The sequence below is a fragment of the Vigna angularis genome, chromosome 2, assembly GCF_016808095.1.
Source record: "Vigna angularis cultivar LongXiaoDou No.4 chromosome 2, ASM1680809v1, whole genome shotgun sequence".
Taxonomy (NCBI): Eukaryota; Viridiplantae; Streptophyta; class Magnoliopsida; order Fabales; family Fabaceae; genus Vigna; species Vigna angularis.
The window spans coordinates 12,347,920-12,420,008 of record NC_068971.1 but is presented as its reverse complement, the minus strand read 5'-3'; the positions used below and the strand labels follow the sequence as shown (position 1 = coordinate 12,420,008).

The window sequence follows — 72,089 nt, the reverse complement described above, 5'->3', positions numbered from 1 at the left end:
GCAACGATTAATCAATGCTCCTCTACAACTGCATTTCTCGAATGGGTGGCACCGTCGTCCTCCTCTCCATCTACCAAATAACCTTTATGTTTGAGTGCAAAAATAAAAAAAAATGATAAATTAATTGATGAACTGACCACTTACTTTCCTCATGAAAAGGAGGGTATTTTTAAATTCTGCAGTGAATGTTGGAAGATTTTCAATGCACTTCAGAGGGAATGCTTTCTTATTTGTCTTCATTCTGATGTAAACATGGTCATCTCTGCATTAATTTGAAGCGATCAAATTGTACTCTTTGACCTGTGTATTTTGAGGCTATTTATATCAGATCATTTCTTCATTTCAGGTATATGTTTGGTGTTAGTAACAAGATGGGGTTCAATGATGTATATGGGTTCATTGACCCCATATGACTCATGAAAGAAATAAATTTGATGAAATCCAAGCATACATCACCACCTGCTTTGCAATGGGGAAGGACATATATTTTCTCCCTTCTATACTTGGGTAAGTGAAGTTTGTTAACTTTAAAGTTTCATTTATGAGTTTTGGTATATGACAATTAAGTTATTACCAATTCTAGAAGTCATTGACAGCTACTTGTGATCTCCATACCGGAGAACACTACTGTCTGGTTTTGTTCATTGCACAAGTCTCCTCCCAGCCCTCTTAGACAAGTAGTAGATTGGTAAGAACCTCAATGTTTCAACTTTCTTTGTTATATAAATGTATGCTAAAGCATTTTTTTTAATAGTTCCCTTGTAGCACATATGATGTTGTTTGGGAGATCTACTACTACAGCTAAAAAACTTGCATGGGTGAACCTTAAGGTTTGGTAGTTTAGTCCATACTTTGTTACATTTTGTACTATTCCAATGATGTTACTTAACATTTTATAATTATGATGATATATTGTAGTGTAATAGACAAATCAGGTCATATGAGTGTGGTTACTACATCATGTATTGGATGATGACCATTATTCGTTCACATTACACGAGTGGATGGGAAACGGTAATATTTAGGTTTGAATTTTATTTTCTCTATAGTTTAGATTTCATATACACTAATTAAAATCATTGTGTTTTATGCAGAGATTCAATATGACTACTCCAATTCTAGAGAAGTCACTTAAACTCGTGAGGAAAGCACTAGCTAAATATCTAATTCAACTATATAATAGTATGTAGCAGATATTAGGATATAGTACGTTCTAAGTTTATGTTTCTAAGTTGTTTTATGCTTTTGTACATTATTATTAGTTTAACTTTGTACATTGGATTGATTTTTGCTTCAAAGTTGATTTATGATTACATTAAATTGATTTATGCTTCTAAGAAGTTGATTTATGATTACATTGAATTGATTTATGCTTCTAAGAAGTTGATTTATGATTGCATTGAATGCATTTATGTTTAAATATAATTTTTATTATGCTTCTGGATTGTTCTGGACTATTTTGGATGTAAAATTATATGCATATTTGTTTCTGCAGTTGGGAATGTTGTAGAAACAGACTTGTTCTTAAAAAAAACAGGGGAATACGCCTTGGTTGTGACCATAACCGAGGCAGAAAGTCTCCCTATGGCATCGGTTAAGGTCACAACCGAGGCAGAAAGTCTGGCGAAAAAACAAAAAAAATTAGAAAACACTTTACTGCCTCGGTTCAAGTCCCAACTGAGGCAGTAGAGGCCGACATACTGCCTCGGTTCAAAAGGAATCGAGGCGTAAAGTCCTGCAAAAAAAATAAAAACAAACACAAAAACCCTACTGCTTCGGTTACTTTTAAACCGAGGAAAAATCTTACCCTTTTATGCCTCGGTTTTGACCGAGGCATAAAAGGGTAGACTTTTTGTCTCGTATGTATATGCCTCGGTTCAGGATTCACGACCTATTTGCGAAAATAACCGTTGTCGTTTCTCCTGACTGCACTAGTGATCTATCACTATATTAGCTATAAACGATATGAGTAATGATACCATGACACCCTTTTACATTCATTTGACACAGAATATAAGGGTAAAATGGTCATAAAAGTGTAAACTTTTGTATTTTTCCAAGAAATGAGAGAGTAAAAAGTAGAGAAGAGTAGTATCAAATGAATGTAAAAAAATTAGTTGTGTCAAAAAATCATTTTTCAAACTATATATGAGCTTTTTAAACTTTAGTTGCACACATAACAAGAATGAATGTTTAAAAAGGCTTTATACAAAACCTCATATCATCAAAACTCAACCATATTATCTAATAAAATTCAATAGACTAAATTATCAAATTAGACTCTAACAATCTAATGAAAATCGTCTATTTAAAACGTCTAATTTTTCCAATATTTTAAAAATTAATTTTAGTTAATAATTTTGGTTAAAACTCAACTAACCTTACAAGTTCAATCAAGATAAAAGAGTAAATATAAACTCAATTATAAACCTAAAAAGAGTGAATTTAACTGAAAATTTTAAAACAACTTTGCCCATTTCAATCTAGTTACCAACTTACATTGAATATTTAATAGTTCATTAATATTGTTAACTTGTTAATATATACACTGATAATATATATATATATATATATATATATATATATATATATATATATATATATATATATATATATATATATATATATATATATACTTGAAGAAAATCATAGAATTTGGTTGATTTATTATATTTTTGAAAAGGATAAATTTTAGTCAATGCAAGAAAAATAGTGTGCCCCCACCACACACCTAAAAGTTGAAGTTCTGATCTAAGAGAGAAAGAGAAAAAGGAGGAAGAAAGGAAGAGAGGGTGGTCATGGTGGAATTGAGTGGTATACAGAGGATTTATTAATTACCACTACTTCTTGGATGGGATCATAATAGAACCTGGAAAGCAACATATGAGTGAGTTTATCATCACTTCTCAGAGATTCAGTGCAGCTATAGCTACAAACACAATATTCAAGGCTCTACAAATTCCATAAAAATATTAACCCTTATTTTCTGTTTTTCTTCTCAATCGATTACTTCTTATTCTTTCCACCTAAGTAACATTGTTTCAACAATTTTATGTGGTTATCAATCAATGCTGGAGAAGATTCTGTAGTTAATGGAATCTACGTTGCTTTCTGCTTCTCTGTAAAAGTTTTCGGATATAAAATTATGTCATTGTCATGTGTTCTTCAACTGCATAACTTCATTTCTATATTTTCATATCCAATCATTTTTAAAAACTCTACTTAAAAATAAGGTTTCAGAAATTTAAGATTTTGACAAAAACAATAAAATATACTTTTTTTCTTTTTTTTTATCACTTTTACGCACTCTTTTAAAAATAGTTATATATTATTATGATGAATTCATATAACGCGTTTTTATTAATCTGAAAAGGTGTGACAATGAAACACAGGAGTTTATATAAATAATTTTGCATGAGTATTTTAGTGTTTAATGTAAAAATAAATAAAAAATAATAGATGAAATTTGAGGCAAGGAAAAGCTATTCTTCTTTGAGGTGTAGGAAATTCTTTGGGCTAAAAGAAAATACCCACATAAGACTTTCAATAATAAAAAGGAGATGAATAATTGAGAATAAGAGACATAAGATTCTGTCTTACTCGATCAATATGACCTAAGATAAAGCATCTAAAATCCCCTAGGTCTCAAAACATATTTTTAATCATTAGCTTTTAAAAATATATAGAAAATTGGCAAGTATTTGGTTAATTATGTAAAAATATATTTGACTGATTAAATACGATTTTAGACACCACTCATCCCAGTTATTGTAAACTTTAAGGGTTTCATTATTCTCTCATCCTCTCCACTTATTAACATCATTCTTTGTTTCCTTTATTGGTGTATGGTTGTAGTTTTTCCTTTTATTTGAATGGATAAAAGGTTGCACTTAGAGATTTCTGATTAAAAGAATTTTTATAGAGACCACAGGTATCATAACCCTTAAATTTAAAACCAGATGTATTTGAAAAGAAAAAAGTAGGACAAGGAACCTTATTACCTATGAAAATGGAACTCTTTGCAAAAAGCTTTGTTCATTTTTGGAGGGAATACGGTTGTCAATAGACAACATGATGTTACTAGATTGTGGTCACTCGTAGGAGGGAACCTTCGGTTGCTATTCTAGTTTATAATGCCTTCCACGTACAATTGTTTTCCCATCACACGTTCACACTGTCTCTACCTCATGTTATTTTTTCTAATATAATATATACTAATCCATTTTTTAATAATTAAACATGTTGGAAATTTTTTACCATTATAGTTTGGACAAATCGATCACTCATAAAATAGGAATTGTTCATATATAAGAAATCTTACATTATTTTAAATATAAAATTTTAAAATTTAATATTTCTAACTTATTATTTCTTTACTAAAATATGATATTTTTACTATCGTAAATCGTATTTAACTATACATTATAGGTTATGATCATAATAAAAACGAAGTCTATAAAATGATATTTTCAAAATTATTAATAATATATAGGTTACAATTTAGATAAAGTCATATTTCATATTCTGAATGTTTGAGTATAGGTCAGTTCACTCAAGGAACTGTAACTTATACTCTTGTTAAGTATAGGCTATGATTATTACAAAAACCGTAACTTATATTTATACTTGTTTTAATATATTTTCTTGAAAGATTTTATTTTATAATTATCTATTTGAACTATAGTTTATACTTATGTCTTTTTGAATATATTTTTCTGAATCATTTTATGTTACAGTTATTTACATGAATCGTAGCCTATATTTATGTTTTTTTTAATATTTTTTAATAATATTATATATGTTTCAGTTATCTACAAGAATTGCAACCTATATTTCTTTTTAAATTTGACTATATAACCTAAATTTTCAAGATTTTCTTTATTATGACTTAATATACTATTATTCATTAATCATACAGCAAAAATAATTGTAATCATTTCTCTTTACAACTAACAACTATTCAATCTTACCATAAACTTGGTATTATGAGTTTTTTTCTTTCTTTTTTATCTCATTAAATTTTTAAAATCAATAAATATAATATATTCTAAAGTAGTCAGGTCTTGAAATTAAAATACTATTATAATTGATAACAAAATATTATTATTGTTTTAACGGATCAGACATTTTTATAATAATAATATAATGATGATATCTTAGTTCATTATTTTGTAAGAAATTAGTCATTCAACTTAGGATAATACATGATTTATAATAATTTCAAACCAAGGAGGTTAGATATTACCATAAACTTTGACATCTTAGCTTTGTAGACACTTCAACCAATCGATAATTTGTTATCACATGAAAATTTATTAAAAAGAAAAAACAAAATGAAAGAATAAAAACCATTAGAGACCACTAACTCCTGAGCAAGCACACCAATCGTTCAAGTAAAAAAACATGGTAATAACAATTATAGACTCATGTAATTGTAAAAAAATGTACGATTGGTAACTCATCTAGACTAACAAATACAACAAAGAATTAAAAGGTGAACTTTGATAGTTGGAGGCACTTAGAAGAATGGCAAGGTGAGGAATGGAATGGAATGACATATTAAGGGTATAATTCACAACCTTCACTCTCATGCACACACAAACTCATCTGCTCTCCATCAAACATTAATGTCAACCCATACTCTAACCCTAATCCCTTTGGTGAAATAGTCTAAATTTTCTTAATAAGCATCAATTCCTTAATTACTCAACAAAAAAATCCACATTAAGATATAGGATTTAAGACAATAAATAGGTCATGTTCTACCCTAGATACAATCCCCCACTAGATTCCTTGTTTCAAGCCTAGGGTTCACTAGATTTCCCAAAACCTAGCAAATCTGCAAATCAAGCTATCCATGCCTCTATTTCAAGCATTTAAATGAAAAAGGCATATATATATATATATATATATATATATATATATATATATATATATATATATATATATATATATATATATTCGAATCATTTATAAAGTACAAGAGAATTCAATTGCTACACAATATCCCTAATAAGATGAGTTTGACTCTTCATTCTCAAGCTGAAAAAACGGAAGATGAAAGAAGAAGGAGACACAAGGAGGAAGAAGAGGATGTTCCCACAAGCCCCAAGCAGCATCCGTGAGCTCAAAAGACTAAAATCGTGCCTCTAAAGACTTAGTTTCCTTCATGAGAACTTGATTAAATAGAACATTTTGACAAATCAGCAAAGTCAACGCTCAAAGTCGGGGCTTTGGCGCTCAGCATCAACCTTCGTGGCAGCCCTAGATGCTCTCTTTCAAGGTGGAGCTCAACGGTGAGAGGGGCACTCAATACTGGTATTTAGGGTTGCTCTCTGTAATGTGACCGCTTAATGCTAGAAATTGGCTCTCATCACCGCCCGGGCTTCTAAAACTCCTATTTTTGCTGATTTTCTTGTTGCTCTAAGTTACCAAGGTTCTTCGGTATGATGGAGGATCTTCCTAGCACCAAAATAAATATCAAAATAAGGGATTGAAGTCATATTTACACACAAGTGTAGCCCAAACTAATAGTCTTTAAAAATGAAGATAAAAGTCAGGATTTAACCATGTAATAAGCTAAATGAGAGCTTATTTTGTCACTAAAATGTAATTCAGATAATGGTAAAAATTAACATTATCAACCACACAAAACCCATGATAAAATTGCACTTCACGAAACATAGATAAATTATACTTATTATGAAAAATCTCTACATAGAAATAAAATATTAAATCACTTACATTATTCTCTATAAATCAAAGATAAATTAGTTAATTTATCAATACAATAACTTTCTTCATAAAAAAAACATGAGAAACTTTGGCTAATACATCATCTATATCATAATTCAAAGTATGATAAGTGTGTTGATTTATACGATATTTTAATTAAATGATAGAGTAAAATAAATTGAAAAAAATCATAAAGAAACTAGTTTAAGATTTATATTATTTTAAATTTATTTTCATCACCCAAAAAATTATTTTTCTTTTTTAGGAAAAAAAGGAAAAGAATAAAACACCCTTGTAAAACCAGCCTTATCTAGTAGAAATAATGCATGTAAGGGAAACTCAATTAAAACGAAATAATTTGGTGCTCTAAAATTTGGACTATAGATAATATTTGGTTAATGGCACGTAATATATGCTTCTAATATGTGTTCTTAGCTAAATGAATTTATATTCTCAAAGTAGAAGGCACAGGTGAGTTTGTTAGAATTGAGTGAATTTAATTTTATGACGTACACTGTATGAATTATTTTTATATTATTTTTTGGGTTTAATTAGTTGGATAGTCTTTACTTTGGTAGCCGTCTGTCAAGATTTTGTTTTTGTTTTAAAAAAGTTTTAATTGTGCACTAATAAAAAGTAGCTCAATTAGATATTTTTGAACAAAAATCATTAATTACGCTAACCAAATTTTTATGAAGTCATATTAATATTTATATTAAAATTTAGAAATTAAAATTATGATTAACAAATCATGATTAATAATATAAAAAAATTAATTCAATTAGGTTTTAAAAAATTAAAATGTAATTGAAATTATTTTTAAAACGGAACCAATTTGACACAAAAACACTATAATAAAAATTATCTTACTAATTAATGATAAAACAACAAAAGTGGTAGGAGAAAAACAAAAAAACAGAAAAGTAGAGAAGTAATAAGGTATAACTCGAGAGGAGCAAAATATATTGAATGAATATTTTGTGAGTTGTATGTCTGATTATGTGAAGTATGTACAGGTGTTGAGTTTATATAAAAACAAGGTACATGTGTCAAAACAGTTTAAAGAGTTGTCTTGGCTTATTAATGCACTCCCCTCTTAGGCAAGCACCTACGGAGATAACACCCATCTTCTTCTTTAGAAATTCAAAGCTCTCAATCTTCAATGATTTTGTAAGAATGTCAGCGATTTGCTCCTCAGTCTTGTAGTATGTTAAGACAATCCTTCCTTTGTTCACCAAATCCCTTAGAAAATGGTACTTGACTTCTATATGTTTGCTTCTACCATGACTCACTAGGTTCTTAGAAAGATTTATGGCTGAAATGTTATCTATCCTTAGCTGCAGTGGAGTCTTTATAGAACCCTCAATTCCTTTAGCAATTCTTCCAGCCACACACCTTGGCAAGCTGCAAAACTTCCAGCAATGTACTTTGCTTCACAGCTAGATAAAACAACTACTGATTGCTTTTTAGAACACCACGAGACAGGTGCCTTAATTAGCAGAAACACAAATCCAGAAGTACTCTTCCTTTCCACTGGATCACCACCATGAAAAGTATTCCATGATCAATCGTGCCTTGAACATATCTTAGTACCCTCTTAGCAACAAACAGGTGAGATCTCTTCGGGCTGCCCATGAATCTGCTGATCAAGCCAACACAAAATGTCAGCTCTGGTCTGCTGTTACACAGAAATCGTAAAGAACCAACTATTTTCTTGAATTTAGTCTCATTTATTCCCTTCTCTGATTCATTTCTCAACAACTTCAAATTTACCTCCATTGGACTCCTTGTAGCATTGCAGGATGACATGTTAAATTGCTTTAGCAAATCTCCAACATATTTCTTCTGGTGCATCATCAACCTTACAGTAGTATAGGCAAACTCTATTCCTAGGTAATAACTCAACATTCCCAGGTTTGTCATCTCAAATTCAAATGCCATGATCCTTTTAAAATCTTCTATATGAGCTACATTTGAACCCGTGATGAGTAAATCATCCACATACAAGCATAATATCAGTAGATCTTCTCCTGTGTCTCCCTTCACATAGACTCCATGCTTCACAACACACCTTGTGAATTTGAGTTTGATGAGAAAGGAGTCAATCCTTCTATTCCTCTCTCAATGTATAAGGCTTTATGTAGCCTATAAACTTGTGCTTCTCTTCCTCTTTCAATGAAACCAGGAGGCTTATGTACATAGACCTCTTCTTCCAAGGGTCCGTGAAGAAACGTAGACTTCACATCAAGCTGGAAGAGTGGCCAACCTCGTGCACAAGCTACTACAATCACCAATCTAACTGTTTCCATTCTAGCTACTGGTGCAAATACTTCTAAAAAAATCCATACCTTGCTTATGAAGAAATCCCTTTGCAACCAATCTTGCTTTATGTTTGGATATTGATCCATTTGGCTTGAGTTTCTGCTTGAACACACATTTCACTCCAATGCTTTTCTTTCCAACTGGAAGATCAACTAACTCCCATGTTCCATTCTTCTCGATGGAATCAATTTTTTCCTTCATTGCATCTCTCCACACAGATTTCTTCAAGGCTTCTACTTCATCTAACGGTTCTACACCTGCAAACAAAGCTATGTGCACCAGATCTCCTTCATCACCAATCTGTGTATCAACATACACCTCACACTCACTAACTCTTTGTGGCAGCACATGTCTCTTTCGTGGTCTGGTAGCTTCAGAATGGTGCTCGTTGTCTTCCACTCCTTCATTGCTTCCAGATTCCACACACTCACTGCTTCCAGGGCTTATTTTTTGCTCTGTTGTGTTGCTAGATTCTCTACATATTGTAGACCTTCCTAGGCTGAATTTCCTTTAATTGGATCAAAACATTTATAGGATCTAGTTGAGTGGTATCCAACGAAGATCATTGCTTTACTCTTGTCTCGTAGCTTACTTCTTTCCTGGTCTGAAACATGTGCATATGCAAGTGATCCAAAATCTCTTAAGTGGCTCACGGATGGCTTCACACCTGTCCATACTTCCAAAGGTACTTTTCCTTCCAGCTTCCTTGTTGGACACCTATTTAATATATAGACATTTCTTGAGACCGCCTCTCCCCATATATTATGTGACACCATTTTTTCCTTAATCATACTTTTGGCCATATTAAGTATGGTTCTATTTCTCCTCTCTGCTAGCCCATTGTGCTGAGGAGTATAAAGTGTTGTAACTTCATGTTTGATTCCACTCGTTTAACAGTGGTGTTCAAAGCTACTTGAGATAAATTCACCTTCTCCATCCATTCTCAAGATCTTCAGTAGTTTTCCACTTTCCCTCTCCACACATGCTTTAAATCTTAAGAACAAATCCAAAGCTTCACTCTTCAATTTAATAGAAAACAACCAAATCATCCTGCTGTATTCATCCATAAATGTGATGAAATACCTGTTTCCTGCTAGTGAAGGGACTTCAAACAGTCCACATATATCTGAGTGAACCACTTCCAGCCACTCCTTTGCTCTTATGCACAGATTTGCCTTGAATGGCTTTCTTGACTGCTTTCTTGCCAAACATGTTTCACACACCTTTTCTGACACACTGATACTAGGCAATCCTGTAACCATCTGCTTCATTTCCAGTTGTTGTAGGCTCCTCTAATTCAGATGGCCATACCTCCAATGCCATAGCCAATCTTCGTCTTTCACATGATTCAAACACTAAACATTCTCCACTGCCTCCAAGCTTATTTGAAACGCTTGATTCTTTGAGATCTTGCTTCTCAAGATCAAGTTTTTGTTTTCATCAAACAATTCTACCTTATTGAGTCCTCGCATCACTGCTATAAAGCCCTTTTGAATCAGTTGGCCAATACTCAAAAGGTTACATCTCTTTGTAGGCACAAACAACACATTGGTTATAATGGCACGCGAGCCATTCTTCCTTCTGATTACAACATCACCAATTCCCTCTACTTTCAAGGTGTTATCATCAGCAAACTTCACCCTACTCTTCTTGGTTTCATCAAGATTCACCAACCATTCTCTCTGACATGCATATGATTCCAACATCCCGAATACAAATACCACAGTTGATCTTGCGAGTGTGAGTTTTCTGCAGATGTAGTTACCATCAGAGTGAGGGGTTATGAATCAGATTCCTCTTGAACCATGTGAGCCTCCTTTCTTTGAACCTTCTTCTGCTTTCCTTTATCAGAATAGCACTCATAGGAGTAGTGCCCATACTTATGGCAATTAAAACATTCAACATTCCTCTTGTCTTTCTTGCAAAAGGTTTTATCTGATTTGTCATTCTTTTCTTATGTTGCAGTTTCATCTTGATCATCTTTGCTCTTATCATTTCTCCACTTCCCTTTCACATGTTTCCCTTTCCATTTCTTGAATTTTTTCTTCTCTTCATTCTTGGAATGATGCACCTTCAATGCTTGCTCATCATTCCTGATTGGGTTCTGTCCAACAATCTCATTTCATGTGCCTCCAAGGAACTTTGAAGTTCCTCGATCTTCACCTTCTCAACTCTTCAATAGCTACTACAATGTAGTCGAATTTTGAAGGCAAAGATCTCATAATCTTCTCAATGATCATCATGTCACTGACTTTCTCTCCACACCATTTCATCTTATTTGTAAGGGCAAGAATCTTGTTGAAATACTCTCGTACTTTATCACATTCTTCCATTTGTAAGAGCTTGTACTGCCTCCTCAAGGTCTGGAGCCTCACCTTCTTTATCTTCTTTCCACCTGCATGACACATCAATAGAATGTTCCATACCTCCTTTGTTGTCACATCATTTTGGAACTTCTCAAAATGTGTATCATCCACACACTAATGAAGAATAAGCATGGCTTTATTGTCCTTTCTCCTAAATGCAGCCTTCTGATCCTCTGAATCACCAAGGTCAAGCTCGAATCCAGTTTCCTCAACCACATCGCTGACATCCTGAAACCTGAACAAAACTTTCATCTACGTACTCCATTTGCTCTAATTCTTCTATGTCATTATAGGAAGGTTCGTTTTTGGCATATCCAATCCTGCCATTCTTCAACCACTCTTCTTTGATCAAGAATCAGAATCTTGATACCCTTCTTTCTTCCTTGCCTCAATCAATCTGGCCAACCGCACTGCATCGTGATCACGAAACTCATGAGGTCCTTACTCGACCTGACCCTTGATACCAATCTGATAGAACAGCGAAAGTGGTAGCAGAAAAACAGAAAAGCAGAAAAATAGAAAAGCAGAGAAGCAAGGAGGTATAACCCGAGAGAAACAAAATATATTGAATGAATATTTTGTGAGTTGTATTTCTGAATATCTGAAGTAGATATAGTGTTGAGTTTATATAACAATAAGATACAGGTGTAAAAACAGTTTAAAGAACTCTCTTACCTTATTAATGCACATTAACAATTAAACCTATTTTTTAAGAAAAATGAAAGACTTACACATAACCTGACATGTCACAAGACAAATTCAATTTAAAGAGAAAAACAATAGTGGCATCAAACTTACTAGGTAACTACAAAGTTTGACTTTGATCACCACATAATTAACTACTGTTTGACTAATAAATTTGGCTTTAATAATCTAACTAATACTATGAATTAGCCTAATAAACTGTATAAAAAACCATATGCCAATAATGTGTTTATGAACGACCTATCTTGATATTTAGTTTTCAAAATACTCCAATTTGAGTTAAAAGAAAATTCCTGAAAAGATAGAAAAAAGAAAGACAAAAAGTGGATCCAATGTTAAGGGATCCAATAGAAGCGAGGTCCAGTAAACCATACAGCATGAACAAGGAATATAAACAGGATAGCAACATAAATAATAAGAAAATTAATTTCTAAAAACGGAATAATAGAAAATTTAAAAATATCCCAAAATCAGAGATGAACCAAAATTATTATTTTTGTATCTTTGTAGGCAAAAGCAAAGAGACAATTGTAGTCAGAAAATGGCACCAAAACTGCAAACAAAACCACTATAGAACAGACACTTTTATTGAATTTTTATATGATACAACATGTTTTCCTTTATAGTATATAAAATAATTGAAAAGAGAAGAATTTAAAAAAGAAATAATGAAGGCAATGAAGAGGTGGTCCAATTGCACTAAGAAGGAATATAAATACGATAGGTACATAACAGGATGAAAATAGATCCCAATACGTAAACTCATCAACCTTCTTTGATTCCCAGCCAACTCTTTTTCTTTTTCTTTTTTTCAGTTCATTTTCATCAACCTTCCTATACACACCCTCTCACACTCACACTCACATTTCTTCATATGGCACAACTTCAAGCACCACTTCCGAGTCAAACTCGGACTCGTCAACTCACCTCTCGGTTAAATTTAGCGGTGGCTGAAAGCTGCGTCGGCAAGCGTTTTAAGCTTAAAGAACGCGCTTCTACTTTTACAACCGAGATACGTGCCGGTACAGCCACGTTTCTCACCATGGCCTACATCCTTGCCGTCAACGCCACCATCATAGCTGACTCCGGCGGCACTTGCTCTGTTTCCGATTGCACCCCTAACTGCTCTGACCCCAAAATTCCCCTGGCCCAATGCCCCACCAACCTTCTTATCCAACCCGACTCCTCATGCAAGTACCCGCCCGTCAACCCTGGTTACGCAGCGTGTGTGGAACGCACGCGCCGTGATCTCATCGTGGCCACTGTCATATCCTCTCTCGTGGGGTCCACCATAATGGGCGTGTTCGCGAACCTTCCATTGGCGCTCGCGCCAGGCATGGGCGGCAACGCGTACTTCGCCTACTCCGTGGTCGGATATCACGGGTCGGGTTCAATACCCTACCGAACCGCATTAACCGCTATCTTCTTAGAAGGCTTAATTTTTCTTCTAATATCGGCCGTTGGATTCCGCGCGAAACTGGCGAAACTCGTTCCCAAACCCGTCCGAGTTTCCTCCTCTGCCGGAATCGGTCTCTTCCTGGCCTTCATTGGGCTTCAGAGCAACGAAGGCATTGGACTCGTCGGGTTCAGCCCATCAACACTCATCACACTCGGAGGCTGCACGAAAGACAAACTAACAGCGTTAGCTCCCGTCACAACAATCAATGGAACCGTTAGTTTAATCCCTGGCGGCGCCGTCTCCGACAAGATACTATGTTCGGGGAGCCGCATGGAGAGTCCCACCCTATGGATGGGTCTTGTTGGGTTCATCATCATAGCATATTGCCTAATGAAGAACATAAAGGGCGCTATGATATACGGCATCGTTTTCGTGACCGTGATCTCGTGGTTCAGGAACACGCCAGTTACGGTGTTCCCCAACACGGAGTTCGGCGACGCGGGTTACAATTACTTCAAAAAGGTTGTTGACGTGCACGTGATTAAATCCACGGCGGGGGCGCTTAGTTTTGCTCACATGGGGAAAGGTGCATTCTGGGAAGCACTGTTCACGTTCCTGTACGTTGATATATTGGACACGACAGGGACTTTATATTCGATGGCTAGATTCGCGGGGTTTCTCGACATGAACGGTGATTTCGAGGGTCAGTATTTCGCGTTCATGTCCGACGCTTCGTCTATCGTGGTGGGGTCGTTGCTGGGCACGTCGTCAGTGACGGCGTTCATCGAGTCCTCGACGGGGATACGCGAGGGGGGACGGACGGGGCTGACGGCGATAACGGTGGCGGGGTATTTTTTGTTGGCGTTCTTTTTCACACCGTTGCTGGCTTCCATTCCGGCGTGGGCGGTGGGGCCGCCGCTGATCTTGGTGGGGGTGATGATGATGAAATGTGTGACGGAGATTGATTGGGAGGATATGAGGGAAGCGATACCAGCGTTTGTGACGATTCTGATGATGCCGTTAACCTACTCTATAGCTTATGGGTTGATCGGAGGCATTGGAACGTATGTTGTGTTGAATGCGTGGGAGTGGGGAGAGAAATTGATGAGGAAATGTGTGAGCAAGGGGAAGAAGAACTTGAAGGATGCTTCATCCAATCTCAATGTAAATGTAAATACAAACACAAACACAAACGCTCGTGTTGTTGATCATCATGAACTAGAACATGATAAAGCTATTGAAGTATAAGATTATGTAGATCTTTTATATTAGGAAACAACGCTATTTAATCCAACAAATTATGAAAAGTTTTCCTTATGTTATTACCTGCTTTATGATCATTATCTTTCTGCTCAATCTTTACACCATCTTACTGATAGAAAAATTATTAGTTTCACTTTTAATGATATTTTTTATGATTTTATGAATTTTAATAAAAATAACTAATAATTGAAAAGTTTTTATTGGAATTTTTTTACATAGTTAAGAACGAATGTGTTAAAAGAAAATAGGAGATTTGTGTAAAAAAAAAATAGTTATTTTTCAATTTTTTTAGTTCATTTTCTTATAAGTCGCTGACTTGGAGATAGTTGTAATACAAAATGCACAAATGTAATGGTGCTTTCCTTTTTGTTTTCGAGTTTCAGTCCTGAAAAGTTAGGTCACCTCTCAAACTTAATTTGTTTTGTTTTCTTCTGTTTCTTTTAGTTGTTTTCTAATATAGTCGAAGAACACATTTTCAAGTAACATTTTCAAGTAAGATACGTCATCTCAATCCCATTTTGTTGATGATAAAAGGTTTTTGACATTTTTTATTATATCACGGCACCTTTATCGTTAATTGTTTGTCTGTATAAATTTTCCTTGTGTAAATTTTACATTATCTACACTCAAAATATGAGAATGTGGGTAGAAGGTGTTGTTTGTGCAAATAGGGTTAGTTTGTTGAATGAAAAGGATATTCAATTATTAGGTTTCTTGATCCGAAGGAACATAGATATGAGTAGGGTCCAAAATATATCACTGAATCAAATAACAATGAGTTTGCGTATGAAAAATATTTGTAAACAGCAATAATATTTACAAGTTGCATTTTTATTGTTGAGATATAGAAAATATTAATAAATAGAATAGAATAATAAAATATTGGATGTCAACTTCAAGAAAATAGAGTCCCTAATTAATTTGAATGAGTCTAAATACAACTTTTAGAGTAATTAACATAAAAATTGATATTTTTATCATAGATGACATTTTATAGTTGAAGGATATATAGTAAAGAGATTTTGACATCGTAAATACATTTTAGTTTAATAATAACTTATTTTTGTTTTATATTTAAAAAATTATGTGTGAAAATAAGTTAAATTAAAGTTGTCTGGAAACACAGTAAGAAGTGAGGGAAAAGTTTCAAGCATTGATGTAATCTAATAAAAAATTTATACATATTTAAAAAATAATTTTAAAAGTACAAATTATTGTTAAAATAAATTTCAAATTAAAATAAAAATTTATTTTATTTAATAATTTTGTTATTTTATTATAATATAACTGTATGGTATATAGGATTTGGTCCGAACAGTATGAAAAATTACATTCTTGATCGAATGGTTAGCAATCATGATCATTTGATGTTCTCTATATTAACAGTTAATCAGGTAAAATAGACCTGTGAGTGATCAGACTGTAATTAGGTTAGTACAGATACTACTATTATTGGGTCAATGTCAGAAGTAGTCTTATTGGGCCAATAGATTGGACAAGGGGTGTTGCTCCCTCCACCACCACACCTTTCTCCCTCCACCTTCCCTTTACTATTTTGCCCCTCAATAAAATTTTATATTTATGGTTATTATTTTTTAATTTTACTCCTTCATAACCTATTTCACTAATAACCTATTGTAGTATCGTGTATAAGTAAAATATTTTTCTTTCATTTTAACATTATACTTGTTCCTCTCTTTCTTTGGTCTGCTGTGAGATACTACAAGTTGTAAAGGTTGGTGGTGGTGGAAAGAATTATCAAGCAGTCTCCATCTCGTGGTGGTGCAGTGTCGCTCTCGTGGTGCAGTGCGTGTGTGGTGCTTCCTCCAGGTGCGCACTCGAACAAACCATGTCACCTCCGTTTAAAGGTTTAATTTTTTTTAGGGTTTGTTTTATTAGTTTATTAGATATTTTAATAATTTAATTTAAATGTTTTGATTTATTATTTTTGAATATACTTTTAATGTATTTTAATAATGTATATTTATATTAGTTTATATTTAAATTTTTAATTTTGGATGTGATATATAATTAGTTTTTGAACGTAATGATTTTGTAAAACTGAAGAAAAAGGAATGGAAGCACGGGAGGTAGGGAGGTGAAACGAAAATGGGAAAAGGGGAAGAAAGTAGGGGAAGAAAGTTCCGTGAAAGTAAAATTAGGGTATTAAATTATTTAAAATAGGGTAAAAGTAAAAATCTTTTTAACTTAAGAATATAATTGTATTTAAAATAATGTGGGGAAGTGAAAGAAATATACGGTGGTAGTGGAGAAGCAACACCCTTAGACAAGTAAGCAATTAATAATTTCATAATAATAATAACAGATTGATTAAAGATAATAATTACGGTTAAAGATAATAATAGTATATTGGTTAAAGATAATAACAGATTGACAGTTGTTAACATCTTAATAGGTATGACATTATTGAACCAACGATAATTCAAGGTCCACATAAAGCCTACAAAAGGTGAAGGTACAATGGTAGGTAATATTAGATGTCAACTTCAAGAAAATAGAGTCCTTAATTAGTTAGAATGATTCTAAATATAACTTTTAAAGTAATTATCACAAAAATTGATATTTTTATCATAGATGACATTTTATAGTTATAGTAAAGAGATTTTGACATCGTTAATACATTTTAATTTAATTATAACTTATTTTTGTTTTATATTGAATATATATTAAAAATTATATATGAAATTATTATTTTTATATTAAATATATATATATATATATATATAATATTTTATTTATAATAGAAAAAATATAGTCTAAATTCAATATATAAATAATAATAATATATTTAATAATTTTAATAAAACTTTTGGTATAAAGACATCAATCAAAGATAAGAAGACATTCACCATTTTTTTCTGTTAAAAATAATACAATTCTTATAAAAACAAAAGATAATATCTCTCACAATTGCAAAACAATGATTTATTATAAAATTGTTTGCCTGATTGGTTTTGTTCGGACTAAAGGGGGAGGGGAAAAGTAAAGAAAAATAAGAAGAAATGAGTGAAAAATGTTAAGTGATTTGTTTAGTTCTAATAATATTTTTATATAAAGATATAAAAATATGTTTATTTATTATTTAAATTTATGAAATCAAGATTAAGATATTATAAATATCTGGTATTTTTTTCAAATTTATATATTTTTAAAACTTAAAATCTCAAGAGAAAATGATGTTATTTTAATTATAAAAAATAAAGTAGAAATAAGTTAAATTAAAGTTGGACGTGAAAAACACAATAAAAAGTGAGGGAAAAGTTTGAAGCATTGATGTAATATAATAAAATTCTTATACCAATTTAAAAAATAATTTTAAAAGTATAAATTATTGTTAAAATAAATTTTAAATTAAAATAAGAATTTATTTTATTTAATAATTATGTTATTTCATTATAATATAACTATTTTATTAATATTTACAATGGTTAATTATATGCTTATTTAACAAAAATCCACTCGTTCAATCGCGGAAATTTTTTCATCAAAAAAATCATATCATTTTTCTTTTATGGTCATTAAAAAATCCTCTCTATGTAAATAGTAATTCTTTATAAACAAATGTATGGTCATTTTAAGCTACCATTGATTAATAAAAAGTACATAACTTAAAGTAGGACAGAAGAAGCTTAAAAAAAACGTATTAGAAACCTTCGAAGTATTTATTAAGTTTACAACTTAATTTTAATAATAATTATCATTATCTCGTCATAGTATGAATAATCTTCTTTATATATATATGATATTTATCTTGTATATTTTCATTGTAATGCTGAAAAAAAACTGTAATAACTCTCTCATTATAATCTTAAACTTAATATCCCAACTAATCAAGAAATAGATTGGTTTACACTTGTGGGTTTATTCTTTTTATATTGAAAGCATAAAAAATAATTAGAATTTGATGATCTTTTAGGATTTACTTAAAGGGCTTTCATCCCTACAGTTATCTAAATCTTCCTCCAACATTTCTATGATCTTCTCCTTCTCATATATTGCTTCTAAGAGCCTAATATTTTCTTCTCTGAGAGCTTCAAACTGGGAAATGATTCGTGCAATTTGAGCTTCAATGGCCTCATCGCTCAGCTCAAACACACTCTCTACCACTCTAATGAAACGCCACAAACTCACCACAACCAAAAAACCACCTCCTCTTCCCACCACAAAGCCTTCCAAAATGATAGCTCCTATCACCACAACTCCATCAACAACATACCCCACATGCTGGAAAAACGAACAACCTAACCCCACCATTAAACCCATTGTCTTCGCTACAAGAAAACTCAGAATACCAATTCCAATCCAATGGAAACATTCTTCTGCTACGCTGCTTATGCGTCTCTCACACCAAACCAGAGATGAAGATAGCTCAAGGGTTGTGATGATGAGGTCTGCAATAAGCAATAAGATTGTGAAGACGTGAAGCCATGTTGAATCAAGGAAATTGGCCAAATGGGTGCGCCATGCTGCTCTGCTGTTCAAACCTTGTTGGCTAGATGTGTTGAATAGTAGCAACCATCTTTGCCTTCTCTTCCATGATTTCACTAAGCTTTGGACTGATGAATCTAGTATTTGCATGGAAAATTGTGTTTGCTTGGTTTCTGAGGAAACATGGACAGCTTTCGAGGTTTTCATGGATGACAAGTGCAGAATTTGGTGATGAATTCATGATTTTAATATACAGCTAGAAAATTATGATTAACTTTGACGAATTGAATGTGGCATGTTGGTGAAGTGCAAGTAAAGTCTTAAATGTTTTGCCAAATTTAGCTTTGGGGTCACGTTATTAGACGCCCACATTATTTGTATTAGCTTGTCCTCAAATTACAAACTTAACATAGATGATCTTGAATCAATTTTTTCACTTTTGAATTATGAAATTTAAAAATGTATTTTAGATTGTAAACTTTAGAATTAATTTTTTTTCTAGATCAATTAATCTAGAATTAAGTTCTTATTCTCTTTGGTTAATCAGAAAAGGTGAAAAGATGAAGGCCTGCGGTATATTTATTATGAAAAGTGTGTAATCATTTATTAGGGCAACAAGCTGTCATCTTTGATAACATAATTGCATCCACAAGGGGCCAAAATGAACATTTAAAAAACAATTGAGGGTGTGGAAGGGATAAATAGAGTTGCAGAACGTAATTGTCTTATTGACAAGAGAAAATGCAACCCATTAATAGTCCAAGTGATAAAAGTTCATTCAAAAGTGGGCTTTTAATTTCTGCACCTTCATAATTTCTTTGCGCAACAGCTTAAATTTTCAGATAAGTGATAAATTAAAAAATTATAGGTTTGAATAAAAGAAGAGAGTGATAAATTAAAAAATCTCAAGTAATATGGAGGAATTTCAAACAGAAGATGTTCCTGAATATAAATTTGAATCCCCTAAAAACTTACACTCCTCTCTTTCGATGTTTCATCCAAATACAAGTTAAATGAAATATCAAATTCTAGTTTATATCAACCTGATTCATCAGAAAGTGAAACTAGATCATGACTATCTTAATTGGACAGATCCAAATCAACCGTGAAATAGGAATGAAAATAGTGAAAATATGAACAACAAAGAGACATAGCCTCAATTGATGGCTAAGAAATTAATTTCAAAATGGTCTTGCTTCACTAAATGATAGGTCAATTCATATGCTGAATTTAATGCGGGAATCAGTACATTACATGAAATGAAAAGAAGGGTTCAAATAACTAATCAAATTACTACATTTATGCATTTAAAACATTGATAATGGAAAGAAGGAATAAAGAAGCTCTTTTATTATGTGGGAGTATCATATTACATCAGCATACAAATTGAAAAAATGTGAATGACCACAAATCCACCAAAGCATGGAGTACTCCCCTATAGTTTAGAGATATTTCATAAAACTATATATTCGCTTGTAATAGATTTAACATTTAAAATCAAACATTAGTGAAGTTAAGGGAAACGATAGCGGTTATTTTCGTCTATAAACAGCGGTTCTTGAACCGAGACATATACAGGCGAGGTAGAAAGAGGTAGGCTTTTGGCCTCGGTTTTTTTCAAGGACTTTTCACTTTCGGTTCAGAAGGAACCGAGGAAGTAGGTGGTTATTTTTTTTTTTTGCTTTTGTCTGTGAAAAGTTGTTTCCCAAGCTTTGAGTTCTCCTAGTAAGCAAGGTATCTTCACTCTCGAGAAAGGTCCCCACCAATCTTCAACACTTCATTCTTACATTGGACCACCACCCAACAACCGTGCACCTTTACCAGACCACCCCGCGAAGTCTTCTTCTCCAACAACATTCTCCAGAATGACGCAGCTATCCATGGCAACCTGCAAGAAATAGAAACCAAGCCAAAGAACCAGGACGCCGCCGCGACTGCAGATCAGAAAAGAGGGAACCAGAAATGAGGGAACCATTGTCGGACCACCACAGAACCACCAGAGAACCAGGACGCCGCCACGACTCCACCAATCTTCAACACTCCATTCATCGGACCACCTTTACCGGACCACCACAGAACCACCGCGAGCTCTCTCTCTCCTTCGTGCAACCTGCAATATTTCCCCCAATCTCTCTCTCTCCTTCGCATTGAACCACCGCGAGTTCACCAATCTCTCGATCTCCTTCGCACCATAGAGCATCATCTTTCCTTCACGGCAAAGCACCATCTTTCCCTTAATCTTCACTGTCAATGTCGCCGTCATCAAACCCTAAATCAAACTATTTCCCCCAACCCCACTTCGCGAAACCCCGTTCAACCTCCATTCATCCTCATCAGCAATTTTCAACCTGCAAAATCAAGCTAAACTTGCAAGGGAGCCTCCGCCGTGGAATATTGAAGACAGCAAGATTGAAGCAGCGGTGGAGGCACTAGTGGCGGACGCAGGCGGCGGGGCACCAATGGCGCGACGGCACAAGGATGAGGCGTGGGCAAGAACAGAAACAGAGGTGACGAGCGCAGAGGTGGCAGCGCGGCGAGGCAGGCACGAGCACTGGCAATACAGGGGGCGGCGCGACGAGGAAAGGAGTGTCAGTGGTGGACGAAACTGTAGAGGAAGAAGGGGAGATGAGATTGGGATCGGAGGGAGGGTCATTCTCTTTGGAGTGTTTGTGCTTGCGAGAAGGGCGAGTTTTGGCGGAGCTAGGAGAGGCGGCAGTGGTGGCTGTAGAAGCGAGTTCTTCGTCCCTGAGAGGGTTTCTTGGGAACATGAAGTGCTTCATTTTGGGGCAGAGAAGAGAAGAACACAAATGAAATAGGGAAAGGTAAGAAGAAAGATGATGGGGTTTGGAAAACATATTATACCTCGGTTCTACCTTTGCCTGAGGCAATAAAGCATTATATGCCTCGGTTAAACATAGCAGCCGATGTCGTAAGGCTGACTTGCCGTGTGGAAGAGGCATGTTCAGTGAGTTGCAGGTGTGGCAGATGCTTTATGCCTCGGTTCTGCATGCACCCGAGGTAGTATCAATTTTTAAAAAGTTGTCAGCCCAAAAGCCTGACTGGTAGGTCGATTTTAGGCACCAGTTATGCCTGCAACCGAGGTCGTAGCGTTGTTCTGCTTCGGTCCTGCATGCAACCGAGGCCTATAAGGTCCTTTAATTTCAAATCTGCCACCGTGTTTTGATAGGCAGCGGTTTGATATAAAATAAGGTATATTGTGCGAGTTTAAAAGCAAATATTGTACTAGTGAGAGGCCAAAGTTTAGAGTAAGAAATCCAAGAAGGAAAAGAAAAACACTAAAAAACAATGATATTATCAAGTTAAAAAATATATCAATAATATTTAACAATTATCAGTAAACCAAAATTACATGTCGATAAAATCTTTATCAATAAATTTTATTGATAGAATTTATGTTTTATCAATGCAAAAAGATTTGTTCGAAAATAGAGTGATCTAATTCATCTTTTTCCTTCTCCCTCTTTCTTATTATTCCTTTTATCTTTTCAAGTTTTCTTCTTCCAATACTCCCTTCTTTCTTTCTTTTCCTTTGTCACCTTATTGTCGACTCCTCGTTCTCCTCCTTTTCCTTCTTATTTTCTACCTCTTTCTCTCACTCTTTATTCTCTCCTTCTTTTTCTCTTTCTCTTTCACCATCTCCATCGTGCCATTGTCATGTCTTCACCACACCACCGCCACTGCTTCGGTGCACTACCGTCATGCCTCCCACACCATCACCACATCATTGTTGTGCCATTGTCTCGTCAATGTTGCACTTATCACTTAATTAATTTTTAAAAATTAAACGTCAAATTTGGACAAGAGATTTGATATTCTTTTTACTAACAAGAAAATCTTCCAATAATAAAATTTTACATTAATGACGAGTTTTAAGATATGTAATTATGGACAAATTTATCGATAAAAAATTCTATCAATAATTAAAATTTGTATTATCGACATTACTGACAGATTTTATAAAAAAAATAAACCAGTCTATAAAATTTATTAGTAATTAAAATATTAAATTTGTCGATAAAATTCATTGATAATTTGAATTTATTGACAAATTTACTTTCATAGATAAAATTCCATTAATAATTTTAAAAACTTTTGTAATGATAGAAAACTTGCAAACTTTCCAAATTATTCCAACAAACTTTATTGATATTGGCTCAATCTCTAAACTTGGTCATGGTATTAAGTGTGATCATTGACCTTTTGGATAAGAAAGACACTATATTTTGTCAATCTATTCTTCTATCTTATACGTATTAAACATGAGAAACATGCCTTCTACATATTCTCAAAACAGCAACTAGGTGATGTCTTTGCTCCCATCTTCTCTTCTCTTTCCTTCTTCTAATACACTCATTGACAAACCATCTTGGTTTTTTTTTTCAACTTTTTTGAACAAATTTACTTTTAAGTATTTATATAAAATGAAGTAGACTTTTTGGTCAAAACTTATTGTTAACACAGGATTATGGAAAGCTTCTTGTTATCCTTCTTTCCCTATCTCTGTTTAAGAGGGATAAAATATGCAATACAAGATTACTGAATTGAAATTAATTTCAACATTATAACTTTGGAAACTCTTTCATTGAAAATATGTAGTTACACTTACACCAGTTGGGAGGCAATCCCTTTAGGGGAAAAATGTTGAATAAATATAGTTAGAAGACATTTAAAAAGAGGATGTAGGAAAGCTTGATCATGCTTGAAAATAGAATGGAAAACATTGGGTTAATTACTGTAAATTTCCAAAATGTTTGCCATTTGGGCTGAATTTTGGAAGGCAGAATTCTTAAAACATAGTGATGATTTCTTAAAGAAAAGTATAATGTTATAAATCTTAAAATATCATATATACGGATTTATTAATTGAGACACAAATAAGAGAAAATAATATTATTTAAAAAATTACGATACGACAATGAAGGTTTTATTCTAGGGCCATATAAAGAAAGAGACTAAAGTCACTCTCTTCTACAAAGCAATCACTCTGTTGGCCAAGGAGACATACCTCACCCCTCAACAATACAAGTGAACTCTTCAACTAAATAAAGGATACACTATTATCTTCTCATATAAACTAAAATATAATTTCACTTTTTAAGTACTTAGGCTTAAAAACTTACTAATCTTCCTTATATACCAAACTAGTCCTTTCATTACTTTTTATAATAATTTGCTAACAAGGGATAAACCGGAAGACATGTTACCTAAAATTGACACGTTTACACTATTAAATACTAATGAAAAACTAGTTTGATTTAATATAGAAACGGTAAATGACTAAAGCAGCAAAAGTTAAAACTTAAATGTATAAAAAAAATATGTTTAACCTTTTATGAATAATTACCTTTAAAACTAGGGTGTCAAAAGATATATTAACTTGGTATGATTTTATCTAACTCCATCATTGACCCATTAAAAATAGATCAGTTGATTTTACGTATTTTTGTGTATATACTTTCATGAATAAATCAACTTATTCATAACTATTATCTTGTTATGTATTAAGTTTAGTGTGTTTTTATGTTTTTTTGTGTTTTAGTTAATATATATTTGTTTTACCACTAATCTCTCTTTGAGTGTGTGAGATAAGAAAATAGGTAGCAAATATGGTGGAGGAAAACATAGTGGAGCTAAAGGAAGCATGATTGGACAAGAAAGATTGATATTTAGACAAATACCCACTTCATGGGTTTTAGAATCGCACCTAGGGTTGCAAACATGAAGAAAAGATTCACTTGTATGGTTATATTGTCATGGGTGTCAAGCTGACTCGTTGGGCGAGCTAGCTGACTCGCTGGGCGAGTTTGACAACCTAAACTTGCAATATTTAAATCGTTTGGCACACAAATGGCTCGCCCAGTGATTTACAAGTTAGAGAACATCAATTTTTAAGTCTCATTGGGCGAGAATGAAGCCATTAGGCAAATCTGTCAGCTCTGATACACAAAAGTGAGTATCTAATCATATTTTCAAGAGGGTTTCATATTCTTTATTCTTACACAAATAGAATCCCCTAGGGTGCTTGCACTAGTGCAGTCAAGGAAAACGACACCGGTTGTTTTCGTTTATACGCAGCGGTTCCTGAACCAAGGTATATACAAGCGAGAAAAAAAGGGTAGCCTTTATGCCTCAATTCTGAACCGAGGCAGTAAGTGGGGGTCTTTTGCCTCGGTTGGTTTCGAACCGAGGCGGTAGATGTCTTTTTTTTTCTTCTAGAAAATGCGGACTTTTACCTTTCAAAATTGTTTTTTTTATTTGCGACAACGGAGGCGACAACAAAACAGCGTGACAAACGGTCGAAGGCGGCGACGAACGGCCGAAGGCGACGATGAACGGTCGAAGGCGACGACGACTAGTGGTGAAGGCAGCGACGACGACTAGTGGTGGAGGCAGCGCCGACACGACGACAAGCTATTCGCGCGAGATGAGAAGCAACAATTCGCATGAAGTTTAGTTTGACTAGTGCGAGTTGAGGATGGTGGTGGTGAGAAGCTTGTGGAAGGGGAGAATGAAAGGGAAAAATGAAACGGGAGAATGAAAGGTCTGAATTTTAAAAATCGAAGAAGTTATTACCTCGGTTAAGTAGATAACCGAGGTAATAAGACTCTACTGCCTCGGTTCTACAGACAACCGAGGCGTAAACCTTTCAGAAAAAATTAAAAATAAAATTATAAATGGAAATATTTAAAGATATTTATAACTATAGGCATCGGTTCGCGGTTAAACCGAGGAATAAAGGCCTTATGACATCGGTTCAAATGGAACCAAGACAGTAGAGGTTGACAAAATGGATTTGAAACGTTCAAAGACAGAGGTTGTCAGCTTTTGGCAGGACATACTGCCTTGGTTCTGCACAGAACCGAGGCAGTAGGCCTATTTTGAAAAGGATGGCAAGTGAAAAGTCTGATTTGCAGAGAGAAAGCGGGGTTTTTTTGCCTCGATTGGTCAGAGAACCGAAGCAGCATACCCTTTAGGCATCGGTTCCAATTGAATCGAGGCATATAGTTTCGCAAAAATTATGAAACTGTCATTGTGTTTTGATACGCTTCGGTTTTTTTGAAACCGATACGTAATGTACGAGTTAAAAACCTCTTTTTCTACTAGTGTTGGGAGAGGTTCTTTGGAGGTGTTTGGAGTAGTGGGAAGCTCTCCCTCTCCTTCTTGGGTTTTCTCTTTCATTCGTGGTGGTTCTCCCCTTTTTAGGGTTGAAGAGGAAGATGGGTTGCGGATTGGAGGTGGAAATGCAAAAGGGAGGCGCAATTGGAGCATGGAACAATTGCCAAGAACCTTGGGAGAGGGCTTGCATCTTCTTTTTGGTTTTCATTTTCTCCCTATCTCTTCAATTTGTAGAACCCTAAATTCTCCACCATGGATGGCTAACCCTATTTGTTGAGATTAGTTATAAAACATGAAACTCTTGTGTAATTTTATGTTATTAATGATATATGTCTTTCCAAATCATTTTAATATTCAATTTTCATACTTAATGTTTGATTTGGATTGTTCTCATGCTTGATTTATGGTTCTTGATGTATTGAGAAATATGACTTGAACCTAGAATTAAAATTGAATGCCTAATAGATGCTTGTATCTAGGAATAGAACTTGGTTCATTAATAATCTTAAATTCTTGAACTTAATGCATGGTTGCTTGTTGAGGATTCAAGGGATTGAAACATGATACGTTATTATAGGCTCAAAGTCACTAGAGATAGAATTTGATTATGAGTTGATTTTGACTGGATTATTGAATTGAGATGCTTGTGAATGTATGAGAGTGAAGTGAATGAACTATAGTATTAACAAATTGTAAATATTCCATGTTACATTTCTTTGCACACCAAGTGTTTAATGAAAATACCAAAAGAAATTCTTGTGTTTTTGTGAACTTTGTTGTCTAATTGAGTTATAATTTTATAGTTGTCGAGTGTTGTATGAGTCATTTGGAAGATAACGATATTTATCACTTGTTATGCTACGATCAGTACACTTGTCGTTTGTTATTGATCCGTCCCAAGAAAATTTACTAAAAATTTTAACTCTTTCCGTCAAAGAGTGGATTGATAGACTGCGGGCTAGCTCACTAATTTTTTTTTGTTGTTAATTTTTAACTTTTTTTAATTATATATAAATATATATTAAAAATAGATTGTGTTGAGAATACTCTTTTCTTTAATATCATTCAAGAAAATTTCGGATTGACTAGTATTCCACCAATTCATAAACCAAGATTCCAGACTTTTCTTAAATGTGAAAGAGATACACCAGGGCAAAAAGACTATAGATGTAAGATATAGAAGGGGAATGCTTTTTTTTTTCATTTTTCGTCTTTAATGAACTTAACTTCATCTCATTCGTCAACTCTATATGATAATAACTTTTCTATCAAGTATAAGCTTCATTACAAGTTATAGAGCTTCTAGATAAATCTAGATTGTATTTTATCTTTTTTTTGACTTAAATTTCGGAAGTTAGCCTTTGCCTTCTTTAATTTAGAAAAAAGAATACATAAATCCAATACGAAATTGAAAGAATTCACAGTAAATTCCAATCCAATGAAGAAAAAAATCTGCATTTTTCTTTACTTTCTTTTTTTCTTTTCTTTCATCATTCCTTAACTCCCACAAGGTTTGGTCCTGTAGAATCTGACCCATTTCATTATTGAGCGAAAAGTACGAAAAAAATAAGATCGATTTTTCGATCAAAAGTACTATGTGAAATCCTCGATTTTTTCCTCTTTCTCTATCCCTATCTCGTAGGTAGAGCGTTTGAATCTTTAAGTTTTAATTATTTAATTAATCTCTTTGATGGAATAAACTAAAATTATTATTGTTATTATAGGTTAAATTATTACATTATAATTCATAATTAAACTTAAATTATAAAGGTTAATTATTTAAATTACAATATTATTTTTTATTTACATTCTTGAAATAATATAATATACAAAATTGAATTTTTAAATTTTTATTTAAGAAAAACGGTTGACCGACCGACCCACGTCGTCTTTAGTTTGCTAAATCGACTAGTAACAAGTGAATGAATTGGAAATTTGAATCCAATCTATTAAATTCTGATGGACGGGTGGAATAGTGTGTTAAACCAAACTATTTTGTCATATATTTAAAAGAGTCTAATATATTTTTAAAAAAAATAATTGTAGAATAACAGCCTATGTTTATATTACATCCTACATTAAGTAAAGATAATTTAAATTAAATATAGTCATATTTTATACATAATAAATAAATATTTAATAGAATCTTAGACATGAATAATTTGAAACGAAAACTGAAGTATGGGTCTATGAAATGTCTTATTATGAGTGGTCCTGGTGGACACAACTGCAGAAATCTTGGAACTGAAATTAATTAAGGGGTCTCTCAGAAGTTGTGTTGCTTCACTTCACGTGCTTTGCTTCTCCACTATCATTAAGAGGACCAATGCCATTATTTGTGTTATACATAACCAATCATATTTTATCTCACATATTATTTTACTTTTATCTATAAAAATACAAAAATTTAACCTTTTATAATTATTTTAATTTCATAATATATGTCAAAATGAATATAAATATATATCATCTTATTATCTTTAGTCATATAGATATATATAAATTAGAAAGAGAAAATTAGCCTTTTTCAAAATCTTTGTATTCCCTACAAAATCTTTTTTAGTTTTTCTTTTGACATCCTTTAACCCTCACCTTTGCGAAAGAAAAAAACACTAAAACTAAGAAATGAGTGAAAATCTTCATCTAGATAAGAGAAAATCTCATGCCCTATTACATAATTGTTGTAGTGATGATTAAAAGAAAAAAAAAGTAATTACAATAGTTTATATCTATATGTATAAGTCAATTTTGTTTTCTTCCTGAACAAAAGCATCAAGATCTTTGGCTGGATTCACAAAAATGGCCTCCAACACTAAACAGTGAGGCACTGATATGACTGCTTATAATTAGGGCTGAAATTGAAGGATGCCATTGTTAGTGTTTCCTTTCTGATCATCACATCTTTGGATTCACGCTTAAACAATAACAAGTGCTGTCAACATCATTGTTTCTATTCGGGATTACATTACGTCTAATCTAAATCCAATTATTCATTTCTACCAAATCTTTTCTAAACACAATTCAAATTCTCATTCTTTATTCATCAATCTAATAACCAATCATTTTATTCTTTAAAAAAAATTCTCTTACGTGACTCATTTAGTCTACTTTTCATCTCTCTAAATTTAATCAAATTTTAACTTTTATTAAACTCAATTTTATATTTTCTTTTTAGTCCTCAAACTTATAGTTATTTATTATACTTCAGTACTTCAAATTACTTGTTGATCATCAATTTAGCCTCTGAAAATATTTTTTGAATTTCAATTGAGTTCAGTTTAAATAACGATATAGATGGTTAAGTTCAGAAAATTAAGTGATAGTCGGTAATTGAATTTAGAGATTAAAATAATAATAGGAGGTAAATTCTAATGAAGCAAAATCTACATACAAACCCAGATGAGAAAAAGTCATGTATGATGCTAATGATAGGATTAAACTGTATATATATATATATATATATATATATATATATATATATATATATATATATATATATATATATATATATATCGCCACTTTAATAATTGCGTAGTCAAAATGTGCCACTTTATACATTTTGTTACTAATGACAACTTTTTTTTTTTATTAATGGTGATTAAGTCGTTCAACAAATTTAGATGGATCTTAGGTAGACGAATGTAGTAAGAACAATGACTTTGGGTCACACCTACAAATCATTATTATCGTAATTTTGAAGATCATGAATATTAAAGATTCTTTCCTAAATTATTTGAAAGTTCTGGTAATCATATTTTAAGCACTAATTTAATATTTAATAAAAACACTATGCACTGACCGTATAAAATAATTCTTTTAAAAATCGCTATCTGTAATAAGTTTATTAATTTTGAAAATAATTATTTTGAAGAAGATGTATTATTAAATGATGATCCAAGAGTTTTTATCACGCGTATGATTATTAAAATATTAAAATATTAAAATATTAAAAAAATAAAAATATTATTATGAATAGATCTGTGGTATAATATGGTGTTGGTATGATTTATTTTGCAGTGGATGAAAGAAGAAGTTGAGGTTATGACGTGCACTTAAGTACTAGAAATAATGAAATTGAATGGTATGATGATTCATGAGAGTGTGAAAAGTATATATATGGGTATGAGACGTGAAATATGGTGGGAGTGGACCCTTTCCTTTACGCCAACCATGCAACCATGTTTGTGAATAATAATGATTCATGTCTCTTCATTCTCTTCAATGTAAAGCTTATCCAATCTCCCATTTTCGCTTTAATTTCCTCTGTGTAAGGTGCACCATCACCTAACCTCGATTATATATTTTAACTGTGGACCACTAACTCTTGTCTGGCTTACAATTTTTAAGATTTTTTCACAAACACCTTCTATGCAACCTACAACATTAGTGTTTATAGCTTCTGGAGTTTCCTTTAGCTGGCTTTTCGATGCAAGAGTTCATGCACACTATATTTCCCACGTAAATGCACTTCAGCTTCATTCCCTACCACTTCAAATTTGTAAAAGCCTATTTCTTACTTCACTTAAACTTAAAACCGTGTTTCTTAAGCCCGTTCATAGATTTTTTTTTTATTACATTGATTGAGTGATAAAGTGATTTAATATACAATAAATACCTTTTTACTATATCATTGTTCGACTAAGAAGGTAAAAATCTTTATACAATTATCATTGATATTAAAATTATTAATAGTTATCCGTACTTAAAAATTTATCGGTAAAATATTTGTTCATAAATTTTATCAAATGAAATTTTTTAATAATATTGATTAAAATTTGTCGATAACTATCAATCAATTTTATACATAGATAAAAATTCATTAGTAAATATCGTGGTTTGATTTTCTTCTATGTCCTTCAACTCCTTCATCATTGTGTCAATTACTGTCAGTTGTATTTACCGTCTCTAACTCCTCCTCATGCATCACTACTAGTTCTATTGTCACCTTCACTTTTGCTTCTATTGTTTATGTGTCTCTATCTTTGTTGTCATTGTCTCCTTTGATTCGTGCTTTTCCATTTCCTCCTTCTTCTCTCCCTTCTCCTTCTCTTATTATTCTTTTCTTTTTCTTGTTAATTTTTAATTAATTTATAACAAATATTTTATCATATTTTGCAAAAAAATTAGTGTCCATTTTATTGAAAGATTTATCAACAAATTAATGATAAGTTTTAGAAAGAAAAATAATAACTGACGAATTTATCAACAGATTTTAAAAAATTGAATTACCAATATTTTAAAAAATTTCAATTATTAACAAATTTACTAATAATTTTTTTTTGAAAAAAAATCTATTACAGTTGAATTTACCAACAAATTTTATTACGACATAGGCAAAGTCCAAAAGAAAAACTTTGATATCCATTTTTACTAACATAATTTACCGATAAAAATATTTATTAAATATTATAAATTATTGAGAAAGTTTACTTATGAATATTTTTGTAATAAAAGTTATAATTTATTGATGAATAGTACCAATAAAAAATATTTATCCGTAACTACAATTATAAAATCATCGATAGACTATCTATAAATTCTATTTTATTGTTAGATATTTTGTTTCAATAAAATTTTGCTGATAATTTAGTTTTTTTTTAATGTTCTAAAATTTTGATATGATGCAAAAGATCATCAAATATTTACCATCATAAGTACTACTAGCAAAAGTCAAATGTTCAAATATATTTGAAACACTAACTACTACTTCTCCTTAGTGCATATTTGCCGAAAAATGGAATTTTATTCCAATTACATGACATGGAGAATTGGTTCACATTATAATAAGGAAAATTAAAATATTAATCAAATATGACTACTTAAGAATATATGTTAATAAACTCGAGAAACTTGCATGATGTACTTACTTTAAAGACAAGTCACTCGAAAGTAAATCATAGTTAGTTTTATTACAATTAATCTATTTTATTTTATTACACAATCATTTGTTGTGAAAATAAATTTAAAGAAGTATCATACTTCCCAATTGAATATTACTTCAAAGTTAATCCAATACAAATATGTACTTAAGAAAGTCCATTAGAATTTAGAATAAGTCATTGCTACATGATATTAAAGCTAATTAAATTTAAGTGTGACTTATTAAGACTTAGGAAATTAACCAAGTAAACTAAGTACTAGTCATGGTCCTCACTCCAATCAACTACTTAAAACATAAACTACTAATAAAGTACATTAAGACCTAAATCTGATCCTTCAATAAGATTTCAATCAGTATAAATCTATAGGAATTAATCAAGTTTATTATTAGGTGTGGTAGTCATTCCATTAATAAGAGGTGGAGGGGGTTAAGACACATAAGAAGAAACTCATTAAAACAATTAGTTTAGAGACAAAAAAATAAATCAAGTCATTAAATTAACTAAATTAAACCTTACTTTATAAATTCAAAATTATTGATGTTTAAATTAATCTTTAACATTAGATACTATTATTAGTTTCTATTATTAATTAAACACTATTTGTATTAGTTAAGTTAGGTCTTTACTTGAATAGAAAAATCTTAAATTATTTAATAATTGAGCACACTTTAACTTGGACATGGTTGTTGTTCTAATAAGGTTATGTATATATGATCAAGAAAATAAGGATAATTGTCATTCCATTATACAAATATTTGAGTACTGGATAATTGTGAAATACATATATGAAAAGGATGATAAGGTTAGGTTTCTCGTAAACTTCACAAAGTCAAGTTGTCATCTATAACCTTCGAAAAATAAACATCTCCAAGGTTAACCTTTCGAGGATCTTCCACTAATGTTTTAGATTTTCTTGTTTGGCTTGAGGGTTATTTATATTTTCATGCCTTTTACAAACTTCATCTAATACAATTTTGTTGAAAATCCTACATCGACTAGAAAGAAGGTCAATTCATAGTTTATAAGTGGATGCAAACATCACCCTACAAGCCGATTTTGTAGGGTTGAGTTAGACTTAAAGTCCACTTCTAACAAATCTTTTTGGAAAAGTTGACCAATTTTCTTACTTTCATACTCAATTTTGGATTCACATATATTTAGTACTTCAAAGGTGACATAATGAGAGAAAAGTCTTTTTTTTTTCAAAATCAAGGTAATATTACAATTTACATGTATAAGACTAGTATTTGATCTATAGATTTGGCATAACACACTTAAATGTTTTGGATAGACAACTATATTAACATTTTAAATATAATTGTCAATATATCATCACTATAACCATTTATTTTTAATCGTCAATATAATTAAGTATGCATGAGTTATCTATATTATCATATCATTTTGAAAGAAAGGTCAAATACATGTTACCTATTTGTGTTTGAAAGACATAGAAGTCTATGTTTGAGGCTATAGAAGTGTATATCCTTTTAAAAGTTTATTGACTTACATGATGCGAAACCTAACCTACTAACTAAACTTCTTTAATGGGAGGATGATCAAGTTTTATAGTAGTAACCATTAAGATGTCACAAGTTATTTTCATAATTATTTTTGAGTGGATATTCTTCGCATTTATGAAGGGGTAGAGTTTCCTACAAATTCATTCATAAAATAGAGGACCACCTACATTTCAATAATGTTGATGATATCTAATTTAGACCATTTATATTTTTTATTCACCTCTTTGTGACGGTATATAATTTAGCAAAACTAAATTTCTTTCTCTTATAAACAATCCTATCTCCCCCGTATAATTATTATAAAATTCAATTAAATTCTTATTATTCCGTCCAAAGAATTAAAAAGAATATTTTATTCCATTAATGAATGTCAAATAGTCAATTTAAGTATGCTATTATCATTCAAGAACTCATGACAGAAACTAATTACCTAAGTATAATTAATTCAGCTTTCTTCAGATTAATTTCGTGGAAATTTTTTTATTGCAGTTATATGAAAAAATGGTTAAATATGTTTTTATTTCTTAAACTATCAAGCGATTTTGTTTTTAGTCCCTCTTTGAAACTAAGGTACTTTTTAGTCTTTCTCCTTTAGGAAAACATAATTTTTCGTCCTAAAAAACCAACGGCGTTAAAAAGGAGTTGAGCTGGCTAACGGTGGAGTGTCACATCATCTTTTTTCTCACACTGAGTCAATCTGACTCTCACTGTTCGTTCACCATCATCATTCAGTCACCATCACCGTTCGGTCATCATCACCATTCACTCATCATAACCATTCGACCACTACCAATATCGTTCGGTCACCACCAATACCATTCGGTCATTCAGTCATCATAATCATTCGGTCATTACCAATACCGTTCGGTCATTAACAATACCGTTCGATCATCACCAATACCGTTCGGTTATTCAGTCATTATAATCATTCGGCCTTACCAATACTGTTCGGCCATTAACAATACCGTTTGACATTACCATACGGTAAGGGACAGATTGACTCAGTGTCAGAAAAAAACATGACGTGACACTCCACCGTTAGCGAGCTCAACTTCTTTTTAACGCTGTTGGTTTTTGAGGATGAAAAATTATGGTGTCCTAAAGGTGAAGGACCAAAAAGTACCTTAATTTGAAAGAGAGACTAAAAACAAAATCGTTTGATAGTTTAGGAACTAAAAACATATTTAACCCTAAAAAAAACTTATAAAAGTGTATTAAAGTATTCTAAAATTCCATTAAACATCTTTATTACGTACTTAATTTTATAAATTCTGCAAAACATAAACCCAATCCATAAAAATGATGGATCCTGATTGGTACCCAGACCAAAAAACATAGATACCAAACTATATGTTACAGAAGTCACCGGAAACCGGCGTTTCCCGTTCACCTGCCAATTCAATAAGCAGAGGGCGCAGTTTATCTTTCCAAAACTTCGCGCCAGATTCCCCTCCCTTCTCACTTCTCGTCATTTCAACCACTACAAGCTCTTCCGTTAACCGGTAAACTACTACGAGACCTATCAAATTACCGTCCTGCCCTTCCAAATTCGCTCCACCACCGTTTCTCTCCCTCTTTACCACCACCTTCCCCTCCTCCGCTGCCGCCTCCACTCTCTCTATAATATTCTCTGGTAACGCGGCAGAAACAACCCGTTCCACGGAATCCGACCCGTTCGGATCCTCGAAAAGACCCGACATGTCCAAACCTGTCGAAAAAGAAATTAAGTCGAACGCGTTCAGCGACTTGAACCCGGTTCCTCTATCCCCGCATACGCATTCACTCTCCTTGACCCGAACCGGTTCGTACTGGTCCTCACCCGCGTTGAACCACGTGTCTTGGTAGATCTCATCAATGGTAATCCTGGTTTCGGGATTTGTGTCAAGCAAGCGTGATAAGAGGTACCTCAGATCACTGGACATCCACCTAGGGAACCGGAATTGACCGCGGTAAATCTTTCTGAATAAAACGGTGACGTTGCAATCATTGAATGGTAAATAACCTGCGGTGAGCGCAAACAAAACGACGCCACACGACCACAGATCCACTTTCGCACCATCATAGCCTCTCTTCAACAGAATCTCGGGTGCCACGTAGGTAGGGGTTCCACAAATAGTGTGTAACAACCCGTCGGGTCGGATCTGACCCGTGACTGCACTCAACCCGAAATCGGAGACTTTCAAATTCCCGTTCTCGTCGAGCAGCAAATTATCGAGCTTGAGGTCGCGGTGGAACACGCCGAGCGAGTGGCAGTGTTTCAAGGCGGAGATGAGTTGCCGGAAGTAAAACCTGGCGTCCTCCTCCTCGAGGCGCCCCTTTCTGGCTACCGTGTGGAAGAGTTCGCCGCCGGCGGCAAACTCCATGACGAAGTAGATTTTGGTCTTCGTCGCGAGTACTTCGAAGAGGTCAATGATGTTGGAGTGGTGGAGGCGGCGCATGATAGAGATCTCGCGTTCGACGTTGGCAGCAAAACCTCCGTTTAAGACCTTGCTTTTGCTGACGGCCTTCACCGCCACGCTCTGGCGCGTGACGGCGGTTGTGGCGTGGTACACCTTGCCGAACGCGCCGACTCCCAGTAACCTCTTCAACTCGTACTTCCCGAACAAAACGACGGCAGATGGCACGTCGTCGTTGGTGGTTGTTAGTTGGGTCGCCAGGGTGTCGTTCTGCGGCTCTCTCATGGTTGGAGTAACTAACTAACGAACTGAGTGAACCCGAGAGAATTTAAAGCGAAGTTTTTTTCCTGGACGAAGGTTTGGGGTTGGGGTTGGGGTTGCTGCAATGGTGGTTGGTAATTGGATATTCGGGATTTTGTGAAGGAATTTGCATAAATCTTATCTAAGAAGGAACTTGAAGAGCCACTAAAGGGAATGAGTGGAGTTGAAGTGTGTTCGGGACAAAGGAAAAGAGGAACAATCCATGTGTTGTTGAGAGCCTGCAGAAGAGCATGGCTATTTAAAGATGGTCACACTTTCCGTCAACAAGACAACTACTTTCCTGTCTTATTTTTTATTTCTTAAATTTATGTTTTATTAATACATGTTTTTAATGGTTCCTAGTATGTTTGAATAACTAATAATGAGTGTGATGATTCGTACAAATAAAGCAGGGATAAGAAAGTGCGTTATGAGGAAGAATGATCGTATAGTTTGAAAAAACTCAGTGCTTATGTTAGCCAAACAATGTTTAATGATGTAAAGGGAGTGCGAGACAGGGCGTGATGACTCGAGAAAATTATGAAAGCTCAATGGCCGCATAAGCGATTAGTATAGACAAGACAGCTATGTAATTTGGATTTTGTGTGTTTGTGTTTTTTAAATACACTTATATACATTAATTTTTATGTTATAAAATATATTTTAAAAAATCATTTCATTAAAATCAGTATATATTTTCAAGATGAAAACACACAAAAAAAAAATAATTAAAATATCTATACTCGTAGGTATCTTACGGTAGTACCACGCTATCACTTCCATGTGCACGAAGATCTTACGATAGTCGTACGATGGCGAAAATGTAGACGATGAACACGTTTTTATTTCTGTTACTGTAACACTCTCATGCATATCTGATTTTATTGAGTGGCAGAGGTGATATTCGGATGGATTATGTTTACGATGTGAATGTCGAGTTTTCTCAGTATTTATCTCCTTTTATTGAACACTTGTTTCAGATCTGAGTAAAAGTATTTACATTGTAATGGTAGGTTTTTAACTTTTGAGTTCTCATGTTTTCTTTCAGAATGTAAAACCTATATCATACTAAAAGAAGTAATCATAACTGAGAACTCATTTAAACATATAATTACGTTACACCTTTATTTAATCCATGCTCTGTATTACTACATTATTATAGTATATTTTTAAATTATTTTTTTGATTGTCAAAATTATTTTCTATTATTAAAAAAATACTTTGATACTTACAATTCGTTATAATAATGTAATAACATATATTAGTATTTCAAAGTAACAAATGTGATTAAAATCATTTATTAAGTTTTTTTTTAACTGATGGTACAGAAATGTAGTTTGTGTCCAAAATAAAATGATGTGTTAATAATGGAATGTATGGGTTAACCGACAATAGGTGGACAAGCTGTAGAATCAGGATACTAATCTTTCGTCCTTCAACAGGTAACCCTCCGTTTCAAAGAGAATAAAATAAATAGAAATATAAACAAGAAAAAAAAAAGGATGTTTGCAAAATGAAGCATATTATTTGAATGGAAAGAAATAGATTATAAAAATAATAGAAATAGAAATAATTTGATTAAAAATATAAAAAAGTAGAAATAAAAGTGGTTATTATTGAAAAAAAAAACTACAAAATCATTATCTAGATTTATGGCATAATTTAGTTGATAATGGTGTTAGGTTTAATGCTGACTGAGTTAATAATAAGTTCAATATCGATTTAGTCAATAATTAGTTTTGATTTAAGAATTTTTAATCTCATACTTCCACAAAACTAATACTAAAAAGAAGAGATTGTGTGGTGTTAGACTCAAATGTTGATGGGATTGATAAATTTAATATTAATTGGATCAATAATTGGTTTTGATATAAGAACTTTTGGTTATGTTTTACGATACTAATACTAAGAAGATTGTGTAATGTTAAGTCTAAATGTTGATTGGATTAGTAAAGAAAGAGAAATTAAAATATATTTTACAATATAAATGGATGAGTTTTTAAAATACTAAATATGATAAGAATTTGAAAAGTCTGAAAACAAAGGATAAAATGAATTCTCGAATATAGGAAAAAAAGAAATCATAACTCTAAATACTTTTGAGTAATCGATCTTAATATCTTTTGACCATAACAATAATGTTTAGGACAAATATGTCAGCAAAACTTTCAGCCATTTCTTTTAAAGGTGAAACATTTTCCACAGTAATCAAAACAAATTATTTTATCGTTTTCTCATCACTAAAAATAACAATTTCAAAATGAAGAAAATTGATATACAATACCACAGTCATACTAGTAAGTGTAATTATCCAATTATATTTCGAGTTTCCCTTGATAATGATTTTGTCTGTTAAAAAAAGTCAAATATTTTTTAATGAAATAATCACTTATTATTATTATTTTTAACATATTTTGGTAAATTTATTTTAAAAAAAGAAAAAAAGAGAAAAGTATTTTATTTTTTAGAAATAAAATAAAAATATTGTATAAGATATTTTTGAAGAAACATGTGAAGATGGTTTGCTTTTAATATTTGTTGAATGAAATTATTCTCAAAATTTCTTAGACTTTCATGGTATTCCTTTTTTTGTCTCTATTTTAATTTGTTCTATTTTAAGAAAAAAAGTGTCGAACAAAAATAAATATCGTTGACAATTACCTTTTTAGCACAAAAGAATGAAGATACCTATATGCATATATATATATATATATATATATATATATATATATATATATATATATATATATATATATATATATGTATGTATATGTGTGTGTAAAGCAAAATGATAGAATAATGTATTTTCTTAAGCAAATTGTAATATAGTTCTAATTAAGAATTAGTGCATGATATCTAGGGGAATGTAATATTTTATTGGGATTAATATATGCAGCTCCAAAAACTTACGTAAAGTCATAAACTACTGATGTATTAGACAGAACAAAATTTTCACGTAACATTTTCCAATCATTTTTTATAACACACACTCTTCTTCTTTTCTTTATTTCTCTCTCCATATCTTTATATAATTAATCATTAATTCTAGTCAAACTAACAATAGTATTATGGTACTTTTCTCTCTTGTGTAATATCTACGAGATCATGATATTTTAACAATTTTTTGACAGTAAATAATGTGTCACTATTTTATTGGTCCGTGTATATTTGAAACATATCAATTATAAATCACATAAGTTGTTGTAAAAAAATTGTAAAAAAAAAGTTGTTAAAGAGAAAATTTCCTATTTATAAACTATCTACTTCCTTAACTATCCCCAAAAAGTCTCTCTACGATTTGATTATACTTTGCATTTTCTTTTCTATTTTTATGGAATCACTCTTTCACTTCTCAACTATTAAAATGGTATAACTCCTATAATTATACTTGCATATCCTTGAGTCTGAAATTTAATTTTTTACTTTCATCTTTCACCTCATACATTTTATGCGCAATAAAATGGTCTAAATATATGTAATTTAACAAGTTTCCATGTAATTGCTTATGTTAAATAACAACATGAACTTATGTGGTGACGTCTATATACTTAAAATGATTTTGTGTCACTTATTTTAATTTTAGTATACCTATTATGTATGAAGATAATTTCAACTACATTCAATTATCTCACATCTTTTAATAATTAAAGTCTAAAACATTTTAAATATATTTTTGTCTTATATTTTTTGAGACATTTTTAAGAATAAAACTACAACGAACAAAACTATAAAGTAAATAATATTTCGAGGTGAAAAACATACTAGTCATAATAAATAAATATGTAAATGAAAAATCTGTGAAGAAAATGATAGAGCACATTAAATATTAAATGAAGCGATGGAATTTTGTTAGAGATAAGTGAGAGTGGTCCTTTGGTTGTAGGATTAACCCTAATGGTTATTGGTCCCCATTCGTAGAGCAAGCTCCTCACATGTCAGGCATCGAAAATTCCAGGAATTAGTGTACTAGAACAAAACAAGCGGAGCCTTCACGTGTTTTCAGACCTCCAGTCATTGTAATGCATAAATCCAAACAGAGTTTGTGTTCATTTTTCCTACACCACAAATTAATTACACGGATTCAATTGATTACTCAATAAATATATATTTTTTTTCTAATTTTGATATTTAATTTGTAATGTACGTTAGTTTTACTTATAAATGACCACATAAATTTTCACAAAAAAAAAATTCAAAAACTCGTGACTGAATTAATTTCTGTAATTATAATGAGGTAAAAATTGAGGAAACAAGCATTAACGTGGTTTAGATAAATAATCATTAAGGAATTTAGTAAAGCATTTTATTTTCCTAAAGAAAGATTTTATTAAGGTAGAAGAAAAGGATAAATAACAAAAACAACAAATTTTATTTTTAAAATGAAGACTCTTTTACATGGTCGATTTCTTACACCACTGAAAACAATGTGTTTCCTTTCGATCTTTTTAGGTATCCCTGCTATATTTGAAACGGACAAAGCTTAGCATTTGTGATGACGAAAACGACAATAATAATAATTATAATAATAATAACAATACTATTATTCTTATTCACATGCAATTGCTGTACTTTTCCATGTTATATGGTTAAAGGTTTGAAATATAACCAGCAACACCATTTTTTTTTCATATAATTTTCATAAAAGTTTGAACTATGTAGGACATTATTTTTTATTTGTTCTACCATTTCGAATTTTAAGCAGATAAAGGCTTGATATATATATATGTGTGTGTGTGTGTGTGTGTGTGTGTGTGTGTGTGTGTGTGTGTGTGTGTGTGTGTGTGTGTGTGTGTGTGTGTGTGTGTGTGTGTGTGTGTGTGTGTGTGTGTGTGTGTGTGTGTGTGTGTGTGTGTGTGTGTGTGTGTGTGTGTGTGTGTGTGTGTGTGTGTGTGTGTGTGTGTGTGTGTGTGTGTGTGTGTGTGTGTGTGTGTGTGTGTGTGTGTGTGTGTGTGTGTGTGTGTGTGTGTGTGTGTGTGTGTGTGTGTGTGTGTGTGTGTGTGTGTGTGTGTGTGTGTGTGTGTGTGTGTGTGTGTGTGTGTGTGTGTGTGTGTGTGTGTGTGTGTGTGTGTGTGTGTGTGTGTGTGTGTGTGTGTGTGTGTGTGTGTGTGTGTGTGTGTGTGTGTGTGTGTGTGTGTGTGTGTGTGTGTGTGTGTGTGTGTGTGTGTGTGTGTGTGTGTGTGTGTGTGTGTGTGTGTGTGTGTGTGTGTGTGTGTGTGTGTGTGTGTGTGTGTGTGTGTGTGTGTGTGTGTGTGTGTGTGTGTGTGTGTGTGTGTGTGTGTGTGTGTGTGTGTGTGTGTGTGTGTGTGTGTGTGTGTGTGTGTGTGTGTGTGTGTGTGTGTGTGTGTGTGTGTGTGTGTGTGTGTGTGTGTGTGTGTGTGTGTGTGTGTGTGTGTGTGTGTGTGTGTGTGTGTGTGTGTGTGTGTGTGTGTGTGTGTGTGTGTGTGTGTGTGTGTGTGTGTGTGTGTGTGTGTGTGTGTGTGTGTGTGTGTGTGTGTGTGTGTGTGTGTGTGTGTGTGTGTGTGTGTGTGTGTGTGTGTGTGTGTGTGTGTGTGTGTGTGTGTGTGTGTGTGTGTGTGTGTGTGTGTGTGTGTGTGTGTGTGTGTGTGTGTGTGTGTGTGTGTGTGTGTGTGTGTGTGTGTGTGTGTGTGTGTGTGTGTGTGTGTGTGTGTGTGTGTGTGTGTGTGTGTGTGTGTGTGTGTGTGTGTGTGTGTGTGTGTGTGTGTGTGTGTGTGTGTGTGTGTGTGTGTGTGTGTGTGACAAATAAAATGTAGCATTAAACTTATTTTTCACAGACAAGAACGTATTGTTAAATTTTGTCGACGAACAGTGTCTCATATAATCCTGCCCTCATAATCAAATATTAGATAATTCATGGATGTGTAAACGTTTTGACTATAAATATATTTTTACTTACATTCATGCTACAATAAAATTATGCAATAAATTAAATTTTAATTAGGTTAGTGTCTCACCCAACCTTAATACGTCAGCCACCTAATGTACAAAACATCTTTTCTTAATGTTTTTTGTTTGTTTTTGTTTTTCACTTTGTCTAAGTGTTTGTCATGCAGCACAGCACGACAAATGTAGTGAGATTAGCATTGATATTTGGATAATAAGTTAAAATGGAAGTTTAAAGGAAGTTTTAATTTTGACTTAGAAGATGTCCCAATCTACTAACGAAGAGCCTCTTTCTCAAAGGGTCATTTTGTTAGAGCATACGTCACAAATTGAATCTTAGATCCCTAATACTTACTTCTATTGATATTTAACATTTTACCAAATGAATTATAAGAATAAGAGATTTATTTTTTAATACATAGAAATAATTTCATATTAGATTTTTGAAAATTTTATATTAAATTAATTTTATTTATAAAAAATAATTTTATTTTTTTAGGTTAAATAGACTTCTTAGTTCTATTACTACGGTTGCTTTTAAATTTAATTTCATTATTTTGAACATTCTTAATTTGAGTATATTTGTTAAAAAATATTAGTCAATATTTTTTCTTAACAAATGGATTATAACATCATCCTACAATAATAATACGTGAAAGTTGATGACTTATTAAAAAACAGTGACACATCATCTCCTCAATTTTGAGGTCCAACTCTTTATAACTACTAATCAATAAATTAAAATTGATGAAATATATATTATAAATTTTATTAAAAATTTTAAAAATCGTAAGAATCTATTTTAGTAGTGTGATTTCTAGTGTTTAGGATGAATTTCTATTCTTTAATATTATAATAACACTTCATATTATTATCTATCATTTTGTACAATGTCATCATGTTAAATAATATTTTTATAGCACTTGATAAACTCAAACTGTTTATAAATTAACATCTAAAACATAAAAATAATGTATAATATGATGATATTTGAAGACAAAAATACATACATATCGGCTTTTTAAGCAAGCTTATTGACAAACATTTTTAAGATAAAAAGTAACAAAACAATATAAATTAAACTTTTTAAACTACAATTAATTTATACATTGGTAATTTGTAATAGTTTTCACATACTTTCTTTTAAAATTTGATATAAATGTTTTTCTAACTTACAAAATATTTATGAAGAAGTTTGTCAACGTATATGTACATATTTCACTATACGTAAACTTGCGAATAAATAACAAAAAAAAAAGAGAGAGATATTTTGCAAGCTCATGCGTCACTAATATAAATTCCAATAAATAAAAGATCGCCCATTTAGTTTAAGAAACAATTTTCATTTTATTTTCAATCAAAATGACACTTTATTTTTACTTGATTTCTACAATTATTATTTATTGGTCGCATGTAAAATATTACTTAAAAGGATGAATTTTTATTGCCTTAGGTACGTGGTAATGTGTTTAACTTAATACAGTATTAACTTAAACTTGATATACTTAACATTAAAAATAGAGAGAATTATTAATGAGTAGTTATCTTGTAGAATATTCCAAGTGAAGGGAGTGCAACAATAGCATAGATTCCTTTTGCTTTCATTATCTTCATTAATTAATAGTTGAAAGAAGAAAGGAAAGAAAGAAGTGCACGAAAATGAAGAAATGATCCATTTCCATTCTCTTCCCTCTATGGCCAATGTCCAAGAGAAGCTGAAAACCGTTCAAACTAAGTTTTCTATTTTCATAATATTATATTATTAATTTTCAAGAATCCAGGTATCTGCTGACATTAATGTTTTATCTTTGTCTTATGCACACTACTACATCACTACTCTACGACATGACTATAACATTCAATAACATTAATGTATACCTCATAATTATAAACCCTCACAAAATAATGCATTTAATAACCCTTAGTATTATTAGCTCATGTGTGGGTTGGAAAACTTATTTATTCTATATAAGTCTTATACCTCGTAACAAAACCTCCACTCTCTCTCTCTCTTTTTCTTTTAATTGTATTTGTTTAAAAATCCAATTTGAATCTTTACTTCAAAGATACTAGTCTATGCTATTCGGACTAATTACACATTGAGTAATGTTTATGAATATGATTAATAAATTTTAATTCTTTTGATAAATTTTAAAACTCTTAATTAAATTTTTAATAAATACTGATATAGTCACATCAGCCACTAAATCGCAATATCGCTTGTTTAATAAAAAATATATTAAACAACATAGTTCAATTAAAAAATATAAATTATTTGACCATTTAATAAATCGGAAAAATTTATCAAAATCTTATAACTTAATTAAATCTTATCAATACTTATAAATTTAGTTTCAAAATAAAATTACTCATTTATTATAATATATATATATATATATATATATATATATATATATATATATATATATATATATTAAACTCTAGCTTTTCTCTTATACTTAAAAAATTATCTAATTTAATCACAATGAAAATTATTTTTAATCTCTTTTAATCTATTAAAAGATGTTAAAAGAGTATTTATAGGAAATAAAATATGTAGTGTTTTTAATACTATAGGTAAATTAATAATTAAATTAATAAAATAATTTCTACTCTGATACAAAAACACAAAATATTACATATCAATAAAAGTTTAAAATTTTTGTACAAACTAAATATTTGTTATTTTTAATTCTTTAGTTGAACTTTTAAAAATTTAGAGAATTTTTGAAAAAACAACAAGACAAAATTGAAGTATAAAGAAAGTAAAAAGAAAGTCACTTAAACTTGTACAACGTATTTTATTATGATTTTTTAATATTTGTTGATTTTTATTTATTTAAACATGATTAATTTTTTTCTTCTATATCATTAGGAGTCAGTTAACATTCACAACCAATAAATATATATATATATATATATATAATTAATAAATGTCATCTTAAATAATTTTAATAGGCATTAACCGGCAATAATATCAAATGATGTTAATTAAATTATTTATTTTGTTAAAAAAATTATCAGACTTTAAAACAAATACCTAACTTAGATTAATTAAAATATGAATATTTTTAAACTATTAAATATTGTTTATTATTAAGTGATATATTTATTTTGTAATAATTAAATATTGTTTATTATTTAATCATATTATATTATCTAAGAAATAAAAACAAAATTAAATTTAATATATTTGAATGTCGTGGAACCTAATAATTGTTAAGAATAGACAGTCTTTTATAAATAAAGATTTAATTATATTTTATTGTTAAAAAAATTGAACTTATAAAATATAAAAGATAAAATACAAAAAGATAAGTTAATTGAGTCTTATTTTATAAAAATTATTATTTCCTTAAAAGTTGTCATATTTTTTTTTTTACAATTTTTCTAAGATTTTGATTATCATTTGTCTAAAAGATCATGGTGTACTATAGGAATTTTGGCACAGAGAACTATAATATTGAGTCAATTTTTAAATTAATAGAAAAGAAGTTTTTAATGTCTATTATTGTTGGCTGACGTCTTAACAGAAGATGTCAATTTATTATTTATTGTCTTCTAATAAACGTTATTGTATTTATATATAGTAGGTGTAATTAATGTTTGTTATAAGAGCAATAACATAGGTTAATTTGTAGCGTTTTTCCTTTTAAAAAGTTGTCAATATTTTTCTTTACTGAAACATGAAAAATTAATATACAAATTAATAATATATCACAATAATTTCCATGATTTTTTAATTAATATGAGTATCTCAAATATAGGTGTAAAATATTAAAAAAATTTGTAAAAAATACTAAGAAAATAAAAAAAGTACATTAACTAATGAATTTTTTAAAGTTTCATAACCTCAATCTCTTCAAAAAATCGACTAGCATATTGATCACCTATTTTCAACATTTTTTAACTTTGGAGTCTCTTCATCCGAAGTCCCTAACAAAAGTTACGACCATTTGGAGATTTTCACCATAAAATCTCCACAACTCTAAATATATGATTAATATCTTAGATTTGAATATTATACTTCAAACACAAAATAATAGAAGTCCCCACAAAAATAATTTGAATCAAAAATTACTTTTTAGCTATTTTTAGTTAATTTTTAAAATCAAAGTTAGCCCATAAATATAAAAATGTTACCTTTAGAGTACACAACAATGGTTAAATACCAACCTTAATCTAAATGCAATCGAGAGAATGAAAGCTTGATCCTACACAAACACCACAATGCCAAGATTGAGTGAATGGGTTGAAAAACTTCCTCCTAGGAGTTTGGTGTCATCCTTGTTGCACTTTCGTGGTAGGTTTCTGATAAAAGCCCACTATAAATTAATTTTGAGATGAATTTGACACTTATCTCACTTTTATTTTGTTAAAATTTTGTATAATCACCTTAGTTTAGCTAGTTTTGCAATTCTTAATATCAAAAGAGAGACAAATTGAAAAAATAAAGAAAATGGATGAAATTCAAACAATTTTGGAAAAAAACTAATATTGGTGCAACTGAGTGGCAAAGTTGAGGCTTGAGCCACACAAGCAAATACATTGCAAAGGGAAACGTTAAACACTAAACCTGAGGCTAACTCATAAAGACTCATTCTCAAAGAAGTTATCTTGAGGGATGAAGCATCAAAGCATGAGGCTTAAACCACAAGAGTAAATCCAACTATGGAGGAAACCTTCGTAGCTAGAGCAATAAGTGCATTCTTGAGCACTATCTTGGACAATTTATAGAAACAAAGTTACACCTCTATTTTGAGACACTTTTTGGAGAGGTTCTTTTGAGAGGTTTTGAGAGAGCTTCTTAGACAATTTTTGTTGTATTTAATGAACATTATTAAAGTTTATAAGAGAGGATGGTTCTTCAAGATATTGTATTTTTTTCACCTATTATGAAGAGTTAAATCTCTCTACGTGTTGAAACAAAGATGTAACATTTTGGAACTCTCTTTTATTGGTACTGTTTTATTTATTGAAGTATGTTTTTATTTCGCTAGCATGGGATTGAGTGAGAATTGGTTTCGAGTTGTGGTCCAACTAATTATCCTCATGCTTTTAGATGCTAGGAATATATCTAAGACTCTAGCTAATTATAAAGTTATGATCTTAATGCAAGTGATTCATTCAAGTAGTCATTGAGAAATTATATTAAATTTTGATGATCTTAGGCTCTAGGTGTTAGGAATGGACTTGGAGTTATATTTAAAGAGAACTCCCATGATGTGATTAATTATATCTTTATAAATAATAATTGAACCATTACAAGAGAGGTACATAGTGGTGAAATATAGCTTCAACACATCTTTATTATCATGAAGTTAACCTTTTTAACTAAATTGTTTGAGTAGGTTGTTACTATTTTAAATCAACTTTATTTCTTTGCATCAAATATATTTTCACACTTCTCGTGCACCTTTTATACTATTTCATTCAAAGTCAAACTAGTTTAAAACTTTGTGTATTTATTCAAATCCCTGTGTATATGACACATGTTTTACCACAAACTACCCAATATACTTGTTGGAAAAATTGATTGCTTTGGAATATCAACAGTTTCGCACAAACAAGAAAGAGAAAGGTGAGGAGGCAGGTGTTGCTTCTAAAATTTTAAAAAACATATTAACATTAGACCCCCTCACAACAAAAATCAAATTGGAAATTGACATTGGACCTAGGGTAGTTTGACGTATTTTTGGCCTTAAAGTCGATGTCAATTTCCAATTAAATATTTGTTGTGAGGGGTTCAACGTCAATTTGGATAAAATATTTACAAAAATGTCACTATGCATTTTTTGCATTGAATTTTGGTTCATGCGATGTGAAATTAATGAAATTATAAGCCCTTTTTGTACTAGTGTTAAAAGTTTTGTATGCATGTACTATAGGGTCTAAAAAATGTTCAAAATGAATTTTTGTTTGATTAAGATGGCTAGGATGCACTGATAAGTGTGAAAAAAATACTTATTATTCATGCTTATTAATACTCTCAAAGTTCTATTTATTCATGAGTTATGTGTTTTCCTCATAGAAAAAAGCAATAGTTGTTAGGTAACTTGCGTTACATCATTGTACAGGAAAATGAAGCATTATTGAAGAATATGCTAGGATCTTCTCGATAAGTCACAGTGTATTTGCTCAGCTAAGAAAAAGGACATTCGCTCACCGTAGAGTGTTTCGCTCAACGAGTGAGATTAGTTAACAGAGAAACAATTGAGTTTTCGCTCAACGCATGCATACCTGCTCGGTCAACAAATTGTGTAATTTTGAGAGTGGTTATTTAGTCAACAAAGAAAGAAATGAAGGGAGTTCTGGTTAGAAAAAGACGAAGAAACTCAAGGAATTTGACAGAGGCTACTTCGAGGCATTGAAACGTCGTTCTTCATTGAATTTCATCAAACTTGTATGTTTTAAATGACTAGGAGTAACTAATTTCACTTTTCATTGGGATCGGATGTAATGAACTCATTTTAATCTAAAATTCCTGTGCAGTATATCTTTGTTTGTTCATATGCTCTTTTTTTAATTTACTGTCATTGTATGAAAATATAATGTTATTTGAAAGTCTCTTATTATTGGATAGTAAGTTTGAATGCGGGCATAAATAGAGCAACTAAGAGGATTGGTCCTAGGAATAATATCAATTCTTCTTGGTCATTCTTATACATCTGATTCTACTGCAAATTATATGTTAAATGGACTAAGAAATTAGTAATTCAGCATATATATTTAGAATTTGATCTTAAGGAATTAAACCGAGTATACCTTGCTATGAATGTTTGAATGAAATAATGATATATTGTATAGTGTTTTATTTTAATGTGATTCATGAAACCTAATTCCAATGAAGTTTCATCTTAAATTCCAATCGTAATCTTTAAAATTCTAGTTATTACAATCTAATTCCGTAATTATGGATTCAATTACCGTTTGATCTAAGTTGAATTTGATAAATAAACAATATTAGACAAACAAGACACAAATCCCTTGAGAAAATGATACTTCAAACTTCCATTTACTACGTGTAACGATTTGGTACATTTTCCAAAGAGTTAACATGTACTCATTAAAAAGTTCAATAAAAAATTATTTTAGTTTAAATATATTATTGTGGCTTGAGAAAACATTGGATACACTCATTTAAAACAAATTTGAATAATTGATATCTTTGTTGAGGTTTGTTAGTTATGCAGGCTCACTAAACGAGTCAACCATTCACATAGGGAAAGTAAAAAATTTGAAATCCAAAGAGCTTAGGTCATTCTACTAGTTGGGTGGGCCTTAATATTTGAGTTGTTGGACAAGTCAATCTCTCACTAAGCAAAAATATTTTTTAGAAAAATCAGAGAGCTCATGGTCAACAATAGACAAGTTTGGTCTCATTAGGTGAATTTATTTTACTTTCACTCCAATACTTGGTTGTTGGATATGTTGAATAAGGAATTCTAAATGAAATTATTTAGATTTTACTAATTATTGAACTCAAATAAATAAAGGTGTTTAAGTGATGGGACCCAATAGAAATTTCTATAACTTGGATTGGTATGAAAGAGAACCATTTTAAGCCGGATAAATAGATTTTACCCTATCATACGAGAAGGCCTTAAGTCTTAAGATATATGACGTTATATGAACATGAAATAATATGTCATGTGCAAAATCTCTTAGTCCAATTCAACACACAAGTCTTACACTACAAGAAATGTTAAAATTACCGGCGGGTATTTACCGAAGGCCTATAGGCCATTGGTAATTTTTTTTATCGAAGGATCTTCCGAAGGATGTGGGCCGCCGATAAAGGGCTCAAGAAATTGGATTAAACATTTTTGGGGTTTAGTTTCCCTCTTCGAATGAAACATTCCTTTTTGAGCGTTTTTTCTCTGTATCCCTATTAAGCACCTTTCTTCCTTCATAGAGGCTCCCTTGTGCCGTCTGCTTCATTTGTTCAGTTCTCGTCACTTATCAGATAGCCTCTTACCGACCATTGTGGTTGGTCGTCTATTCTGCCATCGTTTGCGGCCACTGGTAAGTTGTCCTTCTCCCATTTCGCAAATTGGGAATGTGTTCTGTGTATTGAATTTTTCGGTTGCAGGCTATTGTAAGGTCATTCATAGAAGAGGTGTAGGGTCTTTGTTGAGGGATTAAGGTCGAGGGTCCCTGGTAGGGTTTTGTCTATTGTCGTCATCTACTATTCTTGTTATCGTCTCAAGAGGTTAGGCCCTGTTTCTGGCAACTTTGGGTTTGGTCGTGGGTTAGTTTCTACTATTCTTGTTATTGTCGTCATCTACTATTCTTGTATAGTTTCTCTTTTCTTTCATAGATTTCTTGTGTTGAATTCTGTACTAGAGGTCTGATTGGTGTTTCTTCCAGTGAGCCTTGGGTAAGCATGAATTACTACTCTTCATATGATAACTGTTCTTTTCCTTATAATGCTCAACCACCAAGATTTGACCTGTTTTATGAGTCTATTCCTGAGGATTTTATGCATCCATCCAATCAAGCTTTCCAGCAGCAACCACCACTTTGTTTTCAACCATATTGTGAGCAGCAACCCTGACATGTGCAGCAGCAGCTGCCAGATTCATATTGGCACCAATATGTTGAACCAGAGCTGGATGAATTCCAGTCAGTGCAGCCTTGGCAGGATCAATTTTGTGATCAGCAGCAGGGGATTGCAGCATCAAATTTTCAAGAAATGACCACCCAAGTGGCCCAAATAGTGGTTGCTATCAATCAACTGACAAGGAAAGCTAAAGAGGAGAAGGAGGCAACAATCAATGAAGCACCACTGGAGCAGCCTCTACCATGGAGTTTCAAGCTGACCATAATCATAATGAGGTAGTTGGTGGACTTGATCAGGTTTGTTCTGAACTTGATATTCCTATTCATGTACATGAGATTCAAGTTGATATTAATGCTTTTGATCTTTTACAACTTGAACCAATAAAGCCTGTCTTGGATCTTGATACTGCTGTTTGGATGTCTGCACACACTCACATTTTAGATTCAGCATTTTCCATTGAACATATTGACATACCTTATGCTGTTTTAGAGTTATGTGCTGATTTTGACATCATTCCAGTTGATGATAGCTTCACAGTAGGTGTTCATTTAGCTGCTGATTTGATAGATGCTAGTGAGGTTATTTTTGAGGAGCCAGTACATGTTGATTTTAAATTTGAGCTTCCTATCTGTTTGGGTGAGGTACAAACTAGCTTTGATAATCTTATGCATGAGAAACCCTTGCCAGATATTCTTGCTGTTATACCTGATTGTACTGAAAAGCTGGATGAAATTTGTGTTGTAGAACATATTGATATTTCTGATGATTTTTATAATGTGTGCATTGGTCTGGACAACAATTTTGAGGATAGCTTTATGGACTGTGTTGAGTTAACTATGGATTCTGTTGTTATTACTAAGGAAGAGCCAACACAGGTGTTGTTTAACCTTGAAATTCTAGTTGTCTTATCGGAGTTTCCTTTGCAGTTTAGCTCATTTGATTGCCTGTGCATAGATCCTTTAGAGCCTGATGTTAACACTGCAGTAGTTATTGATTCTAAGGTTCTTAGAGCACCATTTGAGATTGAACGTATCCATACCCCTACTGTTTGCACTGATAATATATGTCCCACCTTTGATGCATTGGTTCTTCATGAAAATGATCTTGATTTCACTTTTAACAAAGCTGAAATGTTTGATGATTCACTGATGAACATTGACTTTGATTTTGCTGTTGCAGCTGACATGACTAATATTGCCACTCATCCAAAGGAAGCTGCAGACACAAAGGAAGTGGTGATGGATGCAAGAGAAGGTATAAATGATGCTCAAAGAGCCTGGAATTTGCAGAATCAACAGCAAAGGCATGAGGAGATTTGGTTGCTGCAGCTGAAAGCATTGAATAGAGAACTGATGATGCTAAAGCAGAGAGCTGGGAAGGAGCTAAGGAACATCTTGGCTGACAGTGGAGAAAATCCAATAAGCTCTTTCTTTTCCCTTCTTTTAAATAGTAGTTATAGGTCTTTTATAGTAGTTTACATAGCTTTAAGTAGCATAATAAATAGTAGGATAGATAATATGTTGTTTTTCATAAAAATAAAAAGAATTAACTTTGATTTGTGGCCAATCTGAATAAGTTCTTTTCCTCTTTAGTTTTATAGTTTTACTTTTAAGTCTTGTTTCTATTCTTGTTCAGTTGTTGTTCTTTTTGTGTTTTTCAGTTTCTATTCTTGTACATATTTGTTGCTGTTTGATCTGAGTATGTTTTTGTTGATTAGAAAACCTTACTCACTCACACATTGAGGGCAATGTGCCTCTTAAGTGTGGGGGTGAGGGGTTGTAGTTAAAATTTTTGCTTTTACTTTGATAGATGTGTTTAGTATCTGTTTTAGTAATAAAATAGGGGTATTTTTTTCTGAACTATTTTTCTCTTAGTTTAGGTCTGGTTTGGTTTATAAATCCCTAGAGTAGTTTACTATTCTTGCTTTAGTTTATAAATACTTACTCTTGTTACTGATCTGTTTTAGTTTAGTTGTTAGTTTTGTTGATAATAGTTTTTAGGTCTTTTAAAGTTCATTCATTTTCTAGTTTATGTTGTTTTAGCTTATGTTCTTTTGCTGTTTTTGAATCTATTTTAGAACTTCTTTTAGGTCACTTTTCTTTGCTCTTTTAAAGTTCATTCATTTTCTGGTTTATGTTGTTTTAGCTTAGGTTCTTTTGCTGTTTTTGAATCTATTTTAGAACTTCTTTTAGGTCACTTTTCTTTGCTTATTTCTATTATTTTCTCTTCCTTTGTAGTTACTTGTTCTGTTTTAAGCTCTTGATTAGTTTTATGCTTTGTTTCAAGTTTTCAATTAGGATTTTGTTCATAATTAGGTTCTATTTTCTTTCTATTACTGTTTTAAAACTGTTTTGAATCTGTTTAGCTTTCTTTTTGTCAATTCTCTATTCTGGTTATATTGCATATGTCAATTCTGGTTATAAAAAATCACACGAAATTAGCACCAAAGCAGATCATAAACTGCACCATAATTGGTTACTGGACAGCAGAAAATTCGTCCTTCGGAAATTACCGAAGGCTTTAGCCCTTCGGTAATTACCGAAGGCTTTTGGCCCTCGGTAATTACCAAAGGGCAAAAGCCCTCGGTAAATGTTAGCGACAAGGGATTTACCGATGGCTCTTTGGCCGTCGATAAGCCTTCGGTAATTACCTTTTACCGACGGTTTTGGGCTGTTTCCGAGGGCTTCTGGCCTTCGGTAATGCCCTTCTTTTTTGTAGTGTTATAAAAATATAATATAGTGTCAAATGTTATTGTTGTATAATTTAATGGTACTGTGCATTTGATATTCTGGGATTTTCATTTGTTATGATCATAAATGACTTTCTTTTGTTAGAGTGTGAATTTTATTTATTATGATGGTAATTAAAAGAAATGTTACAATTATAATAAGAAATTGAGATTTGTTAAGAATGTATATAATTTATATATGTATGCATGTAGGTTTATATATATATATATATATATATATATATATATATATATATATGGTTTGTTAATGTATGTACGTTTGTTTTTCAGTTAGTACATTTTAATAATATGTATCGGGTTTTAGTAGACAAAAATATCCTTATATATTATGGATTCTAAGTTTTAAGGTTAAGGGTATTTTAATAATTTTCATTCTCAAAACTGAAAAGAAAAAAATCTTCCAAATCTTTCTTCACCTCTCTCATTTCTCTCAATCCTTTCTTTTTCGTCTCTCTCATTCTAATCTTTTTTCTGTCATTCATACTATAGCTCCAATTGAAAAAATCAAAAACACTTGTTGTTAAACAATTCATAAAGGAATTGGTAATAGACCTGGAAAAAATTAGAAATACTTTCTGTTAAACAATTTTTTACAAAAAATAATTTTATAATGAGTTTTCATTTTATAATTTTTGTCTTATCTAATTTTATCTAATTTTCACAAGCATATGACATCAAAGGAATTGGTAATTGGCCTAGAAAAAAATTAGAAACACTCGTTGTTAAACAATTTCTTACAAAAAATGATTTTATAATGAGTTTTCATGTTATAATTTGTGTCGTATATAATTTTATCTAATTTTCACAAGCATAATGACATCCGAAGGAATTGGTAATTGGCTTGGAGGGTTTTTTTAGAGATGATGATTTAACATATGCAGATGATGAAATTAGAGAGGTTAGTGAAGATGGTGAAATTGAAGAGACCTTGAATGAACCTTTGCCTGAGGGTGAATATGTCAATGACTCAACTCTTTACAAAGGTAAATTGTTTAACGGCAAGAGTTTCTGATTTTTTTTCAATTGGAGCTACAGTACAGAGAAAAGGTTGGAGTGAGAGAGATGAAAGAGAAAGGGTTGAGAGGAATGAGAGAGGTGAGTAAGGGTTTGGGAGTTTCTTTTTTTTTAGTTTTGAGAATGAAAATTATTAAAATACCCTTAACCTTAAAACTTAGAATCCATAATATATAAGGGTATTTTTGTCTACTAAAACTCGGTACACATTGTTAAAATATACCAACTGAAAAACATACACGCGTATATATATATATATATATATATATATATATATATACACACACACACATTGTTTATCACTATTTAATAGGACATTAAAAATATAAAATTGTCTCGTTAACAAACTAAAAGTATTCTTTATCACTATTTTATTTAATATTACTAAGGCGACCTTATAATGGTTAACAAATTAAAAGTGTTTCTACAAGAGTTTTATTGATATTATTAAATCAACCTTATGTAATAGTTTAATAGTTTAAGGTTGTTGGTGAAAGGAAAATGTGCTTAAATTTTTGTAAAATTATAAATTTGAGTTTTATGGATAAATTAAATTATTGGGCAGAAATATCTTATTGAAGATGATTAATCAATATTTTTAATAACAAATAATCATCAACAAAGCAAATAAATATGGTCCTTGCAGTTATAACATGGTTAGGAAAACATCAATTTTCATGTCTTAGTTTCCTTATTTTAATATTAAAAATTCAAATTGCATATGATGGTATATATTATAACATAGTTAGGAAATCATCAACTTTCGTGTCTTTTAGTTTCCTTATTTTAATATTAAAAATTAAAATTGTATATGATATTATATATTATCATCTTATTGGTAGATATTATTTTAATTTCTTTTTCATTATAAACTTATGCGCGCGGGATATATATATAGTCAGTGTTTAGGGTTTAGAGTTTAAGGTTTATGATTTAGGGTTTAGTATCAATTCTTCTTAGTTATTCTTATACATATGATTCCTACTAGTGCAAAAACAGTGTATAACGTCACGTGTTCAACGTCGAACCACTCAATAGCCAACGTTAAAAATGACCGGTGACATTTTTGTAAATAAATGCAATTATTAAACGTCGTTTAGAATTGTAATTCGACGTAAAATGATATAAAACGTCGAATGCTCCAGTGTTAGACGTTAAAAGGTTAGTGAATTCAATAAAAATTTGAGCGGAGATTGAAAATTCATTCACTTTATCTTAGCGCGCGAGACCCTCTTCTATGCTCAAACTTTTCTCGAACGAAGTTTGAGGACCATCACATGTAATCTTTCTTTCATTTGATACAAATGCATGTTAATTTACTACTTTAAGTATGATTTTCGTTTGTTTAGACCGATTATTTTCGTGTTCTTGTCCTTCATAGACACATTTTGTTTTCTCTCTCACTTGTGGCAACACTTTATTCCAATTAACCAAGGTTAGTTTTCGTTTTCGTTTTCGTTTTGAAGAACTTATTTGTTGAACTTGTTTGTTGTTACTTTTTTGTTGAACTTGTTTGTTGTTACTTTTTTGTTGAACTTGTTTGTTGTTGTTTGATTGAACTTGTTTGTTGTCTGTCATTGTTGTTTGTTGTTGATACTATATTACACGTTCATAGTTCATGCTTTATAAAATATCAAAAACTGAAATTTGTTGTTTTTCTGCTTTATAGGTCTCGTAAAGTTGTAAAAAAGGATCACAATTAATTAAAAAATAAGCGACCTCCACCTTCAAGAATGGAGTGGCTTCTTGGTCCAGAAGTGGCAGCGGAATGGAGAATGGATGGAGATGCGACGATGCACGGAAGGTGTTTGATGAAATGTGTGGCAGTGTTTGGATGAGTGTGTGTAGTGAGTTCTAACTCAGACGACCTTCCAAAGGGGAAGGGAGCTAGAGGGAGACAAGCTAAATCAGCTATCAGCAATGAACTTGAGAGAAGGACTGGATTTCAGCAGCATTTCATTATCAAACTCAAGTTAAGTTCTATACAAGATGAAGCTCTCTTTTATAGAGTAAGAGAAGCATGGCTATCAATCTAAAATGTGCATGAAGCTACTGCAATGTGCTGATAAAAGTGGGCAGCGTGAGTTGTATGTTTCACGTGGACAACATGGAGAATGTGCTTCAAAGAGGGGAAGCTACGTCTGGTGTGTTCCATGTGGTAAATGTGCTTCAAAGAGGGGAAGCTACGTCTGGTGTGTTCCATGTGGTAAATGTGCTTCATGATTGGCATGTGTTCCACATGTCAAATGTGCTCCAAAGAAGAGGCTTCACGGCTTAACTTGTCTCCTTTGTACTCTCTTGATTGGTAACCTTTTATGATGTGCAAGCATACTTTCCCACCTTTATTTGTGTCCTACAAAACAAGGTAAAAGTATTTAGTTTAAGGAGAATCTATCTAAGACTTAGATAAGGAAATCGTTTTAGCAATCTTTATTGTACTTCCCTTTCTTTAGTCTTAGTTTTAGTTGATACTTCTTTGGATGGGAAGTCCCTAAAGGGGTTGCCATCATTCCCTCCCTCTTTAAAAACGATTTGTTCTCAAATCGGGAAGAAAGAAAGAAGTACAACTTATGTTTCTATTGTCCACCTAGGTCAAAAATATATCTACAAAAAATAACAACAATTAGTATGAGTAAAAGGAGGTATGGAAAGAGAAGAAGATAAAATGAAGGCCTTTTGACAAAAATTGGATGAAAGAAGTCTTGGCCTTTAATATATTTTTGGTTTCACTTTGTTTGGAACATTCCCCATGAGAAAATGAAGAAACAAAGTGATGTTTGTTAGAAGAAGAGTCAAGGTATTTACCTGTTAATGAAGAAGTTAACAACATACCTTTGTCTCCTTCTTCTTTTCTTGAGAAGATTGCTTTTCCAACCTATTTTCATGTTTTCTTTCTATGTCAAATTTTTTTTTATTTGTATTTCATCCTCTTTCACTTGTTCAGGTGTAAGAGGAATCAATGTGAGTTTATTGCCTTTATGGAGGAAATTTATTTTTTTGGTATAGCCATCATGAGTGGAGTTATGATCATATAGCCATGGCCTACCAAGTAATACATGTCCATCATCCATTGGAACAACATCACATAAAACATTTTCTTCATAGTTGCCAATGGATATTGGTATGGTTACCTGTGTGTTCACTACTATTTCTTCATCCTCTGTTATCCACTGAAGCTTATAAGGCTTGGGATGAGAAATAGTAGGGAAGGCCAATTTGTTCACCACTCTAGAACTACAACAATTGCAAGAGGAACCACTATCCACAATCAATGAACAAGTGTTTTCAAAGATTTTGCATCGTGTTCTGAATAGGTTTTCCCTTTGTGATTGTTCTAGTTCTTTGGTTTGACTTCCAAGAAGTCGTCTTACCAATAATAAATCACCTTCACAAGGTAAGGCTTCTTCCTCAGATATAGAAGTATCTGAGTCACTAGAAGAATCTTCACTTTTACTTTGATGGTCTAAGAGATAAGTAGACCGTTTATGAGGACACTTAGAAGAATAATGTCCTCTCTCTCTACACTTAAAGCATCTGGCCTCTCTACCCCTTGTGTCTCTTGAAGATTCTTTCTGAGGGGTATTTCTTTCTCTCTTTTTCTTTACCTCTCACTTTCTCTTTCTCTTTTTCTTTTTCTTAAGGCTTTTCATACCTCTTTGGACTACCCTCCCTCTTAGGATCTGTCCTATACCCAGGTGGTAGGGTAGTTCCTTTTAGTGGAAGCTTTTCTTCTAATTTGTTCTTCCACTCTCACACATAGCTGCACAAAGTCATTGAGATCTAAATAAGGAATACTTTGTTCACTCTAATACTTTGTTCTTGGATATGTTGAATAAGGAATTCTAAATGAGATTATTTAGATTCTACTAATTATTGAGCTCGTATAAATGAAAGTGTTTAAGTGATAATAGTCAATAAAGATTGCTATAACTTTGATTGGTATGAAAGAGAATCATTTTAAGTTAGATAAATAGGTTTTACCCTATCATACAAGGAGGACTTATGCCTTGAGATATGTGACGCTATATGAATATGAAGTAGTATGTCATGTTCAAAATCTCTTAGCCCAATTCAACACATAAGTCTTGGAGAAGTATAATATAATGTCAAAAGTGATCGTTGTATAATCTAAATTTCCATTTATTATGGTCATAATTACACAATGGCTTTTTTTTTGTAGATTCTATTTATTTTGATGGTAATTAAAAAAAACATAAAATGTTACAAGTATGAAAAATTGAGATTTGTTGAGAACGTATGTAGTTTATATATATAATATGAGATATTTAATAGGACATTACAATGAAAATTATAAAATTGTCTCGTTAACAAACTAAAAGTATTCTTTATAAGTATTTTATTTAATATTACTAAAGCAACCTTATAATGGTTAGCAAATTAAAAGTGTTTCTACAAGAGTTTTATTGATATTATTAATAGAACTTTATGTAATAGTTTAAGCTTTTTGTTGAAAGCGAAAATGTCCTTAAATTTTTGTAAAATTATGAATTTGAGTTTTATGGATAAATTAAGTTATTAGACAGAAATATCTTATTGAAGATGATTAATCAATATTTTTAATAACAAATAATCATCAACAAAGCAAATCAATATGGTTCTCGCACTTATAACATGGTTAGGAAAACATCAATTTTCATATCTTAGTTTCTATATTTTAATATTAAAAAATTGAAATTGCATATGATGTTATATATTATAACATGGTTCATATATGTCTTTTAGTTTTCTTATTTTAATATTAAAAATTAAAATTGCATATGATATTATATATATATTATCATTATATATATATATATATATTACATCTTAAAAATAAAATTTAAAATTTTTAAAATATAATTTTTTATTCTTCATAAAATATATTTTACTTAAAATAAGGTGGGGGCGTACATTATATAAAATGAGTTATACTCTTCTGTTACATGTTATATGTCATGCTTGACGAACTTGCCCTACTTTGTGCTATTTTATAATATTTTTAAACACTAACTAATATATTTAATTAATTTAACTCAAAAGTGAACAACACATAATTGATTTAAAACACAAGTTCATGGCGACAAAAAAAAAAACAAAAAGAATAAACAATTGCAATGGGAAATAATATGGCAGACACTGCTGTTTTCAAAATTGGAAAGTTGAGAAGTTGAGAATCACAAATTTATTATGTAATTGGGACCTTACATCACATCAGGATTATAAATAACAATTGGTTGTTTTTTTGTGGTGATGGTTTTGTTAATATAATATTATTAGTTTATTCATTGTTTTGTGAAAGCAACAATTCTCTTTCATGTTGTTGAGTATTTATATTTGGGTCATCTCCTTCTTAAATTTTAACCATTGGTCACTATCTGACATGGATTCAATGGTGTAGAAAGAAATACCAAGTGATAGATTTGGATCCTCTTAATCATTTTTAACCATTCATTTTTCATTATTATATAACTGAGTCACACTGTTCTAGACTTTCTGGTTGTTCACATGTCACTATCCATTTATTTTTGTATCTATTCATTACTCATTTTTATATATTTTCTTCTTTCAGAATTTTATTGCGTTTTTAAGTAAATATATATATTTATTACTCCATCAGTAATATGGGTGACAAATTATCATGAAAAACAAACAATTCTTTAATTAACATGAAAAACATAATTATAAAAATAAACATTTCAGTCTCTCACAGACAACAAAATAATTCACATTTTCTCATAATACCCTTGAAGACATTTAAAGGATTGATGTTCTCATAATTGACTCAAGCCAGAAAAAAACCACTTTCAATTTTTATATTTGGGATCACTACTCCACACTAGATTCATTTTTCTCATACAATAAAAGATCAGTCAAACATAATTTCTTCTTCCACCCCTTGTTTTTCTTCTGCACTCCATAGTTTTCAAAATTCCAATTATATATTGTTTGAAATTGGAGTTTTCAATTATGTAATACATAAATATGTTAAATTGTAGTATTTATAATACACATTTAAAATTCAATCCAAAATTAAAATTATATTTTAGATTGTATAATCTATAATACTATTTATATTTCTAATTGTTTAATCTATAATTTAAATTTAAAAATTAATCTAAAATATAAGTTTAATTTTGAATTGTATAATTCAAATATAAAATTAAATTTTAGATTATATAACTCGTACGTAAAATTATATTTTAGATAGTATAATTATAATATAGAATTACATAATTAACCTAAAATATATACTACATTATGAATTATATAATTCACAACGAAATATATATTTTAAATTATATAATATGTATTATAGACGAATTGGTGCACATTTTTTTTTTAATTTGATTCAATTAGGATATTCATATTAGATCCGTACCCAATATCATTAAAGATATGTTAGGTATTAGTTTGTGGTTTTTTATTATTTTTACTTTGTTTAATTTAATTTAAGTTTCATTCAAGTATGGTGTCATGTGGTATTGTTACTATGAGGTAGTAATAACAATGTGAGTGTTAACACCACGTATTAATGTTAAATGTCATTATTTAATATTCAATTAAGTCTTTATATTTATTTTTTCATTTAATATAATTTAATTTTTAAAAAGGAGTAATATTGTCCATTTCTATATTAAGACCAAACTTTTTTTTATATATAAATGTTATATTTTGTTAAAATTAATATTTTTATTAAATATTTATGAAATTGTTTTAAATTAACAAGTTTCTATTAATTAAAAATTTTATACATAAAATAGCTAAATATATTTTTTTCAAAATTTTAAGGAAAAAATTCAACTCAAAAACTAAATATTAAAAAAAAAACTAAAAAGACATTATTCTTAAGAGACATATATGAAATTGATAATAAAGAATATAATCGTAAATTGGCATTAAATATATAAAATTTAGTGTTAATAATTTTTTTTCCTAAACTATTAAACGCTATTTATTTTATTTTCTCTTTCAAATTTTGTTTTCCATAACTAACATGTTGGCGATTTTTTATTGACAAATAGTGTGTCCTGTCCTTAACTCGTTTAAGACATGTGTACTTTTAGAATTGATACGTGAAAAATAAAATAGATGAAACAATAGTAACATAGTTGTTGACATTAGGGTTGTTTTGAATTGGATTTGAAAAATTTTATAGAGATTGTCAAAGGTCATTTGAGGATTTGCATTCTTGTTTTCACCAAAGGATTTAACATTCAAAAGTTAACGAAAATAACAAAAATAATGAAGAGGAAAAATTGTACTTTTTGGAGTTTCTATTGGGAAAGATACATAACTTCATTCTTTTGTCTTTGTGTGAAGAGTAGGATTGAGGATCTAGGGTTTGGGCATTAGGGTTTTTCATTAGAGTTGGTAATTTAATTTGTAAATTAGTGTTGTAGTATGATGAAATTTGAGAGCAAATGATTTGGTTTTTCGCAGAGGAGCATTGTGTTGGAGATTGCTTTGAGGAGGCTCCTTCAACATAAGATGATCTCCATGATGAGTTGATGAAACTTCTTCAAATAGGTGGACTTCATGATGTAATGAAAGTAGAAAAAACAAATAGAGATGAAGATGTTGGTGTTGTATGATCTTGGATGTCCCTCTAGGAAGTTAGGCGAACCATGAAGGAGTATGTATGAAGAAGTCTAGAAGAAAACAATTTCATAAGGTGAGAACTTAATAATAGAAGTCTTGCAATTTTGGCAAAAAGACTTTAAATTCAATTAAGTTCTAAGGATTACAAAATGGTGACTCTCCTTTTATAAGTGAAGGAGAAGGCTAAAGTACATAGAATGTCTAGGAGCCTTTCCATCATTTAATGAGGAGTCTCATCATTAAATTACAAGCTTAAGCATTAAATGAAGAGCCTAAACATTAAATGTGAGGAGCCTTATGCTTTGTAACTAACTTAGTCGAAACATTTAATACAAAGGCTCCTTGTAACTAACTTCTTCCAAAATCCATTTTTAACCCATTTTAAGTGTTACATTCTAACTAAGGACCTAATGGTGCCCTAACTCTCTCTTAAAGCAACAAAGCCTTCTAAACAAAGCTAAATAAAGTGTCTTGGCCAAATACAAGGCCTAAAATGAGCTATATTATATATTTTAAAAAAAGGTGTTTTAAGATAAAAAAGAAAAATGTGATCCTCCACAAGAATAGAATCCTTGAAGCTCCATACATAAATCACCATCATATACAAAGTCAATTAAATTTATTGACTAACAATTAATTAAAATTCACAAATAATTAAATAACTTAATTTAATTATTTTTTTCTAACTGACACACCCGTGAAATTACTAATTTCACACTTCCATCAAATAGAATAACATTTCTAATGCACCCCCACTTTTTACTAAATTCCCAACATATAAAAAAAACATAGTTCCAATACATCCCCTTTTACTCTAAACACACTTCCTTTTACATCTACCTTTTTAAGTGGGCCCCAAGGCTATTATATTTTCTCTCACTTCCAAGGTAGGTCCCACATAAAACCACCCACTTCTTATTTCTCTCTCCCCTTCTACCATTTAGGTAACCTTTCACTTCTTTCCTTTTTTTTTTGTTTTTCAAATTAAAACACAAGTTCCACTCACTCCTCTTTTCTCTCAAAATTGTGGACCCCACTTTCCACTTTATTTGACTTTTCAAAACAAAATCATTCTTCCTCTCCCCATACGTAGCACACTCCCATGCACACAACTCTCCCACTCTTTTCTTTCCTTTTCTCCTTTGTACATTAAAGCTCATGGCCCACACACAACATTTTATTTTTATTTTCTTCTTTGTTCACTCTCCCAACCTCATCTACGTACAAACACCCTCACACACTACCCTTCTTTCATTTCACTCTTCTCTCTCTTTCATTTAATGCCCACGGCCCCACATCTCTCTACTTATGTTATTTTATTTTTCTAATCACTCTCTCCACACTCCACACCTTAAGTTGCAGCACACTAACCTTCCTTTCCCTCTCTCTTCTTTTCACTTTATGTCAACCTACACACACCTCCTTCCATTCATTTCTCTCTTCCACATAACACATGCACACAATACACTCTTCACTTCTTCCTTCTTCCTTCATGATCTCTTCCACCCATGACACCAACTCCATTCATCTTCACTGTTTTCATCAATCCCATGCTCCCAACTTCACCAAAATATCACTTTCACTCTTTTCATTCTCATAACTCATTCTTTCCTCTTCCAACAATGGGAAAGAATTCTCAATACCCTCTTACCCACACTCTTGGTTAAAGAGTGTAGATAAGTGCTCCCAACAATATATAATTCTTGCAAGGTAATAAGAACCAAGATATACAAAATATACATGATTTTAAAGTGTACCCATGACACTTTTTCATACACAAACAACACCCCAATACACCCATCATGTATACCCATTACAACAACACCACTTTTTCATAAAATATAAACATGTATAATCCATTAAATACCCCATATAGTAGAAAAACGAAAATGAACATGTGAATACCCATTCTCCATGTAACAACACATGAAACTAAACCCAAAAGAAAAGTGCATGCATCAACATGATAAATTTAATTCCAACACACAAGAAAGAAAGCATGCAACAACATTATAATGTTACCTTCTACCCATCATACACTATGTTATATCCCAAGTTAAACCCCTTACCTCCATTCCAAGCTAGCTTCCAAGATTCTTTGGCTTGTTTTCTTCACTAGACACCAAGCCTTCACTCCTCTAAGCTTCCTTCTAGTTGCGTCCAAAAAATCCAAGAGCTAGAGTGACTTCCACTTTCTCTCACCAACTTTGCTCTCAAAAGTTCCTCCCCAACTCTCTCTCACGGTTTTTTGAGAATATACCCCATCTAGGGTTGGTCTTCTACCACTTAATTATCACTAACTCACTCAACCAATGCCTACTCTAACAACCCAAGGTTACTCGAAATTCACCCTACACTAGTGCAAATCGGGGATAATAACACGGGTAATACGTCTCGGTTTTTAAAAAACCGAGGCATATGTAAAGGCGGTGGCATTTTTGCAATTTTGACAAACTTATACGCCTCGGTTGCGATGGAACCGAAGCATAAAAGCAAAATTAACTCGGTTAAAAACAAAACCGAGGCCTAATCACTAGTAAGAAAACAAAACCGGTGGCATTTTCGTAGTTTACGTTAACTTTTTTGACTCGGTTTAAGGGGAACCGAGGCATATAGATAATATGACCTCGGTTCAAATCCCACCCGATGCCTAACACCCCATAGAATGCCTCAGTGCACTTGGACCCGAGGCAATATACCTATCTTGCCATAACCCTCTCCTCGATCGCGCTTCGCCCTCTCATAACCCTCTCCTCTTCCAACAACGCCCCCTGCTTCTCTTCCTCCCCAAACCCTAACGACTCCCACCTTTCGCCGTCGCGGCAATGGCGCTTCCTCCGCTTCCTCCAGATCCCTCAAAACCCCCTCATCATTCGCCCACAACTACCGGATCGCCATCGCCCTAATTCCATCACACACAGAGGTGGCACCCTCGTCATCGCCGCTTCGCTTCGTTCGTCGCCGCTTCGCTTCGTCCGTCGTTGTTGTCGTCCATTGCTTCTACGGTTCTTCTTCTTCGCGTTGCTGCCGTCCATTTCTTCTTCGTTGTTCTTCAGTTTAGATCCGAAAAGGGTTCGACCCTTATTTCTTGTTTAGATCTGAAAAGGGGTGTTCATCCTTCTTCCATGTTTAGATCTGCGCACAATGGGGCGAGATTATCTTCTCACAGAGAGACCCAACTTTGGGGCAGCACCACCAGCGGTCTCGCGCAAGCCAAAGACGGAGGCGCGACGACGGCGCAAGGGCGCAGTGGTCGTTCCTTTTCTTGCGGCGGGGCGCAGTGGTCGTTCTGATTCGTCTAGGGTTCCGATTCGTCTAGGTTTTTTATTTCAATTTTTGGATTTTTGATTGGAGTTTCTGCTTGAGTTTTTGATTGGATTTTTTATTGAAGTTTCAATTTTTGGATTTTTGATTGGAGTTTTTGAGTGGCGGCAGAGCTGAGACCTCCAGGAACAGAGGAACAGAGGCTGGTGGAGAATCCTTCTTGTTTCACTGAAAATGTGGAATTGCGTTGTTGTGTTGATAGCTCTGAAAGTGGGAAGGTGAAATGATGCTGGTGACAGTGGAAGATGGGTGTCTGCTTATGCATAAGAACATACATCAACAACATCCTAAAGGTTAAAAAAATTAAAAAAAAAACAAGTTACTGCCTCGGTTACGTAAAAACCGAGGCATAAATCCTATTCTTTTTAACTCAGTTCACAACCGAGGCATAAAACCTACCCCTTTTTACCTCGCCCGTATATGCCTCGGTTGTAGAACCGGTGCCTATAAGCAAAAGTAACCGGTGCAATATCCTCTTAGTGTACTAGTGCTACCAACTAACTTCAGTTTCTCTATTTCTTAACTCCTCATTCCCTCCAATAAAGCACTACTTTAATGTGTGTAAATGATACATTTAAAGTGTGTTTAAGTGCCTCTATAATACCCATTTATGAAACCTACAATTTCCAATGGAATGGTAATCTCCCCAAGGAATTCAAAGGCCACTTACAACTTTCCAAGTCTAAGAAATCATGTGCCCACAACCATGCAAGGATGGAAAAATAAATGCATGAGCCAAGTATGATAACGTCAGTGAAGAAAATAATAAAGGAACCACAACCCCTTGGATTCACGGCTATACCAAAAGAACTAACTCATTTCCTTAACTTTTCTCTCTCCTACCATGCAAGGCAAAAAGAAATGAAAGTAACCAATGAGTTACATACGTTGCAGCACAGACATAATGCATGGAGAGCACACTTTCCTCACAATTATACAATATAATACTATACCCCTTTTTCACCTTTCTCTTTCATCTTAATTTGCAGCAATTGAGTTCACAAGCCTTTTTGGACTTTAAAGAGTTTGAACTTGAGACCATGCACACATCCCTCCCTTGCACACATAACAACCACTAGATCAAACTTCAACCATTGATATCATAGCATAAACATTTATATTTAACAACTCTTTCAACTCTTTTAAAAAAAATATTAATATAGAAACAATTACTAATTTAATTTTATTTACCTCTTTAAATATTTCTCAATACCATTTCACAAAATTATTTATTATTTAATATCCCAAAATAAAATAATTAAAATAAATCATTATTTTATTTATACGGGTCTCACATTTTACCTCCTACTTAAGGACCTAATGGTGCCTTAACTCTCTCTTAAAGCAACCAATCCTTCTAAACAAAGCTAAACAAAGTGTCTTTGCCAAATACAAGACCTAAAATTGAGCTATATTACATATTTTAAAAAAAGTGTTTTAAGATAAAAAAGAAAGATGTGATCATCCACAAGAGTAGAATCCTTGAAGCTCCATCTTCTGCTTCCATATTCTTTAACCATGGCTCTTTATGAGAGGTCTAATATTTTCTAAGGCTTAAGGGAAAGCAAGAACAAGCTTGAAATCCCTTTTTCTTCTTCCAATCTCATAGTCTTAGCTTAAGTTGATGCACCCTTCATAGATCTCCATTTAGTTCCCAAAGCATATTCCTTTACATTGGTTAGAAAATGTCACAAACATGTGGTTCGTTTTCACAATTAGCATCAAAAATTTGTGGGTGAGGGAAAAGATTGTTGTTATTAAAGACAACTATTTTGAAGAACAAAGGAAGATTATTTTAGAGATGTAGAAATTGAAAGGTAAGTGAAAAAATGCATTACTTTTGTTGATGGTTCCTAAAAACTGTAGAATAATAGTGAAAAGTTGGAAAAATATGCTACTTTTTTTTGTTGTATCGTGGGCATTAGCAATTTTTTGTTATGTTTTTGTTAAAGATCAACTATAGTTAGTATTGTAATATTGCATAGTGCAAAGTAATATGATACTTTTGGCTTGTACCAATGATGTTAACCAATGATGAATCATATTTTTGAAAAAGCAGTGAAATCAACCTATTTTTTTAATAATTGTTTTTATCTTTTTAAATCTTTTAACAAATGTAATTTTTTCTATATTTTTTTATTTTGTTGTTTAATCTTTTATTGATATTTATCTTCTTTATCATTTTTATTTTACTAACTCTTTTGTAGTTTTTATAAGAACTAATTTGTTAAGAATAAATTCCATGTTCATTGGGAGATGACTTAGGGTTGACTATACCCTTTTTATTTTGTTGGCTACTATCTTAGCAATAATGAAGTTGTTATAGTTTAGTAGTATTAATTTGATCGCGTTAACGACAATGTTATCAAATTTGGAAAATGTTGGTACTTTGGTTCTTTTCAATCTTTTCCACCTATCCAATACATGATGAATATTTCTACATGGTGGATTATTTACAATCCTTTTATTTTCCATCCCAAAGCCATCATCATCATTTGCAACCCTTTCTTTTTCACTTTCATCAAGTTTATCTATAACTGAGCCTCCTTCTTCCTCTTCATCCTTAACAATCCCACATTCTTCAGGCACATTCACATCTTCTTCATGCAAATTGACCTCTTATTTAAGCCCATTCACCTTTTCTTCAGGAGCTTTAGTTCTTCTTCATCCGTATTCACCTCTACTTTTGGCCCATTTAACTCTTCTTCAAGTGCATTTAACTCTTTTTCCTTAACATCTTCATCCACTTCTTCCTCCATGACCTCTTTTTATCCTGCCTCTTCACGCACCACTTCCTCTACTCCATCAACACCAATAAAGTTAATTACTTTAGCCTGACTAGGAACATGTTGAACATATATATTAACATCTTCTTGATTAGCCTTTGTGTATTTAGCTAAGTATATTGCTTCCATATCATTACTCAATAGTCTCAGATTGTTGTATAATGTTTGTTTTGAACCCTTCTGCCAAAGTTTGACATTACCATATATGAACTCTTTAACTATTCTCAATGCTTCAAAGTATGACCATCAATCATGATTCATTCCTTTAATTACATGTATTCCCCACCAACGTCTTTCACTCACCTCTTCTTTTCAAACTTGTCCATATGAGGAAAAGCGACATCAAACTTCATTTGAACCTTACATTGTAAATCATGACTCAAACTCAAACAATCATAACCTTAAACGCACTCAACATTACACAAAAAATAAAACCAATTTACAAACTAACCTCACTTGGACAAATCACGATTTCGTAGATCAAACCCTTGTGCTTAAACGCAAACTCCAAAAACTCTTGTATTTGAATGTGAACTCTATAAATTACAACTTTTCCTTTTCGCCACTTTCTTTAATTTTCGAATGCTAAATCCCTTTGATGAAAACAACAATGCGAATCTTCAAATAGCCTTCAATCTCTGTAAAAATTTTCAAATCCAATTGAAAAACCCCAATTTCAGCAACTACGTTATTGTTTCACTTATTTATTTTCCATGTGCAAATTCATACACACGACTTAAACGACTTGGCGACATGACATTTCGTTTGTCACGTAAAAAAAGACAAATTTTGATAGAGGGACTAAAACAAAAAACACTTAATAGTTTAGGGACAAAAAACATAATGAACCAAAAAATTTATTGTAATTAATGAAAATATTTATAAATATGATTTATAAATATTATTATATTTTGGTAAATAAATTTAAGTTTCATTTACAAAATAATTCTAGAAATATTTAATGAAATTGTCAATTTTAATAAAAACATCAGTATAACATTCAAACAAAAAATAAATTTGGTTTCAATTTGAAGAAAGACAACATTGTTCCATTTTAAAAAAATTGGGATTGAATTGAATAAAAAATAAATATAAAAAATTAAATGAATACAAAAGAGTGACACTTGGTACTGATATAGACAAGGCATGTCACATTTATAGTGTCAATATGACACCCACTTGACATATAAACAAAAGAATTTACAAAAGCAAAAGAAAATAAAATAAAATTATAAAAAACAAAAACAAAAAAATACACATCTATTTAACTATATTAATATAATATTAATGAAAATATCTAATTGTATAATTTTTTAAAAACAAATGAACTCAATTGAAAAAAAAAACAAAAAGTATTTCTTGAACTATTTTAACAAAATTTGATACCAAAAACTAATTTAATTGGTCGTGCTGTAAAGGTTAGCCTTCCTCTTCTTCTCCATCTTGTTTCCATTTTTAGATTTGGAAGTTCCTATTTTTTGTTGGTGGTTTTGATTTTGGTATGTTCTATTGTCGATGAATTATTTTTTGCATAGGTCACTTGGTTTGGTTCTAGCGAGTATTGATGATAGAATGAATAAGTTTTAAACTGGAAGTTTGAGAAAGTATTGGATGTAGTTGCGTAATTTATTTAACTTCTAATTTTGTTTGTAATGTCTTGATGAAATTGCATAATCTATGGGTTTGTTTGATGAATCCATTCTTCTTTTTTTCGTTATAGATCAAAACATTCCTTACTTTATAACAATGGTTTTGTAAGGATCATTGGGCCTATTACATTGATCCCCTCCAATGAGTCCACTACAGTTGCATCATCACAGTTGGGCCACTCCACTGATTTTGAGGCTATGATATGCAAGACTAGTAAAAAGCAACTTCAGCTACCTCAACACTTTAAGGATTATGTGGTGACTCCACCTCATGCACGTGAGAAAGGGAAATCTGTTAGGAATGATTAGGGAATCACGAGTTTGTTATGACTTTTTCTTCTTTTCCTCTTCCTTTTATTTTAATTACCTTTGTTAGGAAGTTGTAAGAAAGTGCATATATAGCACATTTTGGGTGCAGTAAAGGGGCAACAAAAATGAAAGTATTTGGTTGATTATTCTCTCTCTAACTATTCTGCTACCTTTTTTATGTTATTCTCTCTCACATTTACCTTTCATTGGTGCTTCCATTGATCTACTCTCCTCCATGGCTGACAAATGCTCTTCATCCGACACCCCAACATTACCAAATTGCTTGAACAGATCCTCCTTGCACAAGCAAATTTTGCCAACACCTTACATGATATCTCTGGCCGCACATCCGCTTTGGAATCCCATTCATCATCCAACCCCCCTCACCACCCTTTCACCAGACCCATAAAATTCTACCTCCCCACCTTTGATGGCTCTGACGCACTAGGCTAGATTTTCAAAGTCACCCAATTCTTCGAGTTCCATCAAACCCTCATCGATCAACGAATTCAGGTTGTTTTGCTCTATCTTGTGGGTCCGGCCTTGGCTTGGTTTCAGTGGATGTTCATCAATGGCTTGCTTACATCTTGGGAAGCTTTCCTTCATGCTCTGGAGCTTTATTTTGCTCCTTCCAAATTTGAAGACCCCATTGTTGCCATCTGCAAGCTTACACAGACTAACACCCTTTAAGAGTATCTTTCTGAATTTGAAACACTCGCTAACCACATTTCTAACCTTGCCCAAAGTTTCTACCTTATATGCTTTACCTCCGGACTCAAGCCACACATCCGTCGTGAGATCTTGGCTCTACATCCAGTTGATCTTCCCCATGCCATTGCTCTTGCGAAACTGCAAGATGAAAAAAATCGCACCACACATTCCTCATTCTCACGCTTTGCTCGACCTTCACCACCTCCACCTCAACCACAAATTCCCTCTCCTAAACCCCTTCCACCACTCTTACCCACACCTTCCCATCAAACGACTCACCAAAGCCGAAATGCAAGCTCGTTGTGACAAGAATCTATGCTATAATTGCAACGAACGGTACACCTAGGGGCACCGTTGCAAATTGCAATCCCTTCTTCTCACCACGGTGGACACCAACGACCCTCTAGAGCAGCTTGTTGAGTTGGATTCTTATTCCACTAAAGATCCACCGTTAGAAGTGGGTCTCATCAACCTTCACGCACTATCGGGGCAATGGAACCCACGCACCTTTCGGGTTACTAAATCCATAAATGGGTACAACGTGCAAATATTGGTGGATAATGGGGTAACCTATAACTTTATCCAGACCCGTGTTGCCCAGTTTCTCCAGTTGCCTTTGGAACCTATAGCTAGCCCATTACAAGTAATGGTTGGAAATGGTGACTTTCTTCCCTATTCAACATTTTGTTCTTAGACCTAATTAACACTTGCAGACCATACATTTCCTATTGACTTTACCCTTTGGAGCTATCAGGGACGGATGTTGTTTTGGGTGTTCACTAGCTTTCATTAGTAAGCTCATTTGTCATGGATTATAATGGACCATTTATGAGATTTACGTAGCAAGACAAATTAGTCCAGTTACAAGGGGACACAGGCCCATCACCCTCACCCATTTCGGTCCACCAATTGCGGTGCCTTCAACACACTAACAGGATCGCGGCTTTGTTCTAACTTTCCCTTAACACCACTACTTCACCTTCTTCCCTTTCCTTCAATGCTCTTCC

General features: G+C 32.1%; 3 protein-coding genes across 3 annotated transcripts; 1 reads left to right on the top strand and 2 right to left on the bottom strand.

Annotated features, from left to right (window-relative positions):
- The first annotated feature begins 12,888 nt into the window (after window positions 1–12,888).
- On the top strand, window positions 12,889–14,849 carry LOC108328396 (adenine/guanine permease AZG1). Its single transcript, XM_017562262.2, has one exon. It carries the CDS (start codon window positions 13,003–13,005, stop codon window positions 14,773–14,775), a length of 1,773 nt encoding a protein of 590 aa, XP_017417751.2. The 5' UTR covers window positions 12,889–13,002; the 3' UTR covers window positions 14,776–14,849.
- A 3,825-nt stretch (window positions 14,850–18,674) lies between these two features.
- Window positions 18,675–19,430, bottom strand: LOC108327272 (uncharacterized). Its single transcript, XM_017560993.2, has one exon. It carries the CDS (start codon window positions 19,387–19,389, stop codon window positions 18,724–18,726), a length of 666 nt encoding a protein of 221 aa, XP_017416482.1. The 5' UTR covers window positions 19,390–19,430; the 3' UTR covers window positions 18,675–18,723.
- A 15,561-nt stretch (window positions 19,431–34,991) lies between these two features.
- On the bottom strand, window positions 34,992–36,742 carry LOC108327927 (CBL-interacting serine/threonine-protein kinase 14). Its single transcript, XM_017561662.2, has one exon. It carries the CDS (start codon window positions 36,460–36,462, stop codon window positions 35,128–35,130), a length of 1,335 nt encoding a protein of 444 aa, XP_017417151.1. The 5' UTR covers window positions 36,463–36,742; the 3' UTR covers window positions 34,992–35,127.
- Window positions 36,743–72,089: the final 35,347 nt, after the last annotated feature.

Bases quoted from the DNA above. Each gene is read 5' to 3' on its own strand.
- LOC108327272 (XM_017560993.2), bottom strand. From the start codon at position 19,389: ATGCAAATACTAGATTCATCAGTCCAAAGCTTAGTGAAATCATGGAAG.
- LOC108328396 (XM_017562262.2), top strand. From the start codon at position 13,003: ATGGCACAACTTCAAGCACCACTTCCGAGTCAAACTCGGACTCGTCAA.
- LOC108327927 (XM_017561662.2), bottom strand. From the start codon at position 36,462: ATGAGAGAGCCGCAGAACGACACCCTGGCGACCCAACTAACAACCACC.